Source organism: Notolepis coatsorum (assembly GCF_963971535.1).
Source record: "Notolepis coatsorum genome assembly, chromosome: 17".
NCBI lineage: Eukaryota > Metazoa > Chordata > Actinopteri > Aulopiformes > Paralepididae > Notolepis > Notolepis coatsorum.
In genome coordinates this window covers 38389390-38461478 of record NC_140181.1, presented here as the reverse complement: position 1 = coordinate 38461478, position 72089 = coordinate 38389390, and the positions used below count along the sequence as shown (strand labels likewise).

General features: G+C 42.6%; 3 protein-coding genes across 3 annotated transcripts; all 3 read right to left on the bottom strand.

Moving 5' to 3' along the window:
* Positions 1 to 5498: 5498 nt before the first annotated feature.
* On the bottom strand, positions 5499 to 6149 carry LOC311244014 (transcription factor HES-5-like; the record flags this gene model as incomplete). The annotated part of the gene is made up of 2 exons (XM_084333423.1): positions 5499 to 5948; positions 6081 to 6149. The coding sequence occupies 2 exons, from the start codon at positions 6147 to 6149 to the stop codon at positions 5499 to 5501; spliced, it is 519 nt and encodes a 172-aa protein (XP_084189549.1).
* A 27252-nt stretch (positions 6150 to 33401) lies between these two features.
* LOC311244013 (transcription factor HES-5-like) lies at positions 33402 to 34042 on the bottom strand (the record flags this gene model as incomplete). The annotated part of the gene is made up of 2 exons (XM_084333422.1): positions 33402 to 33854; positions 33977 to 34042. The coding sequence occupies 2 exons, from the start codon at positions 34040 to 34042 to the stop codon at positions 33402 to 33404; spliced, it is 519 nt and encodes a 172-aa protein (XP_084189548.1).
* Positions 34043 to 45555: 11513 nt separating this feature from the next.
* trappc6b (trafficking protein particle complex subunit 6B) lies at positions 45556 to 62979 on the bottom strand. Its single transcript, XM_084333694.1, has 6 exons — positions 62651 to 62979; positions 62491 to 62558; positions 57789 to 57906; positions 55186 to 55269; positions 53992 to 54085; positions 45556 to 52982 (listed from the first exon to the last, which is right to left on the bottom strand). Exons 1-6 carry the CDS (start codon positions 62729 to 62731, stop codon positions 52951 to 52953), a joined length of 477 nt encoding a protein of 158 aa, XP_084189820.1. The 5' UTR covers positions 62732 to 62979; the 3' UTR covers positions 45556 to 52950.
* Between the last annotated feature and the right edge of the window lie 9110 nt (positions 62980 to 72089).

Here is a 72089-nt window from a genome sequence, read left to right as displayed (position 1 = left end):
ATACCCAGGGATTAAAGTTCTCCGTCAATTTTCTACCTGCTTATGATTTGGAGAGGCATACAATCTATTTTGATGTCGGTATTAGGTAGCCTATATAAACAATAATGTAAAGGCCGAATGAGTGTTTTTTGTTATAGATTATTATTATTATTATTAGTATTATTATTATCATTATTGTTATTATTATTTCCAATCGAAGGATATGATTTATGGGAATGTTATGGTTATCTGTGTCACCCGTTGGGTGGACTCTGTTGTACTATGGGCGAATCACCTGCACCTGTCAGGTGGGTCGGCCCACGGCGCGGCGGAGATCATTAAAATGGGTGATAGGGATCAGCTGTGGGTTGGTAGCCGACGGGGAAAGCATATAATTTTCTGACCGCTTCGGGAACGCTTTAGAATAGTTTTATCTTAGGAAACACTTTGATCAATTAGAACCACGGTTATAGGACGCTTTAGGATCGCTTTGATCACCTCTCCCATGTAACCTACATTTTCTAAATAAATCGGATCACCACGTCGGTATCTGATAACGGAACTCAATGCGTGGAGACTATTCTTTGGATGGAGCGCGTATGGAATCACTCCCCGTCTACCAGGAAGCGGACACAGGCAGGTGCCGCTACATTAAGTCAGAAAATTGCTTTTATTGAAGCCAGGCGATCCTTTTGGTGTGGCCAGGCGATCCTTTTGGTGTGGGTAATGTTAATATAATTAACCCTTTCCTATTCCACCGTTCCCTCTTCATTGTAAGGTTTCTAGGGTCATTGAGGGAGGGTACTACTTGCGGGGGGAACTCAGAGTATTTGATTACAATTCAGTCACGAGGTGTGGGAGGGTTTAAGGAGCAACTGAGGGGAGTGGGAGCGTGTTGGGGAGTACTGCTGACCGCCCTGCTGCAGGGAAGGAAGACCAGAGTACCAGACCAGGTTGGTAAATCCCGGGCCCCATCCACTCACACTACCAGCCTCCAGTCGACACCCCAGGCCCAAAGACGAGGGTGCAGTCAGACAGAGTTCTACTGTGTCCAGCTACCTCGTGACTGCCAGCAACCGTTCCCATGAAGCAGGGATAATCCACCCTGCTACACTAGGATGGCTTAGAGTAGACGACAGAGTACAGCAACTTGCAATGGGCCTGGTCTACAAGATACACTACATGACCAATGTACCCATGTACATGTCAAAATACTTCCCAAAGGTCAGTGAATACCACGATCACAACACCAGAGGGAGCTCCACAAATCATGTAAAACCCAGATTCGGCTCAAACAAGGGACTAAACACGTTTTGCAATTATGCCACATCAATGTGGAACGCCCTACCCAAAGCTGTAAAGGAATGTGAATCACTACCCACTTTCAAAAACACTCTCAAAGAACACCTACGGGAGACTGCAATTCGAAACTGGCCCCTACAAATGTCCTAACCCAGTTGTACAGTAAAGACCAAGTATGGCCTTGTCAGTATTCCAATGTACAGTGCCCCCCCCCCCTACCCAACCCCCCCCCCCCCCCCCCCCCCCACCTCCAATGTACAGCCCCACCCAACCCCACCCCACCTACCCAACCTCCTCCAATGTACAGTTACAGTTTCTATGTCAAATGTATGTCAGTATTCCAATGTACAGTGTACAGTGCCCCCCCCCCCACCTCCAATGTACAGCCCCACCCAACCCCACCCCACCTACCCAACCTCCTCCAATGTACAGCTTCTATGTCAAATGTATATACACTCTTTCTGGATTTCTTTAGTATCACAAACAGTACTGTATTTGCAAATCTAGTATGTCATAAATGTATAGATGTAGCAGTACTGTCTATCTGTATGTCGTGTGTGTCATATGATGAATTGAAAATGGGGGACCCTGATGTAAACAAGACGAAAGTCTTTCTCTGGTATGCATCCCCTTAACAATTGTATGTTTTGAGCTGTACTGTAGTGTACCCATTCTGCAATCTGTTAATAAACTTTTCAATCAATCAATCAATCAATCAATGTTAGACGTCTTCTCAGGAATGGGATGTTTTGATAGGGTCTCTACTGCCACCGTCTGGTCGGTGCCTGCATTACAGTCTGGAGGGAATGAGGGACATCATTGTGGACTACAACAGAAGCAGCTACAGTAAGATGTAAACCATTAATTTAGAACCGTGATCAGCGTGTATGGGACAATGATGCACACGAGAACCCATATATATATACAAAAGAAGGGACTATATATTTATTTATCTATCTATCTATCTATCTATCTATCTATCTATCTATCTATCTATCGATCGATCGATCTATCTATCTATCTATCTATCTATCTATCTATCTATCTATCTATCTATCTATCTATCTATCTATCTATCTATCTATCTATCTATCTATCTATCTATCTATCTATCTATCTATCTATCTATCTATCTATCTATCTATCTATCTATCTATCTATCTATCTATCTATCTATCTATCTATCTATCTATCTATCTATCTATCTATCTATCTATCTATCTATCTATCTATCTATCTATCTATCTATCTATCTATCTATCTATCTATCTATCTATCTATCTATCTATCTATCTATCTATCTATCTATCTATCTATCTATCTATCTATCTATCTATCTATCTATCTATCTATCTATCTATCTATCTATCTATCTATCTATCTATCTATCTATCTATCTATCTATCTATCTATCTATCTATCTATCTATCTATCTATCTATCTATCTATCTATCTATCTATCTATCTATCTATCTATCTATCTATCTATCTATCTATCTATCTATCTATCTATCTATCTATCTATCTATCTATCTATCTATCTATCTATCTATCTATCTATCTATCTATCTATCTATCTATCTATCTATCTATCTATCTATCTATCTATCTATCTATCTATCTATCTATCTATCTATCTATCTATCTATCTATCTATCTATCTATCTATCTATCTATCTATCTATCTATCTATCTATCTATCTATCTATCTATCTATCTATCTATCTATCTATCTATCTATCTATCTATCTATCTATCTATCTATCTATCTATCTATCTATCTATCTATCTATCTATCTATCTATCTATCTATCTATCTATCTATCTATCTATCTATCTATCTATCTATCTATCTATCTATCTATCTATCTATCTATCTATCTATCTATCTATCTATCTATCTATCTATCTATCTATCTATCTTACCAGTGCTGCCAAGCTGATTCTGGAAGGTTCAAAATTCTGTTGATTATCACCTTTCTTTTTCACTTCAACTACTTCACTGAACTGTCAAACCCTCAAACATCCCAGACTTGACCACATTACACACTACCCCAGCCTGCTACCACACACACACTCGCTGAACACACACAATCTGGACTAGTTGTGATTAATTTGATTTACAGTAATTGATTGATATTACTGATAGTTGAGGAACTGTGATATATTTATCTGTTTTGCTGTGTTTTGTTTCATTGATGTATCCCCTGTCTAATTGATTGATTTTCATTATTGAACTGTGATTTATTTTGATAAGCTGAATACAGTATATTTAATTTAAACTAAACTACTCTTTGCCTGCCTCTTCTTTTTTTGATCCACTTTTTCTCCTTATTTTTCTATTTTTCTCCCATCCCAATTTCGTATCGCCAATTATTTTTCCCTTCAATTCTCCTCTCCCCTATCTTGAACGTTGCTAGACTATGTCTCCCACTGGTCAGCTGTAGTGAGGATATAGCCTTGCATCACGTGTCCCCTCCGGTACACGAGGAGGCAGCCTGTCGCATCTTTTCACCAGACAGTGCGGTCTCTCAGTGGCGAGGAGTAATGCATGGGAGGCTCACGCTGCCCCCGATACTTCCTGACTCTGCTGTACAGGCGTCACCCAACCGACCTGTAGGAGTCGCTGTCCACAACGTCCAATCCCCACCCATCAACTTTCCACCCGCTACCTCTGCCAATTGAGATAGTATGACGACTGGCCCAAGCCGCAGGCAATGCTGACTCCGGGAGTCGAGACCGCAGCCTCTTGAATTGGTGACGAGCGCAATCTCCGCTACGCCACCCAGTCACCCCTTTGCCTGCCTCTTCTTAAGTTATGTTATCACAAGCTCATTTTTGTAGTGGAGGTTACTCCTGAGCTAACCGGTATATAACAGTAAGCGTTCATTTTCCTTTTTTTTTTTTTTACTTGTCAGGTGCCCAAAACCATATTTGGATTTTTTTTTATTTGATTATATTGGGCTGACCACCGCTACAATCTATCTATCTTTCCTCTGAACTCTCAGGGTTCAGCCAGTAACATTTCAAGAATCTGTAAAGCCATTTTGAAATGAACTACACAACCAATTTCATCACAAAAATAACTGAAGTGTTACAGTAAGATGACTGAGGGCTGTCTGTATGTGAGACATGACAGGAAGGTTCAGGATGAGTTAGATATTAGTCTCTCTCTTAGCCCATCTCTTCAACAACCTTCCTCATTCAGCTCATCAAATGTGAGAAGAGGAACCTGCCATCTTCCACCTTATTCCGTATTCGACCAATAAAAATATATCTTAGAATTTCCATTTCTGCTCAGCAGCTGGCTAGCTAGGCTTCGACTAATTTGTTTTCCAGTATCCATTTAATTTGTTTTCCAGTATTTATTTAATGGGTTTTCCACTATTTATTCACGTAATTTGTTTTCCAGTATTTATTTCATTCGTTTTTCAGTATGTATTTCATTCGTTTTCAAGTATTTTCCAGGACATGGAAGTGGTGAAATTACTGGATATCCTTATTTTCTAACTCACTTCAGAGCTGCTGAATTACAGAAGGTAGGAGGAAGTGTTTGCAGAAGCCGACGTGTCTGTCTTCAGAGACTATGGTCAGATTTCTGCCATCAGCCTCCAGTTAACATTTGTTAGCAATGCAGGTCAATGGCATATGAAACCACAGGCAGGATTTTCAAATGATTGTAACTTACATTTTTTAATTGTCGTACAAATGTTACAAACAAGTTTTAAGAGCTTATGTGATAGCAACACAGCAGTAGCAACATCCCATTACAAGGATGTGTATATGCCCCTTCACACACACACACGCACACGCACATGCACACGCACACACACCACAAGTCCCTTTATAAAAGATGCAACAATTAATTCAACTTCAACATGTGACTTGGATAACAAAAGAGAAATATTCTCAAACACCTGTCAGTAAAACACCAATCCAGATACAGTTACATCTAACGATCCACAGATAAACACACCTGTATGTGATTCAGAAGAAAGAAAGCAAAACCTTCTTTATGAAAGTGAGAGCAGCTTTCCATATTAACACACAGTCCATCAATGTGATGAGACGATAGGGAAGAGCGCCCACTGCAAACCGAGCAGGTTGGAAATGAATATTTCCTACATAGTGAAGGAGACTCTGGGGAGGGAGGTCCCACCACCCCGCCACCCCACCCCCTCGGGTTTGGGAATAGCTGTCAGTTTGTCTCTCGCTCCCTACCAAGGCCTCCAGACGGCCCCTGTCGTGGTGGTCCCGGTCCCCTGGAGCGTGGTGGCGCCGGTCCTGATGTTGGAGGAGTTGGGCGAGGAGGAGCTATTGGTTCTCTGGGTGTGAGGGGCCTGCTGGCGGTGGTGGTGTTGGCGTTGGCTGCCCTGTAGAGGCGGGGTGACGGAGGAGGGCTCTCTCTTGGAGCTCACAGAGAGGAACTGCAGAGACTCCCTCCAGCACTGAGAGTAGCCTCGCTGGCTGTAGTCTCTCTGGGACGAGACCCCGCCACAGCGCAGCTGCTGCCTCAGGAAGCTGACGGTCATCTCCAGGATGTCCGCCTTCTCCAGCTTCACGTTGGGTTCCTGCTTCTGGAGCTCCTTCTCCAGGATGACCTTCAGCTGCTCGATGCAGCTGTTGATGCGATCGCGCCGCATTTTCTCCACCAGAGGTTTTCTCAGCTAAACGGTGGAAGAGGAAGAGACGTAAGCAAACAAAGTAAGTCAATAAATAATAACAACAATAAGGCCGGATATAGTTCTACCAGCTGAAGCATATAGAGACAAAAAAACAAAAGTCCACTCAATACTCACTTTGATATTGTCTCTTTCAGGAAGCCTCACGTGGTGAATAGTGGAGAAACTGGTGGAGCAGGGAGACATGTCTGTGTGCGGCAGGCAAAGTGAGGAGCGTGTGCTGCGACTCTAACGTGAGCTCTGGCCTCACAGCAGAGGAGCCCTGCTCCCTTTTATAGTGACAGATTAGCATAACAAAGCCATGTGGCGGAGGCTAGGCTGTGGTTCCCACACTCCGAGCTGGCCAGTGGGCCGCCCCTCACACAACAATGGCAGAGACATCAATAACGCAAAGGCCATGGAGTCTACGACGTGGAGGGAGGGGGGGCAGCTGGGGGTGTTTCCCACTATAAGCAACAGGTAATTGAAGACGTTATCTCTAGGTCATCATCATAGATTTGGTGATTTCAAATGAAAATGTAATTTAATTGAGAAATTAATCAGTTTTGATGTAAACAAAAAGGCAAACGTGACACCTAGAATCTGGGCAAGAAGCTGTTATGGAAAGATCTGAGCTGTTTGAATGGGCCACATGTTATACCTCAATAAAGCAATACGCCTGGTAGGAAGCCTTTAATTTTCTCTTCAAGGAAATATACTCTATCTCTACAACATGGGTTGATATGGTGCAGTAAACATCTTGGATAAGAAAAGCTCTAGTTCTGAGACGAACAAAGGACTCTGAAAGCACTCATTTGTAATCAAGTTACGATAAATTCCTTGTTCATGGGGAGTTCAGTCATTTAATACTCAAGATGGAAGTTATTTTCTTCAATTTCTTTCCAAAACCACATAGGTCACTTCACAATTAAGTAGCGTTGCTAAGCTATTCTGACTGAATAAACTGGAAGCGTTTGAGGCTATACAGGCAAAATAGTTTTTCACTTCCTGCTTGATGATGACAAACAAGATAACGGTCCACTATCCCCATAAGGTTTGGTGTAGGGATGCACAATATATCCACGATATGGGTGAGTAAAACTAGGCAGATCTTCTGTCTAGCTGCGCAGGGCTTTGTGTTTTATTTGGTACTTGCACACTTGCAGAACAGCATTGAAATAGACGGCAGGAACAGAAATAAAGATTATTTTCCATTTGACAGTGTTTTCATGTCTTACAGTAACACGTTCAGTACATACACCACATCATATCTGCTGTAACAGAAAATGTATTATCAATTATTGGTATCAGCCAAAATGTTCATTATCGTTGCATCCTAAGCTTGTAGATCAGGTTCTTGCATGGGCCAATTTACATCACATCACATGCTGCTCCATAATGACTCATGTCACAGATGTGAGATGGTAAACATGGCAAACATGTGTTTGGAGGCTGACCCAGTCCAAGTCTTTATGGGGCCCTAAGCAGGATTTGATTTGGGGGCCCCCACCGCCTCTGAGCCGTCGTCAATGCTGGATCATTCACACACCTACAGCTCCCAAGCTACTGTGTTTTGTATTCCTTGTGTACCTTGTTTTGCTTGTATCCTTTTGTCTTTGTAAAGCTGTATAATTGTATTGATTTTTGTCTAGGCTGTTTTTCTTTATGTTTAGTCTATACATGCATCGGGTCAGCATTGCTTGGAGGTGTACATCAAAGCGCCTGGCGGGGCCTCATGGTGCTACAAATGTTTTTGTGTCTTTATTTTTATGAGGTGGTTCTAGGCGATAAAACAGCATGAGTGCAGAGTGGTTGAACATAGATAATTTCCTCCCAGGCTAAATTATTAGGTTACCTTGAAATATTCACGTAGACACGTTTTTTAGGTACAAATCCCCACTACAGTTAGGCTACTTGTATACTCACCATGTTTAGATTGCATCTGTCATGCCCGGGCGTATTAGTACAATGAAATTATTTATTTTTGCTGGACCCGCCAGGGAAGATGCCTGACTGACTGATGTCCCTGAGTCAAGAGTTTCTACTGTCTGCAGACCATGTGGAATCATGTGTGAAAGCAGCCGCAATTGCATGGAATAAGCAGGTTATTTGGTTAGCATTGTGAATCAGACCGTTAGCTAGGACCGCTACTCTTCCTAATTTATGCAAATGACATGTCGTCAGCCTGTGTCTGCAACTTGTTCCTGATTGCGGACGACTCAGCCCTGCTGGTCTCTGACAAGAACAAGTTGCAGGTTGAAAAAACCCTCAGCACGGAACTAGGCAAAATCTGCATATGGCTCGCTGATAACAAACTATCATTACACATGGGCAAAACAGAGTCCATTCTCTTCGGTTCAAATAACAAACTCAGCAAGACCGACGGCTTCTCAGTTACAGTGGGTGACAATATTGTCACAAGGAAAGACGAAATTACCTACCTGGGTTCCATCCTAGAGGCAAATCTCTCCTGTGACAAAATGGCATCCAATGTAATAAAAAAAGTCAACCAACAAACTAGATTCTTGTACCGGATCTCCTCTCTGGTAAACAAGAATACCCTGAAGACTCTGGCAGGAGCACTCATTCAAGGGTACTATGACTATGCGTGCACCTCATGGTACCAAAGCACCTCAAAGGCGCTTAAAACAAAATTACAAACATCACAAAACAAACTGGTCAGACTACTACTTGACCTGAACCCCAGAACCCACCTCACCCCTGCCCACTTTGACAACCTAGGATGGCTTAGAGTAGACGACAGAGTACAGCAACTTGCAATGGGCCTGGTCTACAAGATACACTATACGACCGGGGTGCCCATGTACATGTCAAAATACTTCCCAAAGGTCAGTGAATACCACAACCACTACACCAGAGGAAGCTCAACAAATCATGTTAAACCCAGATTCGGCTCAAACAAGGGACTAAACACGTTTAGCAATTATGCCACAACAATGTGGAACGCCCTACCCAAAGCTGTAAAGGAATGTGAATCCCTGCCCACATTCAAAACCGCTCTTAAAGAGCACCTACGGGAGGCTGCAATTCGAAACTGGCCACCGTAAATGCCCAAAACCCCCACCACCTCCTAATAGACAGTCTCCTCCCCACCGCATGTATATATTCCCTCCCCGCCGTATGTATATTTCCCTCCCACCCACCCACCCCCTCCTAATGTACAGTCCCCTCCCCATCATATGTATATACTCTGTCTAGGATCTAGGGGTAACAGTACTGTATATTTGAATACCGCTTATGTCACAAATGTATCAGTACTAAATACCTATATGTCCCTATGCCATAAATGTCATGTATGTTGTGTATGTCATAAATGTCTATATGAATTGAAAATGGGGGACCCTGATGGAAACAAGACAAATGTCTTTCTCAGGTCTGCATCCCCTTAACAATTGTATGTATTGAGCCGTACTGTATTGTACCCATTCTGCAATCTGTTAAATAAAGTTTTCATTCATTCATTCATTCAGCATACAGAAAATGTGTTACAGTTACAGTTAATTTGGTCTGATGTGTGAGTTGGAGTTGAATAGGGATAGGGGGAGGGGTTGCTATTGCTGGCCACACCTTAGACTCAGAACATGTTAAATAAAGTGCAATACCAAGCGGGGCTCTGTTAGGCCTTGAGACGTTAAGTAACGTTAACAGTCAGTCACTCTGAGACGTTCTAATAACGTTAACGTGAGTTACCCTGAGAAGTTAAGTAACGTTAACAGTCAGTCACTCTGAGACGTTCTAGTAACGTTAACGTCAGTTACCCTGAGACGTTAAGTAACGTTAACAGTCAGTCACGCTGAGACGTTCTAGTAACGTTAACGTAAGGTTATGTATATAACCAAGTTCTATGAATACTGGTGACGCTCAGCGTCATCTGCACGCACTTCACTTCATGCACGAGCACTGAATAAAAAATTCCACAATGTACCTTTACATCCCACCATTCGTCTGGCCACACCCCTATCCGCTTACCTTCATAAGCAGGTGTGTGGTCACCTACTTGCCTCCTTCCCAAACTTTCACCACAAGGCGAGATCAAGGGCCGCAGTGGCGTCCTGACGCTGAGCGTCACCAGTATTCATAGAACTTGGTTATATACATAACCTTACGTTCTATTTCATACTGGCTGCCGCTCAGCGTCATCTGCACTACAGGAGCTGAGCGGGAGCCTGAAGCTCGACAAATGTACCCCACTGAGGCCCCCCACAACCATCAGACCGGGGAGGACCGAGCCCCCGGACCCTCCTTAATGGAGGATACCCTCCCTATTGGAGGACGGGAGGGAGACGGATCCGAAAAAAGGTTAACCAACGGAAGCAGGCAGCGCACCGGGGAAACCAGGCAGCAGGCTGTAGACCTGAGCCTGGAGCACTGCGGACGAGACAGGCGCCAAAGGGGTCAACTGAAAACAGCCCCCCCGGCGGAAGGGGCGTATGCTGGCGTTGTTGAGCACCATGACAAAGCCTCCATCAAAAAAAACCCACCCAGAGGGGTCGAGGCAGAGAAGGCTGACACGATTGGCAGACGTCATGAACGTGCAGGGGCACACTCAACCGGGTAACCCGGGAGTTGACTCTGCTCCAACACACCAGGGAATCAACCACCCTCTCGGTACACAGACGGTGGTTGTTCCTATAACCCCTCAAGAAAAAGGGTTATCCCAGGCCTATGGTTTCAACGAAACATTACTTCGGACCGGGCCCGGCGGCTCGGGAAGCACACAGGGTTACCAGAGGAGGTCCAGAAGACCACCCCAACAGCCCCCTCTTCGCCATGTGTGAGAGAGGAGCGAAAGAAAGGAGAACCAGCCCCTTATAATAGTGCCAGGTACAAAGTGTACCCAACAAAGGGTCTCCATAACGCCTAACCCCGTGACACCCGGGCCGACCCGGCATTTTTCCCCCTGAAAAAAGCACAAGTCCCTCAGGGTACCAGAACAGCAGATCTGCATCCCCGGCGGACAACGGGTTAACTGACCTGGACCAGCATGACCAGAACCAGTCCCGTGCCCTAACCACGCCGACATGCCCACTCCAGGAGAGGGGGCAGGAATGCGTGTTGATCTAAAACATGAAAAGAGGGCGCCACCCAGACGGTCCTATTTATACCGCGCTCAGTGGCCCACCCCAAGGGCGTGAGACCCCTCTACCTATGTTCTGATCTATTCCGTTAACATCCCCCAGATATGAACGAGAATCCGTCGAGACCCAGTAACAGGCTCTCGGAAGAGGAAAAAAAACCCATCCCAGTTGCCCTATAAAAACGCTGTTTTAATAACAAGCAACCAAGGCATACTAGCCTCCTGCATGATTCTTAACAGAAACACCCAGAGCCAGCACTATGTATGCATCGGGACCCAAAACATATCAATGGACAGTCTAACCAGACCCCACATTGATCCTTCAAGGTGCCTGGGAGAACGACAAGAAGGTTGTCGTGCTTCATATTCTCCACTCTTTTTTATTAACACTTTGATCGCCATGGTTAAATTCATAATTTACCATCCCTAGCCAGCTCTATTTGTCTATGGAGAAGTTCCCCTTCTTTGCAGGGCTATAACTTTTTAAATTGTATTGCTAAATTGACATTATTATGGCCCATTCAATGTCCTATATCTATTGTTCAGGGTGTAGCAACGTTATACTTTTTCATTCACATATTCATACTAAAATATGGTCTAAAGTACAAGTATGTTTTTATCGTTTTCTGCAGCTTTCTCCAGAACTTGATTTATAGCCCCAAATGCATTATATTGATGATCAAATACAGTTTGGTAGCGATCGGTGCCAGATAAAAGATTTCAACTGGAGGTACTTCTAGAAGTTACTACGTATGATCTGATGTTGACCGGATGGGCGGGGGGTCGTTTATAATTCCGTGGGCAACGTTATATCATTCATCTAGTGTGGGTCATATGATCATCAGAGCAGTTAGTATAGCAGATATTAGAAAATAACGCTGAAACTCACCGTATCTTCCTCGCGCCGTTGGGGGATGAGCGTGGAATAGAATTTTTTCTATTATGGGATGTCGAAATATCCCATCCATTTCCAGGTTGTATAATAGTATATACGTCCAAATCATGTTGTTTATCGAGTTATGTGCACCGATCGGTGTTCACTGTGTCAAGATGGAGTCCTGCTAATGATAGCGAGTGCCCGGACAAAATATGGGTGAGCACCACTTCATCCACATGACTTCCTGTTGGGCGACCTGCCGATCGGCCACCAGATGGCGCTCTTGAACCGTTAGAGAGTTGAGTGGAGCTCAGCAGTATATCTCAGGTCCCCGGGAGAGAAATATGATTTCGATCACAGATTTTTGAAATATTGATATCAAAGATGTGTTACGGCGTCTTCGGCAGAATGAGCATGGCGGGCAATGACGAGTTTCGGCGTTTCCGGCGATTAAAGTGTTAAAAAAGAAAGAAACACCGACTGACATGAATCCCACGTGACGCAGCCGAGGGTAATTTTTTTTTACATTTTTACATCCCGCCACCCTCACTACAGAGGAGAGACGGAACTCCTCAGCGAGACTTCCCACGTGAGCCATAGATTGAAAAGTCATGGTAACATTGAGTCATGTGACCAACCGACTCAAGTTACACGTATATCGAGCGTAGTAGAACAGTAAGTTCCTACGCTCTGCCCCGACAACTTGACAACAACAGACCCTACATACGGGTCTAAACTCACGGAAGCCGTCGTCTAATAGAAACGTGCCTAGTGACGTTTGCTATGACAGGGGGAAACCCAAGACTCAATCGCCTGTGATAGGTGCAGAGTCTGGGAAACCCCCCCCCCCCCGTGCCAAGCTGCCTAACAGCTTGACCCTGACCGAATGAAAAGAGAGTCCCAAAAAAAACCCTGACCAATCAGAAGAGGGAAGGAGGGGTTTATCCGGTACCCCCTCGCAAGCCCAACCCTTGCATATGACAACAACAACAGCCATATGATACCTTCAGTAGCAATGCCAATGAATAGCGCAAGCTAATCCAATGCACGCTAGCCACAGACATATATGTGAACAGGGTTTATAGCAAGGCCAAGTTGTGTGTGTGTGAACCCGACACCCGTATCTATGTTGTAAGACACAGAAAAAATCTGATAGAGAGAGAGAGCGGATGAGCCGCGGTACGTTTTCATACGAGCATTACTGCAAACCAACACAATAGTGTTGCAGCTCAATATCACTGTTTAAGCAACAGAGCACACAACTAACCTCTACCTTTATGTGGAGATTCAGGTCGAGGCAGAAAAACCCCTTTTTCAACCGAGTGTAGGCTGCAGGCCTTGCTTAAGCTCTAACATGAAAATAACGTCTAGCCCTCCTATCAAACCCATACTAGCGAAAGATTCACACGTTGCATCCCCATCATATGTTTGGTGAATAAACACACAGTTTGTTAACAAAAAATACAGTCCCTCCTTAGGAGGGACTCTTTATTTTTCAACAAAATCATAGTGGGGCCGGGAAGGGAACATGGGGGGACCAAAGAGGGAAAAAGTCAATGAATTTAGCGACGCCTGCCACGAGCCGCTCGTTTACCTTCCCCCGGAGGGAAGGTAAACGATCAGCGGCTGGTCTCGACGATCCCTACCTTCACCTCCGGGCGTAGATGGGCCGGCTGCAGTGGCGGAGGCGCCCTCTCTCCTCCTGGCCTTCTTTGCCGAAGGTCCAGCAGTGGCGGTGGTAGCAGCGGCGGCCACAGCGGAGGAACCTCGACGACGCGGCGGCCATCTGACTCCACCGGCAACATCAGGCGGGGGGAAATGAGGCTGGAGCACGGAGCGCTCCTCCTGCATCTCCCTGCAGGTTGAGGTCATCAGCTGCAGTGCCGTCAGAAGGGGAGTCCTCTTCTTCTCCAGCACACGCGCCTGCTCCAGCCAAAGGTGGCGCTGGATCAGAGTGGCCAGGGCGCACACTTTCCCAGCGGCTATAGCCTGCGGCTGAATCAGATGCAGGATGGCTCCTGCTGACTGGGCGAGCTGATCATGCTGTAAATCAGTCAGCTCCGTGCCGCCCATCAATATCCCGGACATGAATCTCGCCAGCTGTGCGATGTTAGAAGTGGCAGCTAGAGATTGTGTTCCGGAGATAAATGACTGGTCGCTCCAAAATGCCAACCGCCTCGCCGATTTCCCTTGGGGAACTGGCTTCCGTAACGGCTCCCACACCACCTCAGGACAAAGGAGCGCCGTCATCGGCCTATCAAGCCGTGGCACGCCCTCCTTCATGCCCTCTACCAAACCCGCCACCCGCGTGACTTGCACGTAGGCGGGAGTAAGGCCCATGATGTGGGAGACCACCTGGCCCTGACGGACGTAGGCCGCCATTGAGGGGAAAAATGGGTAGACAACGTCCACCCCTCTCACCGGGCGACGTTGCCATAGATGACCTATGAGATCGTCAGGGACAGAAACAAGCAGTGGCTGCGGCAGCGGCACGCCGTTTGCGACTGCCGCCGCCGCCATGAGCTCGGGGAACAAAGCACGCAGTTCTCCCTGCATACTTTCCTCCTCCGAGCCCGCGTCCCTCACATACAGCAGACTACTGGTTAAGGAGCCACATTCTGATGTGGCTGATAGCAGGGCATCCCGCCGCCGAGTCGGAGGTTCTAACCCAACATATGCGGACGAGGAACCCCAAGGAGACATCTCACCCCCCTCCAGTGTTACCTGGACAGGCAGGGGACATGTCTCCACCGGGCCTTCAAACAAGAACCCGTCCGCCTCTATCATGTAGTCCTCTGTCTCCATCGGGCATGTAGAGACCAATGCATCCTCATCCGGCTCCAGCAACTCACCAAAACCAGGCCGTTTGCGCAACAGCGGACGACTCCCCGGAATCAGAGGAACCAGAGCCGGAACCAGGCCATCGCACAGGAGACGGCACTGGTGCACCAGCTCCTTGGAGAGGCAAACTACCCATCGGACGCCTACCGGGCGTGGCTGCCGACCACGAGAGAGGCCTCAATCCCACTCCAAGACGCACGACAGAGGCGGCGATGGAGAACCGCTGGTGAAGAGTAGCGTTGCGAGCGCGACCCTCCGAAGTAGACATTATGACTTCGCTTTTTTCTTTCAAAATATATGAGAGAAGAAAAAAGCAAGAAAAATTTTAAACACGTCTCAACTTTCTTCAGCTAACAACCTCGTCAAGTGTGGGATCTACCGAAGGCACTTCCTTGTGGTGAAAGTGAAGAAGGAGGCGAGTAGGTGACCACACACCTGCTTATGAAGGTAAGCGGATAGAGGTGTGGCCAGACGAATGTTGGGATGTAAAGGTACATTGTGGAATTTTTTATTCAGTGCTCGTGCACGAAGTGAAGTGCGTGCAGATGACGCTGAGCGGCAGCCAGTATGAAATAGAACGTCAGTTACCCTGAGACGTTAAGTAACGTTAACAGTCAGTCACTCTGAGACGTTCTAGTAACGTTAACGTCAGTTAGTGGAGGTTATTGCATGACTACTAGTGAGGCAGTGCTTCACTAGTAATATACAGAAAGAGTAATATACAGAAGGATTTTTTTTTTATTATTAATATATATATTTTATTATTATTATTGTTATTATTATTATTATTATTATTATTATTATTATTATTATTATTATTATTATTATTATTATTATTATTATTATTATTATTATTATTATTATTATTATTATTATTATTATTATTATTATTATTATTATTATTATTATTATTATTATTATTATTATTATTATTATTATTATTATTATTATTATTATTATTATTCTTTTTATTTTTATTTTTTTTATATAAATGTTTTCCTCTGTGAAAAAAACAATGCCAGTGAATTGTTTTTTTCTTCAAAAATGTCCAAGTGACAACTCTGAGCTCTCTGATCTGGCCTGATCCCATAACTGCAGTAATGGCCAGATGTCAATCACTCAGTGCTAAAATAGGTGCACAGGTTGGGCTTAAGAATATAATTATCCAATCAAAATAGGGTATTTGAGTTTAAAAAAGGCGGGTAGTGAGACTAAGCCTCACTCGTACATTTTAATGGGGCTTGAATGATTGACAGTTCTGACACTTTTTTTTACACCAATCAGACCACCATTTCCTATTTCCTATTTCCTGCTTTAAGAGGGCTTGGAGAGGGCTTGGAGAGCCCAGTCAGTAACATTACTGTGGCAGTAGCACAGTAGGCTAAATTAAACTTTGCACCAAAGGACCGAAGTATAAATCAGCAACATGGAGAGGACTTATGCATCTGGATCAGAAAAAAAGTTGTGGATGAAAAAGTAAGTACAGTTTGTAAAAGCTTGTATGCTAACAGTAGCTAGCCAATTTATTAGCTACCTTTTAGCCAAGCTTATATTACATCACAATGATGATCACCAAGCTAACTTACTGTACACAGTAGGGCTGGGCAATTAATCGAAACAAAATTGCGATATCGATTCATAGACCTATGCAATCTCATTTCTAAGTTATGACGATTTTTCTTTTAATAAAAAAAAAGTTATAAATTTTTTTCCTTCTTTTTTTTACGTTTTAAATGATTTTATCTGGGTTGAACATGATTTGTGGAACTCCCTCTGGTGTTGTGGTCGTGGTATTCACTGACCTTTGGGAAGTATTTCGACATGCACATGGGTATATTAGTGGTGTAGTGTATCTTGTAGACCAGGCCCATTGCAAGTTGCTCTGTCGTCTACTCTAAGCCATCCTAGGTTGTCAAAGTGGGCAGGGGTGAGGTGGGTTTTAGGAGGAAGGTCAAGCAGAAGTCTGACCAGTTTGTTTTGTGATGTTTGTAATCTTGTTTTTAGTGCCTTTAAGGTGCTTTGGTACCATGAGGTGCAAGCATAGTCATAGTACCCTTGAATGAGTGCTCCTGTTAGAGTCTTCAAGGTATTCTTGTTTACCAGAGAGGAGATCCGGTACAGGAATCTAGTTTGTTGGTTGACTTAGTTTTATTACATTGGATCCCATTTTGTCACAGGAAAGATTTGCCTCTAGGATGGAACCCAGGTAGGTAATTTCATCTTTCCTTTTAAGATAAGATAATATATTCCTTTATTGATCCCCTTGGGGAAATGCAGGCATCATAGCAGCATGGGGGAAGGGGGGGGGGTACAGGTAGTGAAAACAACACAAGCAGTGTAAACAAATAGGTCAATATAATTTACTATCTAACTAACTGAAATATATATTCACAGTATTCACAGTGTCACATAAGGTGCAGTATGCATAAGGTAGTGTTATAATTTACTATCTAACTAACTGAAATATACATTATTCATTATTCACAGTATCACAGTATCCACATAAGGTGCAGTATGCATAAGGTAGTGTTATTGTCCTACTTGGGTTCCTATTAGTTCTAGGTCGATGTCTGGCAGCAGTCCCTGCCCACTGTTGTGGAGCCTGATGGCCGCTGGTATGAAGGACTGTCCGAGGCGGTTAGTTGAGTGTCGGGGGGGGTATGAGTCTGTGGCTTCCTTGTCACCTTCACCTAATATGTTTTGATCTGGCCAGGTGCACTGTCACCTAATATGTTTTGATCTGATCAGGTGCGCTGTCACCTAATATGTTTTGATCTGGTCAGGTGCGCTGTCACCTAATATGTTTTGATCTGGTCAGTTGCGCTGTCACCTAATATGTTTTGATCTGGTCAGGTGAGCTGTCACCTAATATGTTTTGATCTGTGTCTGGTAGGGCTGTCCCCGACTAAGGATTTGGATGGTCGAGTAGGATTGGCCAAAATGTGCCGTTAGTCGACTATTGGCCGACTTAAAAAAGAAAAGAAAAAAAGTATAATATTTTTTTTATATATATATATATATATATATATATATATATTTTTTTTTCATTCCATTTGGGCTGTGGGGGGTGCTTAATGTCTGAAGGAGTCGACTGAAGGCTTCTTGTCCTTCAAAAGCATGCAATTGGTCCACTGATGGATACATCTTGATATTTGTCTAGTATAGTGTGTTCATTAGATGGGTGAAATCCTCTTTCAGTGCCTGTGTGCCTGTTTTCGTAGGCAGTTAGCCTCTGGTATGCGTGCCATTAGCGTTAGCCACGCTTCTATGCCTCTTTTCTTTTGAAAAAAATGATATATATTTTTTTTATTATATTCGACTAAGAGGTTGGCCAGTCGACTACGGCCCCTTTCGACCGATTAGTCGACTAATCGATTAATAGGGGTCAGCCCTAGTGTCTGGTTAGGTGTGCCGTCACGCGTCACCTAATATGTTTTCATCTGTCTGGTCAGGTGTGCCGTCACCGAATATGTCATTTTTTGCATCTGTGTCTGGTCAGGTGCGCCGTCACCGAATATGTAATTTTTTGCATCTGTGTCTGGTCAGGTGCGCCGTCACCTAATGTTAATATGTTTTCATCTGTGTCCACTGACCACTGACACACACAGTGGGGGATGTTTTAAAAATATAATTTAATATATAATATAATATAATAATTTGTGCTTCACCAAAAAATTCGGTCAGCAGCCGCCACTGGAAGTAGAATAGAATAGAATAGAATAGATCTTTATTTGTCATTGTTGGTACAACGAAATTTGTTAGGAACATCACCACTGGCATACAACATAAGATATAACATGTGCAAAATAATAATGTCAATAATAATAGTAATATAGTAATAAAGTAATAAAGTATCAGTGTCCCAATGTCCCAATATATAACATACCATCATTGTCCCAAGTGCATTTAGTGCTTGTGCAAATAAATTAATAAATATAAATATTTCAGTCCAGTGAGTTGATGGAAGGGGGGGGGGGGGGGGGGGGGGGCGTTGACTTGCAAAGGATGAAGTATTGTATAGTGCAGCAATGCAAGTCCGGTTCACAGTTATTGTTGTAATGTGGGAGTGGGAGTTATGTCACCGGGGGTGGGATGCGGGGGGGGGCAAGTTGATGTTCGTCGTTGAGCAGCCTGACGTTAACAGTCAGTTACTCGGAGACGTTAAGTAACGTTAACAGTCAGTCACTCTGAGATGTTCTAGTAACGTTAACGTCAGTTACTCTGAGACGTTAAGTAACGTTAACAGTCAGTCACTCTGAGACGTTCTAGTAACGTTAACGTTAGGTTATGTAGATAACCAAGTTCTGTTAGTTATGGTGCGCTCAGCACCAGTTGCATATATCTCGCTTCAGCATATATACACTGAATAATTTCACAAATGTACCTTTAAATGCCAGCATTCATCTGGCCACACCCCCATCCGCTTACCTATATAAGCAGGGATGGTGCCACACACTCATCTCCTTCCCAACAAATTTCATCACAATGAAAAATCAAGGGCCGCAGCGGCGTCCTGGTGCTGAGCGCACCATAACTAACAGAACTTGGTTATCTACATAACCTAACGTTCTGTTCCGTTATGGCTTCGCTCAGCACCAGTTGAATAACAGGAGCTGAGCGGGAGCCATAGCTCGACAAATACACCCCGCTGAGGCCCCCCACAGCCATCAGATCAGGGAGGGCCGAGCCCCCCGACCCACCCTAATGGAGGGCACCCCCCCTATTGGTGGCTTCACGGGAGGGCAACGGACCCGACCGTGCGAAGAGGCACTCAAGCAACTCAACGCACAGGGTGAGCAGAGCGTGGCTTGACCCCACGACTACACACACGCACAACCCGCATGCCACCCGGGAACGAACGGAGGAACAACCTCGTTACTGCCCCCAGAATCACGGTGTCAAGGGCAAACCCAACCCCGTGGCAAGGCCGTAGCAGCGGAGCGCGAAGGAAGACCCAGACCCACCAAAAGGACTGGACTCCCTGGAATGGGGGCCCGGAGAAGTCCATGATGCCAGCATCAAGACCCCACCAGGTGGGCACGTAGTGCCCCGCCCCCCACATCGCCAGCGTATTCGGACAAAGGCCCCTCAGTTACTGCACCTGGTATTCCCAGGCGGTATCCCAACCAAGTACTAACCAGGCCAGAACCTGCGTAGCTTCCGAGATCGGACGAGATCGGGCGTGTTCAGGTTGGTATGGCCGTAAGCCGAGCGGGCCCTGTCCCCCCAATAGTACACCGCCTGGCACACTGACCCTGCAGAACAGGCAGTCAGCATGGCCGTAAGCACACAAAAAAGGTTAACCAACGGAAGCAGGCAGCGCACCGGGGAAAAACCAGGCAACAGGCTGTTAACCCTAGCCTGGAGACTGCGGACGAGACAGGCGCCAGAGGGGACAGCTGAACACAGCCGCCCCGGCGGAAGGGGCGTATGCTGGCGTTGTTGCATGACCAAGCCTCCATTTAAAAACTCCCACCCAGAGGGGTTGAGGCAGAGAAGGCTGACACGATTGGCAGACGTCATGAACGTGCAGGGGCACCCTCAACCGGTGAACCCGAGAGTTGACACTGCTCCAACACACCAGGGAATCAACCACCTTGGCGTTACCCAATGCGGTGGTTGTTCCTATAACCCCTCAAGAAAAAACTCCAAAACACACCTGCGGGTATACACCGGCTATACCGCAGTACAAGTGTCCCAGTTTTCAAAAAAGGGTTAACCCAGGCCTACGGGTCGACGAACATTACCTCGGACCGGGCCTGGCGATACGGGAAGCACAGGGTCACCAGAGGAGGTCAAAGACCACCCCAACAGGCCCCTCTTCGCCATGCGCGAGAGAGGAGCGAAAAAGAATGGAGAACCAGCCCCTAAGCACACCGCACCTGGCCTTCCCAGGCGGTCTCCCAACCAAGTACCAACCAGGACCAACCTGTGTAGCGGCCGAGATCCGACGAGATCGAGCGTGTACAGGTTGGCATGGCCGCAAGCCAGTACGACAGTGCTGAATAAAAACGTACCCAACCAGGGTCTCCATAGCACTTAACCCTGTGACACCCGGACCGACCTGGCATTTTTCCCCCTGAAAAAAGCCCAAGTCCCTCAGGGTACCAGAACAGCAGATCTGCATCCCCGGCGGACAACGGGTTCAACTGATCCGGACCAGCGTGACCAGAACCAGTCCCGTGCCCTAACCACGCCGACATGCCAACTCCAGGAGAAAGGGCAGATATGCGTGTCGATCTTAACATGAAAAGAAGGCGCCACCCAGACGCTCGGCCGAACCGCGCCTGGTGGCCCACCCCAAGGGCGTGAGACCCCTCTACATATGTTCAGATCCATTCCGTCATCATCCCCCAGACATGAACGAGAATCCGTCGAAAAACCAACCCAGGTCGTGGGATTTGGTCGTCGGAAGAGGAAAAACCCCCATCTCAGTTGCTTTATAAAAACGCTGTTTCAACCACAAGCAACCAAGGCGTGCCAGTCAGTCGCCTGTTTACAGCGAGCTAGCACTATACGTGCGTCGGGACACACCCCCATCAATGAACAGGCTATTTAGACCTGTCATTGAATCCCCAAGGCGCCCAGGGGAACGACAAGAGGGGTGTGACACTCCCTAACTCCAACACTTCTTGAATAGAAAAGAAGGAAGCATCAACAGTATGTATCCCAGTCTACACAGCCGGGGGTAAAAAATGTTCACATTTTTACATCCCACCACCCTCCCATAGGAAGGAGACGGGGATCCCCAGAGAGACTTCCCACGCGAGCTGTACAGATTGAAAAGAATATATTGCACCTTGAGCCATGTAAAAAATTGGTTTTAGGGCTCTCCGGGGAAGAGGCACTGAACCCATACACACTCAATAATCGAATTGAATCGAATACATATACAATAGAATAGGACCCTTCTAGAGGGTCCACTCACTTTGACAATCTGAGGAGGAAGGCTCTGTACTCTGATGGAGGCTCCCTCACATGGAAGAAGGAGTCCGAACTCACAGAAGGCCCGAATAGGCGCTTGGTGAGGAGGAGCCCTGACCACCCCCCTGAAACAGATCCATCACATGGACCTGAACAGCACACGGAAGTCCTACCAACAGAGACGCGCACGGTGACGTACTCTATGGCGGGGGAATTCCTGCGGTGCACACGCCCAATATACCAGGCCGTGGGACCAGGAAACTCTCCCCCCCCCCCTCCCCCCCCCCCCCGTAACGTGCCGAACCGCCACGTGACGGGAACCTTGAAGGACAGGGGGTGTACCCCTGACCGACAGAAACAAGGGGGAGAGGAAAGGTTACCAGTTCACCCCTTTACGACCCCACACCCATGATACGATGTAATGACAAAAAGAGAATATGACACAGTCATAGTCAGCTCTATGAAGCGTTTGACAGCTCCACACAGCGCATGAGCTAACCTGCTATCTGATTTTTACTAAGGAAAAAACACAGAATAGAGAGGCCGGTCCAACATACACATGTGCTTCTGTGGCCAGTCCAACCCAGTTGTAGGTCACATGACACACACAACCCATCATCACCTACAAAAAATGGCAAAAACACTCTACAGAGGAACGCCGTTTTTCACAATGAGAGAATACATCATTCTCGATTAGTATCGGCCACAGGCCTTGCTAAGCACACACGACAGCGACCAAACCATCTTTTCTTTTAGGAAAATAAAGTTTCTCCAGCAGTTTTAGCACAACCTCAGCAATCAAGCTAAGGGTTACATCGCATCCCTACCACACAAAAGACACAATTCTAGTGCACAACATGTCTGATAGGAGGATGAAAAAGTCCCCAGGGAACCGGGGGGAAACACAATCCTCTTATTTTACCCTCAATACGGCCAGTTAAAACAGGAAAACCTGTTAATATGTGAACACACTGTTCATTGTCATCACAGGCTGAGAAAAGAACATTCTTTTACTCACTTGTCACTAAGCATAGCTTCATAGGTTAGTTACCTTAGTTGTGAGTACACGGTACATAACAACACACATGATGTTACTCACACAACAACCAGATCATTTCCACATCTGTAACAACAACCCGATTTGCACGGAGAAGCTAACTGCCAGTGACAAAACCAGTTCACACATAACTCGCGTCGTATCCTAAATGCATTGCAGCAACACACGTTTTGGGAAAAACATCGTTATTCACAATACATTTAGAAAAGTAAAACCAGAAGACGTGTTATAAGGTCTGGTCAAACCTGGCCCTACCCGGAACGTAGATCAGCGAAGTGCAGTCACAGACACCGTAGGAACACAGCCGCTCCTGTGTTGTTCGAACTGGGCAGCGTCGCCGCTCCAACCCGCACTACAGTCCCCTTTGTTGACGCAACCTTGCCGTCCTGGCTCAGGGCAGGGTCGACGAAACATCCCCTGTCAAGGATGACGTCGTAGTCAAGAGTGTAAAACATGTTAAAATCAAAGCACGTTCAACAGAATAGCATCAAGCTAACGGCCGCTCCAACCGTTCGGGCGCTACTGCCCCTGCTCGCGAGACGCCGAGCTAACGGCGCACGCGACCAGAAGCGAGCTCACGGCGGCGCGCGAGAAGCTAAAGCTACCCCGCGCCAGGCCATGGCCTATAGCAGCAAGCTAACGTTACCTAGTGATCACGACATGCTAGCACCGCAGCTAACAGCTGACTGGCTAACAGTAGGCCCAACCTAAGCAGGCCATGCAGCGATCCCAGCAGGCTAACGCAGCAGCTAACAGCTGACTGGCTAGCCGTAAGCTAAGCAGCTATCACCTGAACATGTATACAATGACATAACACTCACCCAGACAGGCCGCCGTTCTGAACCTCTCCTCACTTTTTAAGAGAAAAGAGAAACAAGATGTCAACACTGCTTTACAACGGTGATTTTACCAACACCCGACGGAATCAGCACAATACCAAACTGGCCTGTGTAGCTGACTTGAACATGGATCTGCCGCTATCGCACATCCATGCACATATCCCCTCGTGAAGGAATACTCTCATTTGGATATGAAAGAAGGGGCTACACGGTGACAGAGAGAATCCACTCGTCCAGAACACACAGGGATCACCAGTGTTAATGGTCGCGGCCCACTAGTTAAAACTATAATGGTCTTCAGACCAAGGCCTTCTGTCGCCTAGGTGGCTGAACAAAGGACCCTAGCCTGGGGCCGGTTTCCATAAACATTGTCAAGTAGCCCCCATAGCACTAACAGACAAGTGAAGCCCGCCAGCAACAGTACTCACCCAACATGAAACCCACCGCTTCTCACAACAGCGGCGTGTCCGACAGTTCAGCTGTGGCCTGACAGGTTTCACCCCAACAAACACAGCAAGGAACTGCAGTTGAGAAGCATGCAGCGGCGTGCTCCCAATACGAAAACCGGTGGAGGATTTTTAGAATGATCATCATCTTCCAGACACTCCAGTACGAAGACAATATCGCCGTATTTTCTCGAAAATAGTGAGAGAGAAAATAAAGATATGATGTCAACGTATCTCCTTGTTCTTCCTTTCCTCAGACTATATATATATATATTTTTCTCCACGTCAAGTGGGCATATAGCAACACGTTGCTTGTGATGAAATTTGAGAAGGAGATGAGTGTGTGGCACCATCCCTGCTTATATAGGTAAGCGGATGGGGGTGTGGCCAGATGAATGCTGGCATTTAAAGGTACATTTGTGAAATTATTCAGTGTATATATGCTGAAGCGAGATATATGCAACTGGTGCTGAGCGAAGCCATAACGGAACAGAACGTCAGTTACTCTGAGACGTTAAGTAACGTTAACAGTCAGTCACTCTGAGACGTTCTAGTAACGTTAACGTCAGTTATTCACCATTCGCCAATGCATACCATTATCCATTCTAAATAATGCATTCATAGTTTACCTAGTTAAATCTAACGGTTTCAAATGTTACATGATTAACTGTCTTCTTTGTATCGTATCGCAGACCATGTATCAACATGCAAATACAGTAGAATCGTCTAGAATTTACTAATGGCAAAATGGGGAGAATTCCAGCCCTTGGCAGAGGCCTTGCACTCTACTGGATCTCAATCTACTGGATCTCACTCTACTGGGTCTCTCTGTGCCAGGTCTGAACTCTACTGGATCTCTCTCTACTGGGTCTCTCTCTACTGGATCTCTCTCTACTGGATCTCACTCTACTGGATCTCACTCTACTGGATCTCTCTCTACTGGATCTCTCTCTACTGGATCTCTCTCTACCAGGTCTGCACTCTAATGGATCTCTCTCTACTGGGTTTCTCTCTACTGGATCTCACTCTACTGGATCTCACTCTACTGGGTCTCTCTCTACTGGATCTCACTCTACTGGATCTCACTCTACTGGATCTCTCTCTACTGGATCTCTCTCTACTGGATCTCTCTCTACCAGGTCTGCACTCTAATGGATCTCTCTCTACTGGGTCTCTCTCTACTGGATCTCACTCTACTGGATCTCACTCTACTGGGTCTCTCTCTACTGGATCTCACTCTACTGGATCTCTCTCTACTGGGTCTCTCTCTACTGGATCTCACTCTACTGGATCTCACTCTACTGGGTCTCTCTCTACTGGATCTCACTCTACTGGATCTCACTCTACTGGATCTCTCTCTACTGGATCTCTCTCTACTGGATCTCTCTCTACTGGATCTCTCTCTACCAGGTCTGAACTATACTGGATCTCTCTCAACTGGATCTCTCTCAACTGGATCTCTCTCTACTGGATCTCTCTCTACCAAGTTTGAACTCTACTGGATCTCTTTGATTGATTGAATTCTGCCATTCCACTATTACTATTATGTTTTACTTTATTATTTATATTTATATTATTATTATCTTTCCTGCCTGTGCCTCCCCTCCCCCCTCCCCCATGCTGCTATGACACCTGCATTTCCCCAAGGGGACCAATAAAGGAACAGTTGACTTGAGTTGAGATCTTTTGCAGATTTTTTTTTAGACTCTGATCAGACACTGGTTTCTCTTTTGAAGTGTAGCCTACACTATAGGTGTGAGAGAACGACAGGCCTACTGCTGCATCAAACTGCTTGTAATTAGAGCTGCTGCCACTTGAGTGTTTGGAGGACTGTGAAGAAGTGTGTCAGAAGCATTATAGGAATCAGCTGCATGTATATATATATATATATATATATATATATATATATATATATATATATATATATATATATATATATATATATAAAAGACCTAATCATTCTTCAGTAAAAAAAAAAAAAAGGCTTGCCAGAATCTATACTTTTGATAAAAATATTGTGTATAAAAGTATGCACCATTTCTAAATAAAATTATGCAGGACTATTTGAAGTGTTTCTAAATCACATAGCCACTATATATATCGCTGTAACAGGGGAAATTAAAAGGAAGTGAACTTTCTATCACAAGCTCCTCCAAACTAAATACAGGGTTCTCTTTCACTGACGGTCCACATACCCTACATACACATACAAAATAAACCTCTGTGATTGTGTCAGGTTCACTCCATCATGGCTGGAATTTACAGAGTATGAAGGAGCCTGTCTCCCTGGTTTCCAGCCCATCCGCAGGGTAAAGCCAGGCCTCTCCAGTGGGAATGTTAATTGATTCTTTGTTGCAGGGCAAACAGAAACCCTATGTCTGAGACCATATGGGGGAAATCAAGGTAATTGCCCACTGCCACAAGAGGCAGGGATTGTCTGTCCCAGCCTGGCCTTGGTCACTGTTAACTGTTTCTATTCAACGTTTCATTTTCTCCATCTTGTTACTGTGACGAAGACACTTTGCTAACATTTAAGGCTGCCAATTTGAACCTCAGTATATTTCCGGTATGAGGCTTTTTGGGCTGAAAACTTTCACGGGACTGTGTGGGAAAGCATTGGGGGGCTTTGTTTATAATAAGTGTGTGTGAAGAAGAGTTACCCCACCCCACTGACAGCCTGACAAGCTTGAATTCCTGCCATAAAGTCTTCACCAGAGCCCCGGACTTCTGGCGGAGGGCAGAGCAGCTTCCCGTCAGCCATCTCTCTCTGTGAGTGTGCTATCTCCCGTTTCCCACACTCTGCCTCCATTCACAGCCATCGCAGGCCCCCAGCACGGGAACAATGGAAGTGTGTCTTGTTTCATATCGCATTAGCTATGGTGTTTGATCTCTTGTTGGGGAGAGAGAGAGAGGGGGCTCACCCTCCACCAGACCATCTGGCCCCTATAGCTTACTAGACCCTGAGAAACGTCCAGGCATACCACAGTCCCCAACAACTTTAGCAAAGACAAAAAAACGTTTGTAACAGTTGTGATACAATGTGGGTGCTAAGAGTAGACCGGCATACCTCCACCATCACCGCATCAACCGCAGTGTTTATGCATTGTGATGTCACACTCTTAAGAGACTTTTTTTGGACATATACATAATGTGCACATAATATTATATGCACTGGCATTACTGTATATCAAAGTATTTCTGTAGTTAGGTAGCATTCATGATGTCTCAGACTATTAATACAGCACTGTGTCATTCTGTGAACCTCAGGAAGGTTTTACCAAAAACAATCAAATAAATCAAATGGTCTATAAAACTTAACAGACACTCCTCCTGGAACAGCAGCAGCCAGAAAGTTACTGTTTCACTGTGTTGTCAAGTCAAGTGTTCCTTTATTAATCCCCTTGGGGAATTTCAAGTGTTATAGCAGCATGGGGGAGGGGAGGTACAGGCAGGACAAATGATAATATAAATACTAATGTTAAATGAAACAATATCATATTAAATATAAATAATAATATAATACATATAAATTATAACTATATAAACTACTTTTACTATATAAAGAATGATCTTGTTGTAGGCTTATGTTTGGTTCACACTGCCGCAAATATAAATTATGATGTAGGACAGTACATAGAATAATTCTAAGAATTTTCTAATTATTGATTGAGTTGATTAACTTTCCACTTGATTTATTATATTTATTACAGAACATACACTATCAATAGATTGAAGGTATTACATGATATAACCTCAGTATTTTGGTAATATTCCTCAGTATTTTGGTGATATTCCTCAGTGTTTTGGTAATTTTCCTCAGTATTTTGATAATATTCCTCAGTATTTCGAGTGAACTTGAAGTGGAAACAATAGTCAGTATTTCTTTCTGCACAAAAAAGAAAAGAAAAGAAAAAAAGAGATCCCTGATATTCCAAAATACGAGTTGTTAGTTTAGGACGAGAACCATCAAAGGAAAAGTCATTGAAGCACAGACAGCAGATGTGTATTTCAGTATGAGGAATGATTTAAAGAGTTGTGTAAATATATTTTAGTTCAAGAAAATGTATAAAGAAAGAATCAGACTTTATGAAGTTAAGGGGTAACAGGTTTAGTGATAGTGAATTATCTTGTATGGTTCTATTTTTGTTCCTTTTTCCCCCCTCATGTTATTGTAACTAAGTGTTGATTGTTAAGTAATTGACAGACCATCTATTTCTATTGTTTCTTTATTAGTAAGGGGCAGGCAAAATAAAATGTTCTTCTCCCTGCTCTTTTTCACTCATGAAATCTGCAAATTGAGATACATGCTTTGATTTTGAAACACTTTAATTTTTTTTTTTTTTTTACTGGGCAATGGGCATTACTGTGCATTACCATGAACGGAACAAATAAAATATGTATTTAATATTAGCTCAATATTGGCTTACAATCCATAACAACAAAACATCAATATATGATCCAGATTCTGCCAAGAATTAAAAGAAAATTAGGTAGCACTTTATAATAACACCCTGTTATAATACATGTATAAGGTATTTGTAGATAATGAACTAATCATGAACAAACCATTTATATACATTCATAAATTATTATTAAATCATTTATAACTATATTTGTATAACATTTACAGATTAGTTCTACATTATTTATAACTCATTATCAACATTGTTTGTACTTGATTTGTTCATCATTAAATAATGTTGTTTAATGTGTAGTAACACATTTGTAGATGCTTTGAAAAATGGATATGAAAAAACTACTATAGTGTATCTCCATTTATTTTTCATGTTCAACAAATGATTTGTTAAGACATTCATAAAACATTTATAAATCATTTGCAGATGCTATCGTGGGGGCCAATCTAAAGTGAAGCCTATTCATCATTAACAAGTGTCTAATACAGTTAATTATTTGTTTACTTTTTCATCACATGTTACAAATGTTGTAGCCAGCTTTCGGATACACCCTTCTTTGTGACATCAAACAGTGACAGAATTAGGACTAAAGATAAATGCAATTTTATTAACATATAAAATACATGTGCATGACATATAGTGTTATTATAAAGTGCTACCGAAAATTAATAATGAGCCTGTGAGATTTCTCTGGATTATTGTGGTTTTCAACCTATTTGAACACAGTCACAGTCTATGTTTGTGTCCTTGTATTTCTGGAGTATATACTGTACGTATGTATATGTAACAGGGAAGCCCGTGGGTATGTCCACAGTCACGGAAATAGGTGTGTTGACGAGTGACTGTGGCAGTGCGGGCTGGTAAATTAAACCCACTTCCCCATAACAGGGTTAACAGACGCATAGGTACGGTAGTTAGGAGTGAATTCACTTCTTAGTGCAGCGGCCTGTGTCGTCGCCCGCGGACGCGGGAGACCCCTGTTCGACTCCCCCTCGGGACATTCTCATTTAACATCAAACACAACGCAGACCAATATGATCCGTCACATATATACATGTACAGGACTATGCATATGACTGGGGCTGCTGGGTATTGTTTGAAAATGTTCAATACTACATAACACAACAGTACCTTTTTTTTTTTTTTTTTTATATTGATCTTTCCCCCCCTCCTTTTTCCTCAGATTTTCTCCCATCCCAATGTTAGTCGTTATGCCAATTCCCAATCCCCTTCCTGGTCGCTGCGCACTTACCCCCCACAGTCGGTCTGGGAGAGTGGATGCTACCACGTGCTTCCTCCGACACACGTCCAGCCAATCAACAGCTTCTTTTCACCTGGCAGCGCGGATTCTCACTGAGAGGGCGTAGCGTGTGGAAGGATCACACTATCCCACTTAGATCCTATCCGCTCTTAGCAGGCGCCCCGACCGAACTGTAGGAGTCGCTGTTTACAACGACCCGGACCCACCCCGCCAGCTTCTCCCACCCTCTAATACTGCCAATTGTATTAGTGTGAACAGCCAGCCAAGCTGGTGACAACCCCGGAGCTGTGAGCTGGATTCGAACAGGCGAATCCAGCCGCTCCGGGGTTGGTGACGAACACAATCTCCGTTACGCCACCTGACCGCCCACAACAGTACCCTTTTCAATATTTGTTGATGAAGGCAGGTCTTCTGGCTCTGGCTTTTTTCACCCTTTTATCTGCACCTAGTTTTCATTGTTTTCACTGAAATCACCTCGAAAACATATATAGGATGTCAATCAAATCAACCTCCCACCCCATGCCATTTCTGTGGATCTTTAATGTTTTTGATGGGAGTTCTTCTTGAGGGTTAAAGGTCAGGCAGGCAGTGTTGTTACATTGTGGGTGTGTAAAGCATGTTGAGACATGTGTACAGCTACAGTATACAAATAAATGTGACTTGTTGTGATTTTGACCACTGCACTGTATCCATGTCCCCAACCACTGCACTTTTTACAGTCTTATTGTCTCACTGTTCTGTCCTGTCTGGCACTTTACTTATAATTATTTATTTACTGTTGTATTGTTCTTAATTGTGAAAAAAGCATGCACTGTAAACGTCAAATCACGTTCCATTTGTACTGCAATATGGTGAATAAAGTAATCTGAATCTGAATCTGAATCTGCAGCTACACTATACAATAAATGTGACTTGTTGTGATTTCGACCACTGCAGCTAGACTATACAATAAATGTGATTTGTCGTGACTTCGACCATTGCCGCTACACTATACAATAAATGTGACTTTTCATGACTTTGACCACTGCAATTATACTATACAAATGTGACTTGTCGTGACTTGTGACATCGACCACTGTACCTAGATACAATAAATGTGACTTGTCGTGACTTTAACCACTGCAACTATACTATACAATAAATGTGACTTGTCATGACTTTGACCACTGCAACTATACTATACAATAAATGTGACTTGTCATGACTTTGACCACTGCAACTATACTATACAATAAATGTGACTTGTCCTGACTTTGACCACTGCAACTATACTATACAATAAATGTGACTTGTCCTGACTTTGACCACTGCAACTATACTATACAATAAATGTGACTTGTCCTGACTTTGACCACTGCAACTATACTATACAATAAATGTGACTTGTCCTGACTTTGACCACTGCAGCTATACTATACAATACATTTGTCTTGTCGTGACTTCGACCACTGCTGCTACAGTAAAAGCGCTCAGGGGCCAACAGTGTAGAAGTGTTGTGACCGCCTTCTCTATATAGGGAGCCCTGGAACTACTCTCTACACTGGTGTTTTCAGAACACAAGCTTTTTGAATTCATGTTCTTGTAACTGATAGATAGAATTTATTTTTATAAATACATTATATTAGGATTCCCTCAAAATTCAAAGCATCATGTAGACCAAATTAATTAGGGGGCCAGTATGGCTTACTACCACATAATATTTATACTTGTATCAACTGTACATACGAATACTGTATACATCAGATTTACTAGAAACTTATTTACTCAGTAACTTTGTTTTATACTCTTTGTTCTATACTATTTATTACTGTGTCTATACTACTATCTATTATGTACTATGCTGCTATGTCTATCCTACTACTTACTATGCTACTATGTCTACACTACTATCTACTATATACTATGCCTATACTACTATCTTATCTACTATGTACTATGCTACTATGTCTATACTACTACCTACTATGCTACTATGTCTATACTACTATCTATTATGCTACTATGTCTATACTACAGTACTACCTACTAGGGGTGTAAAGGTATACGTATCCGTACCGAACCGAACCGTTTCAGTGTGTACCGTACCGTACCGAACGGCTGTGTAGTGTACGGTGTACCGAACAAATACAACGGTATGTTAACCACTAACGACTGCCCACCGGGGGCTATTTTTTTCACAATCTAATATAATTATTATTATTAAAAAAAATAAATTACAAGTCGATTATTCATTTTAATATAGAATATTCGTTGACAGCCCTACAAGTACAAGTAGTTACTGCACACTACATAACCCCTGAGTGGAACATGGAAAGCCAAACTTTCCCCCACTGTACCGAAAACCCATACCGAACCTTGATTTCAAAACCGAGGTACGTACCGTACCGTGGTTTTTGTGTACCGTTACACCCCTACTGTATACACTGTATATTACACACCTGTCCTATATATTGTTATGCACCCAATATTTCCCCATATTCCATAAAGGAATATCTTATATCTTATCTTACTTTACTGTTACCTTGTACGACGACAATACATTTAAAAATTTTTATCTAATCTAATCACAATGTTTGATGTATATGAATATTTTATATTATTTTAAGGCAAATACTAGCTCAATATTGGATACCTAGTCCATATCAACAAAACGTATGATATGCTCAAAATATTATCAAGATTCTACCAAGAATTCAAATTATATTCCCCTAAATTAGTGTGAATATGAAGGAAACATTGTATAAGAAAAATAGTATCACCCTGGTAGCCAACTCAACATTGCCTGCTAGCATAATGCTAACATAGCTTTGACTGTTGCAAATGTAGTAGTGATTCTGTTTTAGGCTCTACAGTATAAACATAAACAATATAGTTTGTCAAAATCTATTAATTTAATTTAGTACTTGGCTAAGCTTTGAACAACCGTGTGGTAGGTTTATTCTGACAAATCCAGATTATAATTCATGATGCATTTATAATTGCTGATGTTGATTTTGGGTGCTTTGTGCTGATGTTCAGGTCTCAAGATTTCCTCGGAGTAAGAAAAAAGTTGCTTTAAATTTCCAACAAACTTCAAATGAAGCTTCAGATTTATTTTACAATTGCTCAAAGGCAAAACTTCTCAATGAAGAAATCAAACTGTATGTTTACATCATAAAATCCCTTTACAAAAGGTATTCATTTGAAGATACAAATAATATATATTTCAGCTAATGATCAATAGTTATCATTTCCATCACTATTCTTTAAACATAACCAAACAATGGTTACATAAAAAGTATTACATCATAATCACGATAGGATTTACAGTTATAATAGATCAATTTGATCCATGTATGGAATGCTAACACTAAACTGAAACAATGTACAGTATAACAATGTAAACAGTGATACTTGAGATACGTATAAAAGTTTCAATATGAATACATGAATCAACAGACAGTGTCTCAGACACCCGAATAGTTTCAACCCTATGTGGGTCATACATAAAGGAACATTACATCGTGTAGTGTACTTATTCAGTAGAACCTGAATAATGGTCAGTTCTGTTCCTTCCAGAAACAAGGGTACCACCAGACCATGACCTTTTCTTCTTCACAGGAATGAATGAAGACTCAACGATGCAGAGAGACGGACCTCTGACACTGTCCATGCGCGGCACAGATTCGGTTGTGTTTATGCTGAAAGCGTCTCTAACGTCTCTACCACGGTCTCCAGAGGAGACAGTCGGCCGGGCCCTTGGCACCCTTGGAGCGCCCGGCCTTGTGGAGCGGCGAGCCGGGCGGGGAGGAGAGGGGGAAGCGGCGGGGACTCTCATGGCCTCTCTTGCCAGACACCTGCAGGCTGTGGAAATGGTTAAGCAGTTGTCCGTGGGACGGGGTCTTCTTCACCTCGCACTGGGAGAGGAAGCCGATGGCCTCCTGCACGCAGCGTGAGTAACCGTTGCCGGATGCCGTCGGGGCAGCAAACCCAGACTGCTGCTTCTGCTGATTCCGGCATCTCAGGTAAGTGACGGCCATCTCCAGGATGTCGGCCTTCTCCTGCTTGGAGTCGGAATGCTGCCTGAGGAACTCGGGACCCAGCAGGGCCTTGAGCTGCTCAATGCTCAGGTTGATACGATCGCGTCTCACCTTTTCCACCAATGGTTTCCTCATCTGAAGAAAAGCAAAAAAAGAATGGTTTAGACGACTCAAACATAACCATGGACTTGTTATATTCTAACAAAATGATAAAGACTAGTTGGGACTTTCTTTTTCGCAGAGTTAAGTGTTTTTACCTTGTGAGTAGGTGTGAGGTGCTCCTTGGAGTAGTTAATTTGTCCAAAAACAGTCACAGGCGCCATCGCTGATGGAGGCCGGGTTGCTTTCGAAGGGGAAAGTCTTGCTGTAGTGAGAGGAGCCAGTTGGATCTGTGCTGCTCCTCTCCTCTAAGCCCCCTGTATTTATACCCCATAATCTCCATATGAATGTGTGGGTCTTGGGCATGTTGCAGTTTCTCACAGTCCCGCCGGCCAATGAGAGGGCTGGGAAGGCTTCGAGGAACACAGGGCTACCACATGCTCAGGGAAGTGGTTACGGCCGCGGTGGACAATGAGGGTTGTCTCTCTCTCCCTCGGGAGCAGGTGGAGGAATAAATGGCAAGAGAAAGACATGGAGGGGGGGGGGGCGGGGGGTTCTGGAAGGCTGCACCAGGGCATGTGTTGATATGGGAAAACGGTGACCCCAGAGGGAGGTGTGCGTTGCCTTCTCATGTCATGTCAGCCCCACCAGAGCGTAATTGAGCATAAAGTGTGGGGGGGGGGTATGCGTGACACACGTGGGGGTGTAACCGGGTGCGGTGGCAGTGATTATAATAGGTCAACACAGGAACTTACTTCCACTGTGGTTGTTGACGCAGCACAATCATATCCCTGGAGTTACGCAACACTAATAGGCATTTCTGGAGTTCAAGTACAATGCATCTTCCAAATTTAGTTTTGTTAAATTACACATTAATTGACAGCTTTTATGGTAACATTAGACCAAACCAGAGGAGCAGCGAGCAGGTGAAGAATTGGATGAAGCAGAGAATACTAGGGGTGATAATGTTTTATTAGATGAGGCAGAGAATACTAGGGGTGATAATGTTTTATTAGATGAGGCAGAGAATACTAGGGGTGATAATGTTTTATTAGATGAGGCAGAGAATACTAGGGGTGATAATGTTTTATTAGATGTAGCAGAGAATACTAGGGGTAGGAATCTTTGAGAATCTCAATTACATTTAGATTCTTGTGGTCACTATTTGATTATAAATCAATTCTTGATTAATCAAAACAATTTAATAGATTCGATTCTATATCCTTCCCCTTTCCTCCTGATTTCTTCCTCCACCCCCAGAAAATACACTCAAATTAAAGCTACATTATATATTATATATTGTATACAGTATATAGACATGCTTTTCAAGGATTATTTCCACTAATATTATTAGTACCATAAAGCAACATACGGTAGCTCAGTCCCTATGCTAATGAGGACTTGGCGGTATTGGAGGTACTTGACGTGACACGCAGCAATATTCATGTTTCCACCACATTCGGTTAGATAAGATTAGATTAAATGTATTGTCATTTGCACAAGTACAGAGTACAACGGAATTATGTTGACATCTAACCAGAGTGCAAAGGAGCAGTAAAGTGTATTGTAGTATAACATGTGAATATATGGAGTATATATAAAAAATATAGTAAATATAAGAGTAAATCTGCTAAGCTAATGTATGTACTATTATTATTATTATTATTATTATTATTATTATTATTATTATTATTATTATTATTATTATTATTATTATTATATACAGTTGTATTAGTATGAATACACTATGATAATAGCGTTGCAGAGTTCAGTAAGGTGACAGCTGAGGGGAAGAAGCTGTTCCTGAGCCTGCTGGTCCTGGATCCCAGAGGGGAGGAGGGCCTGTGGTTGGGGTGAGAGGTGTCCTTGATGATACTCCTTCCGATACTGTCTTCCTCGGACACTGTTTGTGCTGGACAGGCTCAGTTGCAGTGGTGTACCGGTGATGCATTGGGGCGGTTTTCACCACTAAACCATCTGTGGTGTTTTCCAGGTCCAAGGCAGAGCAGTTGCCATACCAGACTGTAATGGAGTTAGGGAGTTTGCACATAGTTTACACAATACACCCTGTGATTGTTATTTTGTGTTGTTATTTTATATATTGTTATTTTGTATATTGTACAGTATTGTAACGTTGTTTTATTGTATATTATTTAATGTTTCTCTTTTATAACTTTTTTATATATATTTGCTATATATATTTGCTTCCAATAATGCACCTTAAGTTTGAGTCCCAAATCTCGTTCTATGCAAATATGATGACAATAAAGTACAATCTAATCTAATCTAATGTCAAAAAAGTACAAAGTATACAAATGTTTTTTACGTTTTAATTTTAAATTTTATTTTAAAGGTGCTACTGTATATTCAGCCACTAAATGTCACACAAGAGCACCAGCATGTAATTTATCTATAGCACTTTTAAGTTGCAATCCAAGTAATTTTGGAGCTCCCATTATTCCCAGCCTCTCTCCACACTATCTACTCACATATATCAGAGAGTAGCTGAGCTATGGGGACAGAGGAATACTCACCCACCCGATGTCTCCACACTTACACATACCCATACAGACAGACACACTTTCACACACACACACACACACACGCACACACACACACACACACGCGCGCGCATGCACACACACACACACACACACACTTTCACACTTTCACACACACACACACACACACACACACACACACACACACACACACACACACACACACACACACACACACACACACACACACACACACACACACACACACACACACACACACACTCTCTCACACACTTTCACACTTTCACACACACACACACACACACACACACACACACACACACACACACACACACACACACACACACACACACACACACACACACACACACACACACACACACACACACACACAGACACAGAGCTGCCTGCCGCTGTCACACGTTCCCTTCCTGCCCTCAGTGGAACGTGGGAGCCGCCTTGGTCACAGGCTTCCCACACTTGAGTGTTAATGACGCCGGGGGCCACAGCCACACAAAGCAAGCGTGCTCCCCCCCCCCCCCCCCCTCCTGAGTCACACAGACACAGACACAGACACACACACACACACCCTTCTCCTCACCCAGGAACACAGTTCAGACCACACGAGACTCCCAGGGCAGTCAGGCCAGGCACACCATCTGGACTGACGGCAGACTATTGTCATCCGACCATGAGAGAAACTCACCATGAGAACTGGAGGAGGTTGGGGTGGGGGGGGTGATCTGAATTTGACAACGATTATACGAAGGGAAGTATTTTAATGGATGTTGGTTTAATGAGAGATTTTATATATTGTATGTGTTACATTGTATAATATACACAGTAAACAAATTTTCACAAGGATTTACTTCCATATTAGTACCATAGAGCAACACATGGTAGCTCAGTCCCTATATGCTAATGAGGACACTTTGCGTCTTTGTCTCCAGGGTTGTTGAACTGAAGGTACTTGGCGTGACTCGCAGCATGTTCCCACCACATATCACTTGTAGTTCACACAATACATGGCATGTCACCCCAGAGAAGGAGGTGTGTGTGTGTGGGGGGGGGGTTTAAAATGCCCCTCCCACCTGTTTATTTGGATTGGGGCACGTTGTATTTCATGAATCAAAGTAATTCATGCACATCCTATTGTCATAATACGGGGCCTGTGATTGGCCAGATACTGTGAGAACCGGCATCACATAAAATTGACAGAAGAGCGGCTACAAATAGGAGTTGGACTCGAGTAAAGTCATAACAACCTGGAACGCTTTCTGTGACGCCTGGACAACTGGACCTTACATATTCATCATGAAGAATCAACAGACAAGGTATCATAACATATCTATCTATCTATCTATCTATCTATCTATCTATCTATCTATCTATCTATCTATCTATCTATCTATCTATCTATCTATCTATCTATCTATCTATCTATCTATCTATCTATCTATCTATCTATCTATCTGTCTATCTGTCTATCTGTCTGTCTGTCTGTCTGTCTGTCTGTCTGTCTGTCTGTCTGTCTGTCTGTCTGTCTATCTATCTCTATTATAGCAACTGTTCATTATGATTCAACAATGTCGAAACTGCAAGGTTGTAGTAGGTTCAGTATGTAAACTAGTGTGGTTCTCTTTCCCTCAGCATGTGTAAGATAATGGGTTTGGAGAGGAGGTGCAGTGACAGTGTGCTGAGGCTACGTGACAAGACGGTCTCCTTCTTTGCTGTCAGGAGGGGCCTGATTTTTCACACTGGCTACACCAGATACTCCAGGGACACCGTGCACCTGTTCCCTGCAGGGCTGAGGACGTGGTGCCGCTGTGTTTCCAGTGAGAAGCATTGGAAGAGAAAGAACCGATGTTGGACTGAGCAGTGTTGAGCGAATTATACCAAGCCGTGTGTGTGTGTGTGTGTGTGTGTGTGGGGGGGGGGGGGGGGGGTATTATATAATATTATTGTATAATATTAGATATAGATACTATTGTATAATATTAGATATAGATACTATACATATATTATTGTATAATATTAGATAAATACTATACATATAATATTAGATATAGATACTATACATATAATATTATTGTATAATATTAGATATAGATACTATACATATAATATTATATATAGATACTATTAGATATTATTGTATAATATTAGATATATATACTATACATATATTATGTAAGGGATAATGTATAGCTACGAGGTCATTGTCACAAAATAATTGACAGACACACAGTTTAAAATACCGAGGCGCAGCGCCGAGGTGTTTTAAACGTCAGTGAAGGTCAATTATTTTGCGACAATGATCGAGTATAGCTATACATTATCCCGCTTATTACATGGCTAACTTACTAACAATATACCTAATTCATTTTACATCGACAAGACGAGATCAAATGCAGACGCAGTTCTGTTCTGGCTCCGCTGTCATCGTCACACACACTCCGCTGTCAGTGCAGCCAGCAGGTGTGTCTGATTGGCTGCACTGATGCAGTGTGTCAGTGGCCTTGATTGCGCACAGCTGCGCACAGTGGTCATTATTGTTCCACAGAGGTCCGTTATCGAGTAATATCGGACCTCTGACGAGCGCTATTGACCAATCACAAGCAAGCATTTCGGCGAATGTGAAAACGCCATGTAATAATGTATAATATTAGATATAGATACTATACATATAATATTAGATATAGATACTATTAGATATTATTGTATAATGTTAGATATAGATACTATACATATATATAATAGATACTATTAGATACTATTGTATAATATTAGATATAGATATTGTATAATATTGTTTCTTTCAGGGGGGCTCAGGGGTCACTCAGGTGGGGTAAATCCCCCCCCCCCCCCCCCCCCCCCCTGGATTAGCACTAAGGTTGAGTGTGTGCGACTGAGCACGCGGCTGCAAGGCCAGGCTTTCTCTTTTTACAAAAGCTACGAAGCTCTGAAGATGTGGTACTACTTCATGTTGAGCTTTCTAGTAGGAAAGGAAACAAAAAACTGTACATACTTCCAAAGACTATTTCTCTGATATTTTAAATCTATTTTAATAGTAAAAGTTAAATATATATACTGTGTTTATGAGGTAAAAGGTGGTGGAGGAGATGGAGTTTTTATATGACCATACATACTGTGATCTTATTTTTGTCACCAAGGGGCCTTTTAAATGTGCATTGTATGCCTTAAGACCAGCGTTTTTAGTATTCCTTGTTGATGGCCATTTGGCTGCTTCCTCAAGGTACAGTAGTGTTAAAAGTAAACTACAAACCCTATAGTTCCTTTATGAAAGTGGGATATGTTTTATTCCCATGCGTATGTATATGGGTGATATGTATCTATCTAGATTTGATGGAATGTGAAGTTGTGAGTGAAATGTGCAACATGTATTTTTATATGCAACTGAGGAATAAATAATCCGTTTCCATAATGTCCCTGCCTTCAGTCTAATTTTGCTGTAATATCACTGTGAGGAATGTAGGACAAGGTCATCTTAATATCATGTCCTGATCTTTCTTTCTTCTGAATTTGGTCATGTGAGTTTTTGGGAGACTTCATATAAACAAGCAAAAAATATAGGGTATGTAAGTAATGCCCTCTAGTGGTTTACATACAATCACACATTAATATACTGGGTGGTCCTTTGATAGTGTTACTTTAACCTGTTAAGCCGTAAGGTCCCCTTATAAGGGGACCCTGCTTTTCTTTATCATAAACCGATCAATAGAGACCGTATTAGATCCCCATGTAGGGTATCATTGGAAAGCCACACTTGGTTACTTGGCTACAACCCTGTCCAAAAATGTTCGAGATCGCCAAATGATTGACGGAGCGAGAGTCCCAGGAGTCGGGGGTGGTAATGTGTACTTTGGCGCACGCCTCACATATTGGCATGTAACTCGAGAACCGCTGAACGGATTTTGTCACCTGAAAGGGCAATCGACAGGCAACAAATAGGGAGAGATCGCGCTGTGCAGGTGAAAAGATGCAACGGCTGCCTCCTCGAGTACCGGAGTGGGCACGTGATGCAAGGCTTTGTCCACATTGCAGCCGGCTTGTGGGAGGCATGGCCTAACAGCGTTTGAGACAGGGGAGGGTAGAATTGGACAACACGAAATTGGGGAAGGGAGAAAAAATAGAAAGTGGGGAGGAAAAGTAGATACAAAAAATCTATAATTTATTACGGTATCTACAAATCCTTCTGTTTAATCATCTTCCCTTTATTCATTTGCTTAGATTTTCTTTACACTTGATCTCAAGAAGGTGCTGAATGAGCTCAGTGAGCGAGCTCGGTTCCAGCACAATGTTTTCATGGTGTTATTCACCGGCACAGATGCAAAAATCAATCATAATTTATATGATCGTTTTTTTCATTACAATTTACTCAAGCCTAGTAACAGACACAATATTTCTGACACTGGAAATACATACCCCCAGGTCCCTAGATGTTCATAGATACCAAGAACATGCAAATTGGCCTTGTAGAAGTGGAGCAATCTTCCATTTACTTAGGCATGTACCTTTAGGCGAAATTTCTGAAAATAGGGCTACAGCTTAACAGGACAGCAGACAGCGATCAGTCCTTCTCATAATCTATACTTTTGCTTGCAGTGTATTCAATGGTCCTTATTGGCATTATAAGTTGTAATCCTCATGTATGCTGATGCTGATGATTCGACAATGTACAGTACAGCATCAACACGCTCATCACAGAAAAGCTGGATGTAGCCAGTTACTTAAATAGTTTTTTCACAAACATAGCCACAACACTGGTAAACAAACTACCCTCCCACTCAGGGCATTATGGGGTAGAACACATAGTAGCATACTACAAGAACCTAGGGGTCCACAAAGACGACTTCAAACTGGAAATGGTAACAACAGATGAGGTACTCAAAAAACTGAGCGCCCTCCAACCTAACAAGGCCACTGGCCATGACAACATCCCCTCCAAATTCCTCAGAGACTCAGCAGCCGCCATCACCCCAGTCATCACACACATAATAAACCTCTCCATAAAACAGGGACACGTCCCCAAGGACTTCAAAATTGCGAGAGTGACCCCTCTGCACAAAAAAGGCAGTAAATTAGACCCAGGCAACTACCGCCCTGTTTCTATCCTTACCTCCATCTCGAAAGTCATGGAACATTTTTTATACGAACGGGTAGAAAAATACCTCGCGGAAAAAAATCTAATCTACAAATTCCAATCTGGCTTCAGAACATCCCATTCCACTGACACATGCCTTCTCTATTTAAACGACCACATCAAACAAGAGGTGGACGCGGGCAAATACTGCGGCATGGTCATGCTGGACCTACAAAAGGCCTTCGACACTGTCAATCACACCATTCTGATTGACAAGCTAAAAGCAATTGGTTTTGATAGTCTATCAGTGAGCTGGATGCAATCCTACCTGGAGGGGAGAGAGCAGATGGTGGAGGTAAACGGTACCCTATCCCCCCCTCACAGTAAGCTGTGGTGTTCCACAAGGAAGCATACTAGGTCCGCTACTGTTCCTAATTTATGCAAATGACATGTCGTCAGCTTGTGACTGCAACTTGTTCCTGTTTGCAGACGACTCAGCCCTGCTGGTCTCTGACAAGAACAAGTTACAGGTTGAAAAAACCCTCAGCTCAGAACTAGGCAAAATCTGCATATGGCTCGCTGATAACAAACTATCATTACACATGGGCAAAACAGAGTCCATTCTCTTCGGTTCAAATAACAAACTCAGCAAGACCGACGGCTTCTCAGTTACAGTGGGTGACAATATTGTCACAAGGAAAGAAGATATTACCTAGCTGGGTTCCATCCTAGAGGCAAATCTTTCCTGTGACAAAAAAAAGTCAACCAACGAACTCGATTCTTGTACCGGATCTCCTCACTGGTAAACAAGAATACCCTGAAGACTCTGGCAGGAGCACTCATTCAAGGGTACTACGACTATGCTTGCACCTCATGGTACCAAAGCACCTCAAAGGCGCTAAAAACAAAATTACAAACATCTCAAAACAAACTGGTCAGACTACTGCTTGACCTTACTCCTAGAACCCACCTCACCCCTGCCCACTTTGACAACCTATGATGGCTTAGAGTAGACGACAGAGTACAGCAACTTGCAATGGGCCTGGTCTACAAGATACACTACACGACCAAGGTACCCATGTACATGTCAAAATACTTCCCAAAGGTCAGTGAATACCACGATCACAACACCAGAGGGAGCTCCACAAATCATGTTAAACCCAGATTCGGCTCAAACAAGGGACTAAACACGTTTCGCAATTATGCCACATCAATGTGGAACGCCCTACCAAAAGCTGTAAAGGAATGTGAATCACTACCCACTTTCAAAAACACTCTCAAAAAACACCTACGGGAGACTGCAATTCGAAACTGGTCCCTGTAAATGTCCTAACAACCCCCTCCAATGTACAGTAAATTACCAAGTATGGTCTTGTCAATATTCCAATGTACAGTTTTGTTTGTACAGTTGTACAGTGTCCCCCACCCACCCCTCATACCCAACCCCCCCCCCCCACCCAACCACCTCCAATGTACAGTCCCCCCCCCCCCACCCCCACCTACCCAATCCAATGTACAGTTACTACGTCAAATGTATATACTTTTTTTTCTGGACTCTTTTGGTATCACAAACGGTACTGTATTTGCAAATCTGGTATGTCATAAATGTATAGATGTAGCAGTACTGTCTATCTGTATGTCATGTATGTCATATATGTTACGATGAATTGAAAATGGGGGACCCTGATGTAAACAAGACGAAAGTCTTTCTCTGATCTGCATCCCCTTAACAATTGTACTGTACTGTACTGTACCCATTCTGCAATCTGTTAATAAAGTTTTCAATCAATCAATCAAACATGTGTAGTGAGTTAATAAACAATCTACGTAAAATAGAGCTTAAAGCCATAACAGACTGGGTCAACAATAACATTCATTCATTCATTCATTCATTCATTCATTCATTCATTCAACAAACTGGTACTCAACATTGCAAAAACAAAAGCAATGGTGTTCGGATCCAGGCTTAGGCACATATTAAGCAGCGATCCACAAATAAGCCTGACACTGGCTGGTCAGCCAGTGGAACAGATAAAAGAGGCTAAGTTGCTTGGCATGGTTCTTGATTCTGGTTTAAAGTGGACAAAGCCAATTGACTGACAGTATCGTAACAAAAATAGGAAGGAGCATAGCTGTGACAAAAAAATGCACAAAGTATTTAACACCAACCACTTTGAAAGAAGTCATCCAGGCTCTGGTTTTGTCACATCTTGAGTACTGTCCGGTCATATGGTCATCAGCAGCAAAAACACATATACAGAAACTACAAATAGCTCAAAACAAGGCTGCCAGCCTAGCTCTGCACTGTTCAAAGCACACTAATATTGGAGTTATGCACAGCAATTTATCATTGCTTCCGGTTGAGAAACGTCTGCAATCTCGTCTCATTACTTTTCTCAGAAATGTTCAAGTTGTCAAAAAAACAGTATTTTTATGATCATATAGTTTACATAAGAGAAGAACATGACCATATGACCAGACAAGCTACGTCAGGCCATCTACTGGCACCTAAACCCAGGACAAATCTACTAAAATCTTCTGTGATTTACAGAGCTTATCATGGAATGGAACTCATTGCTAAGCTACTTTGCTGAAATAGAATCCAAAACCACTTTCAAGAAAAAATTTAAATACCATCTACTAACAAGCATGCACTGAACCCTTATGGCATAGCGGTGAAAACCAATTGACTGTTTGTTAATTGTATTTATGTTGATGCCAGTGAGTGCTGCTCAGGAAGCACTATTTATTTGATTTTAATTATTTGATTTTAATACTTTATACTAATGCGTATCTTGTACAATGTCATCCTTAACTGAGGATGAGATCGTTAATGATGTTGATAATGATGTAATGTCTTGAATATTGTTGTATTGTTGTAAGTGCCGGACCCCAGGAAGAATAGCTTTTGTCAAGTGCAAAGGCTAATGGGGATCCTAAATAAACATAACAAGTTACTGTAAATCGTTGATTTGAGCTTGTATACGGTTTATCCTACAAGTTCACCCCCATGCTTACGTTATCCTTGAAACAGTATAAGCTGTGAAGCAGGTGCTTCATGTATATTGTACATTGTGTATGTATATATATATATATATATACATAATGTATAATATATCCCCCCTCAGATGATATACTGTATATATATATATATATTGTATAAATGATAGTGGATTTTTTTTTATCCACTTTTTCTCCTTATTTTTCTCCCATCCCAATTTCGTGTCGCCAATTCTCCCCTCCCCTGTCTTGAACGTTGCTAGACTATGCCTCCCACTGGTCGGCTGTAGTGAGGATAGAAGCCTTGCATCACGTGTCCCCTCCGGTACACGAGGAGGCAGCCTGTCGCATCTTTTCACCAGACAGCGCGGTCTCTCAGTGGCGAGGAGTAACGCGTGGGAGGCTCACGCTGCCCCCGATACTTCCTGACTCTGCTGTACAGGCGTCACCAAACCGACCTGTAGGAGTCGCTGTCCACAACGTCCAATCCCCACCCATCGACTTTCCACCCGCTACCTCTGCCAATTGAGATAGTATGACGACTGGTCCAAGCTGCAGGCAATGCTGACTCCGGGAGTCGAGACCACAGCCTCTTGCATTGGTGACGAGCGCAATCTCGGCTACGCCACCCAGTCGCCCATAGTGGATACATTCTATACATTATATGTAATATATATATATAATATACATTTTATGGGGATACATTATATTATATATTACATACATTGTAGGGGGGATACGTTTTGTGGCACGTCAAAAATTCTGTCTGAAAGAATCCCCCCCCCCCCCCGATAACTTCCGCTAGGATAGAAACGTCCATATTCATCAAATAAAGAAGAAACATCTCCAAGGACGGTTATTAAGAAATAAGAAACATCTCCATATTCATCAAGGTTATTAAGAGAAGAAACATCTCCATATTCATCAAGGTTATGAAAAGCATTATATTTCATTATGATTATTATTTACCGATTAACCAATACTCAATAATAACTATGCAACTATTGTTCCCTGTGCAGCCTGTAATTTAAAGCATTCTCAAAATATCATTCATTTTGAACAAATATAAATTGGAATTCAAATCAATGAATTAAATCATACAACATTTTGATATTGTGGGCCTTTAATCAACACTCAAAAAACACTGCAAATAATCATGAACAACTTCAGATAGTGTTTTTACTAAGGCAAACCATGGTTACATAATGCCACTCTATTCTGCTTTCAACTGATGATGACACAATTCCTCTGTGGTCATTTTGCTTCCTTCCGAGTCAGGCTCAGGTCATCTGGGTACTGTAACTAAAACAGCACCAGGGGGGTTCTATTTAAGCATCCCACACCTCCCCCGAGACCTTCATTTCTTGACTGGATTTGAAGACAGTTTCAGTCAGGAACACACTCATCATAATAAATAAAGCATTTATAGCAACAAATGTTTATACAGTTGTATTTGGCGGTAGAGGCCCTGCCATCACGATGCTCTGAGCCTAAGCAGAGCCTTATGACCACATATGCAGATGATGTGATATTGAGACATGAAGCCAGCATGGCATGTAGAGAACATATCTAGATGATGAAATATTGATTCAGGTGGAGAGGGATTTATTTGTTTATAAACACCATTGTGCAGCAATACAATGTGCATGCTATGCATAGTGAAAGGAAGAACAGCTGAAATGGACCGCCCCTGTTGACAAGGTTTTAGCTGTGTTGATTATGATCGGTGCACAATGATTGGCGTTTTAATTAGGATTGGTGCACAATGATTGGTGTGTTGATTATGATAGATGCACAATGATTGGTGTGTTGATTATGATTAGTGCACAATGATTGACTTCCGTATTCTGCCTGAACCAACACTAACGCTATTCCAGTCAGGAACACCTTTGTCATAATAATTACCATTTATAACAACCATTTACAGCAACAAATGAATATCCAGTCGTATCTGGCGGTCTAGGCTCTGCTCTCAGGGTGCTCGCTCTCTCTTTGCAGATCCGTGTAAGCCTGCAACGGATTTGGCTGAGAGTGCAAATAATAATCTCCCAAAACAGCCATGATTCGCTCTCCGCTAAACCCAATATTTGTTGGGGAGCACAATTAAACACCAAATCAACTTCTGATCTAGGAGATGTGTGTAAAACGTGTGTGTAAAGATCAGTGTGGCGACTCCCTCAATAAAAATACATCTATTTTTACAGCATTTTATGTCTGCACTTTATGTCTATTTTACTGCTGGAAAATAGAAAAGGGTGTCAGTGTACCCTAAAGGGAGGCTCGGCGTTATCCTACCCTAATGTTTTGACAATGATTTACATCGATCGTATGTTGAAATAGACTTTGAAAGGTACTTCCTTATTCCACATCATCTGGGTGTGAAGAAGTGGCTAATCTAGTCCACAGGTGTAATGATATTCTGTATTGTTATTACCTGCTTTTACCATTTTCTTACTCTCTGCATTGCTTTTATTGTCTATTTTATGTCCCATTTGTCTATTTACTGCTGTGAAACACTTTGGGCTGCAATACTTATTTTTTGTATCTATGTTTTCTCCCCCTTTTTTTGTATTTTTCTCCCATCCCAATTCATTCGTTATGCCAATTCCCTTCCTGGTCGTTGCGTGCATTTTGCCCCCACTTGCCGGGCTAGGGAGGGTTGAAGACTATCACATGTCTCCTCCGATACATGTGGAGTCAGCCAGCCACTTCTTTTCACCCGACAGGACTCTCACTGGGGGAGTGTAACGCGTGGGAGGATCACACTACCTCCCCCAGATCTTTTCCCTTCTGAACAGGCGCCCCGACCGACCACTGGGTTGGGCACCGAAAACCGGTTCTAATAGGAACCGGTTCCTAACTTCCGGTTCTGCATCCCCTTAACAATTGTACTGTACTGTACTGTACCCATTCTGCAATCTGTTAATAAAGTTTTCAATCAATCAATCAAACATGTGTAGTGAGTTAATAAACAATCTACGTAAAATAGAGCTTAAAGCCATAACAGACTGGGTCAACAATAACATTCATTCATTCATTCATTCATTCATTCATTCATTCATTCAACAAACTGGTACTCAACATTGCAAAAACAAAAGCAATGGTGTTCGGATCCAGGCTTAGGCACATATTAAGCAGCGATCCACAAATAAGCCTGACACTGGCTGGTCAGCCAGTGGAACAGATAAAAGAGGCTAAGTTGCTTGGCATGGTTCTTGATTCTGGTTTAAAGTGGACAAAGCCAATTGACTGACAGTATCGTAACAAAAATAGGAAGGAGCATAGCTGTGACAAAAAAATGCACAAAGTATTTAACACCAACCACTTTGAAAGAAGTCATCCAGGCTCTGGTTTTGTCACATCTTGAGTACTGTCCGGTCATATGGTCATCAGCAGCAAAAACACATATACAGAAACTACAAATAGCTCAAAACAAGGCTGCCAGCCTAGCTCTGCACTGTTCAAAGCACACTAATATTGGAGTTATGCACAGCAATTTATCATTGCTTCCGGTTGAGAAACGTCTGCAATCTCGTCTCATTACTTTTCTCAGAAATGTTCAAGTTGTCAAAAAAACAGTATTTTTATGATCATATAGTTTACATAAGAGAAGAACATGACCATATGACCAGACAAGCTACGTCAGGCCATCTACTGGCACCTAAACCCAGGACAAATCTACTAAAATCTTCTGTGATTTACAGAGCTTATCATGGAATGGAACTCATTGCTAAGCTACTTTGCTGAAATAGAATCCAAAACCACTTTCAAGAAAAAATTTAAATACCATCTACTAACAAGCATGCACTGAACCCTTATGGCATAGCGGTGAAAACCAATTGACTGTTTGTTAATTGTATTTATGTTGATGCCAGTGAGTGCTGCTCAGGAAGCACTATTTATTTGATTTTAATTATTTGATTTTAATACTTTATACTAATGCGTATCTTGTACAATGTCATCCTTAACTGAGGATGAGATCGTTAATGATGTTGATAATGATGTAATGTCTTGAATATTGTTGTATTGTTGTAAGTGCCGGACCCCAGGAAGAATAGCTTTTGTCAAGTGCAAAGGCTAATGGGGATCCTAAATAAACATAACAAGTTACTGTAAATCGTTGATTTGAGCTTGTATACGGTTTATCCTACAAGTTCACCCCCATGCTTACGTTATCCTTGAAACAGTATAAGCTGTGAAGCAGGTGCTTCATGTATATTGTACATTGTGTATGTATATATATATATATATATACATAATGTATAATATATCCCCCCTCAGATGATATACTGTATATATATATATATATTGTATAAATGATAGTGGATTTTTTTTTATCCACTTTTTCTCCTTATTTTTCTCCCATCCCAATTTCGTGTCGCCAATTCTCCCCTCCCCTGTCTTGAACGTTGCTAGACTATGCCTCCCACTGGTCGGCTGTAGTGAGGATAGAAGCCTTGCATCACGTGTCCCCTCCGGTACACGAGGAGGCAGCCTGTCGCATCTTTTCACCAGACAGCGCGGTCTCTCAGTGGCGAGGAGTAACGCGTGGGAGGCTCACGCTGCCCCCGATACTTCCTGACTCTGCTGTACAGGCGTCACCAAACCGACCTGTAGGAGTCGCTGTCCACAACGTCCAATCCCCACCCATCGACTTTCCACCCGCTACCTCTGCCAATTGAGATAGTATGACGACTGGTCCAAGCTGCAGGCAATGCTGACTCCGGGAGTCGAGACCACAGCCTCTTGCATTGGTGACGAGCGCAATCTCGGCTACGCCACCCAGTCGCCCATTGATTGGCGTTTTAATTAGGATTGGTGCACAATGATTGGTGTGTTGATTATGATAGATGCACAATGATTGGTGTGTTGATTATGATTAGTGCACAATGATTGACTTCCGTATTCTGCCTGAACCAACACTAACGCTATTCCAGTCAGGAACACCTTTGTCATAATAATTACCATTTATAACAACCATTTACAGCAACAAATGAATATCCAGTCGTATCTGGCGGTCTAGGCTCTGCTCTCAGGGTGCTCGCTCTCTCTTTGCAGATCCGTGTAAGCCTGCAACGGATTTGGCTGAGAGTGCAAATAATAATCTCCCAAAACAGCCATGATTCGCTCTCCGCTAAACCCAATATTTGTTGGGGAGCACAATTAAACACCAAATCAACTTCTGATCTAGGAGATGTGTGTAAAACGTGTGTGTAAAGATCAGTGTGGCGACTCCCTCAATAAAAATACATCTATTTTTACAGCATTTTATGTCTGCACTTTATGTCTATTTTACTGCTGGAAAATAGAAAAGGGTGTCAGTGTACCCTAAAGGGAGGCTCGGCGTTATCCTACCCTAATGTTTTGACAATGATTTACATCGATCGTATGTTGAAATAGACTTTGAAAGGTACTTCCTTATTCCACATCATCTGGGTGTGAAGAAGTGGCTAATCTAGTCCACAGGTGTAATGATATTCTGTATTGTTATTACCTGCTTTTACCATTTTCTTACTCTCTGCATTGCTTTTATTGTCTATTTTATGTCCCATTTGTCTATTTACTGCTGTGAAACACTTTGGGCTGCAATACTTATTTTTTGTATCTATGTTTTCTCCCCCTTTTTTTGTATTTTTCTCCCATCCCAATTCATTCGTTATGCCAATTCCCTTCCTGGTCGTTGCGTGCATTTTGCCCCCACTTGCCGGGCTAGGGAGGGTTGAAGACTATCACATGTCTCCTCCGATACATGTGGAGTCAGCCAGCCACTTCTTTTCACCCGACAGGACTCTCACTGGGGGAGTGTAACGCGTGGGAGGATCACACTACCTCCCCCAGATCTTTTCCCTTCTGAACAGGCGCCCCGACCGACCACTGGGTTGGGCACCGAAAACCGGTTCTAATAGGAACCGGTTCCTAACTTCCGGTTCTGGAACCGGAAGTAACATATTTGAATTTCGATTCTAAATTTCGATTTTTTTTTTTTTTTTTTTTACTTTTTTTTTTTCCCTGGTTACAGTACAGCAACCAAATTAAACTGTATCAAGTCAACTGAAAATGTGAATAGTATGATTTTCTTTAAAAAAAAAAAAAAAAAATCTCCTTCGAAATAAGCTGTGACCTGTTTTGACCTGCACCTCAAAGAATCGGAATCGAGAATCGTTTAGAACAGGAATCAATATGGAGAATCGGAATCGGAACCGGAATCGTTCAAATCCAAACGATGCCCAACCCTACCGACCAGTAGGAGTCGTTGTTTACAACGACCAGGATACATACCCCACCGGCTTCCCTCCCGCTAACACTGCCAATTGTGTTAGTAGGGACGACTGACCATGCCGGAGGTACCGCTGACAGCTGGATTCGATACCAGTCTCTGCGGTGATATGCAGGCGCTTAGTCCACTGTGCTACCCAGCCGCACCTTTGGGCTGCAATTCTTGTATGAAAGGTGCTACACAAATAAAGTGTATTATTTGAAAGCCATTATTTCATTGAGTAGAAGTTTGACCATTGAGAGAATAATGGTGTATAATATATACAGTAAGTGTGACTATTCTGATCATAGGTTTTGCACATTTGATATTTTCAGATTGAGGTCCCCAAAACAACAGCTTATCAAATGGGCCTGGTGTGTATCAATGTAGAGCTCCTTGATATGAAAAACAGAGAACTACTGAACTACTGGGCCATCATCACTCTTCAGATGAAGACTATTCTTCACAGAAACAAATGTCAAAAGACGCTTACAACAAAAAATGTGCAGTCATTTGTGTATTTTAGGACATTTAGTCATACATTTACCGTAGTCATACATAAAAGGTTTTTGTGCAATTTCCAAACTTTTCAAGACCTGTGCCCTCATTTATCAATGGTGTGTACGTACAGATATGTGCGTACGATCATTTCTAAGCAAGAAGTTGAATATGAAGACTGCAACATGAGACGGACTTTCATGCATTAGTTTCAACACTGACATGTTCTGTATGACCCGTAATTCATTATAGTCAATTGTAAAATAGCGACAGTAGTGTAATTATTGTCAAACCCTATAAATAGCATTTGGAATAGGTCTTTCTTTCCGAATGAATGCAGCATGGTTTATCTATATAGCGTTATCGGAACACTATGGGGTGCGCTGACAGAGATAGCAGATAGGTCTATTTGCAGAGAGAACATAATATTAACTAGAGTCCGCTACCTGAGACACATTCTCCTTGATTTGTACCACAATTTGGGACCCAAATTGGAGCGTGGAACAAAACGCACAAATGCCATCCCCATGCACATTCAAGTCCTCTCCACCCTCGGGTCTTTGGCCACCGGCACGGTCCATCGTGATATATTGGAGATGGATCGAGCAATAGACTGTTACTGTACCACCCATGATGTAGCTGTCAAAGCTCCAACACAAATTCAGTTATGTGAATAGAAAGGGATTCCACTCAGTCAATGTTGCGATGCGCATTTGGCTGATACATGTCGTTGCTGGTGATCGGGAGGAAGGCATGCATTGTATTGAATTAAATTGTAATGTTATTACTGGGGTATCTGTAATTAAAATATTGCTTAAATGCAGGTGATCGGGGTTATCCACTGAAGCCATAGTCAATGACTGACCAACCCAACGAACAACCCAACAGGAGTGCAATTATAACAGGCTCACGCACGAACAAGAGCCCTTTAGAGCACAGTTGGCCTGCTTGTTTGGCACGGAACACCCACCTCCAAACGCGATTAAATATTGTTTAAAATAAAAAGCGAAATACTATTATTTTCTGTGTCATGTTTCCAAATAAGATTGGTCACAACGAAATGCTTTCTAGCTTCAATTTGTTGGTTAGAATAGATGACCTCTGTTGAAACTTCACTGAGCGAGATTGATCACGGAGGACTTGCTCTCAGTGAAGTTTCAAGTCCGCGTAGTCCATTATTCTACATTCCATGGGTGTGTTTCATTACCATATAATTATGGTTAATTAGGGGCAGTTCAGTATGCAAATGCTTACAATCATGCACAAGCATAGACGGTCAGAACATTTGTATTTATCAACACGGAGTGTGCGTACGACCTGTGCACGCACCGATATTTCTGTGCGTAGAGACATTTTAAATTCTGTGCTTATAGGAACGAAAATAGAACACTTTCTACGCATTATTGATAAATGAGGGCCCTGGAGATTATCAAATGCATTTTCTGTACTGTTTCAAAAACATTTCCAAAGCTACATTAGGAACCACGTGGAATGTTTGGCGCCAGGGGGAACCTTGCTCCTTGTTTTAAACTGAATGCACAATAGAATAGCATTTGAATTGAATTCATTGGATAGATCTACTCTAGCAAGTGCAAGTTTTTTTTTTTTTTTTACAAATAAAAACATAAAATACACCCCAGATAAAACAAAATCAACACTTCTGTCACACAATGTCATACATGCAGGGGTGATGTGTTGAGGATAAAGAAAGGCAAAGGAAGTAAGGAGTGAACTCAGCCTCCTGGAGAGACGCTACATCTTCTGGATCATCACCTGGAATTTACCTTTAGAGAGAGAAACAACAAGGAGCTGTGAGATCATCCATGGTCTCTTAAAAGGGTAATGACACCCAATTCAATAATTCATACATGTTATTGCTATGGTCTAAGACAGTCCAACAAATATCAAGTGAACATGAACAGCTCTCTCCCTAATCCAAAAACTAGAGTGCACACCGATATGTCAGTGAAGGACGACATGTGTTTCAGTGAAGGATGACATGTGTTTCAGTTAGGGCTGTCACTAACGATTATTTTGTAATTGATTAATCAGTTGATTATTTGATCAATTAGTCGATTAATCCAAACCATTAATTTACCAGACATTTTTTTAATGAGTATCCGCATCCTTTTTAGCTTTAGATTAAAAAAGAAAAAAAACTACCAGCCAGAGAGATTTTTACCGGCCATAAATAGCTTTTTAGTATATTTCCATGAATTATTATATGTGTATTATGTGTTATCTCTCCACTTCATGCTATGGTAGTGCTTGTGCCAGCACAGGAGATTTGATTAAAATGTATTTATTATATATAGGCTATATACATATTTAAAGCAATATCTTCCTTTTGAATAAAATAGGCTCAGGAATCAGGATTGTTAAAGCTAATTAGCCTAATCCATGTCAAAAATAGTACACACACACACACACACACACACACACACACACACACACACACACACACACACACACACACACACACACACACACACACACACACACACACACACACACACACACACACACACACACACACACACACACACACACACACACACACACACACACACACACACACACACACACACGAGAGGGGGAATAGCTTATGGCAGACTTAATGATTTTACAATATTTTTGTTAATGAAGTGAAATATTTATTATCATCAACTATCCAGTTAGTTTTTATAGTGTAACGCTACTTCAAATCATTGGACGTACAGAGAGAGGGGGAGCGAGACGGGCTCATCCTCATTTGAACTGAAGGTATTTAGGTGAAAGAAAGGTCTTTCTTACACGCAGGCATGACGGACACCTCTGCAGTGACGATGCTCTTCACTCCAAGGTTTGAAAGCCCTCCTCTGACCAGGCCACACGTGAAGGCCAAATACTGCACCAGAGTTAAAGGGATAGTTCACATTTTTAGAACCCTACATATACTGTAGGTTGTTTTCTTGTTATTTGAAAAAGATAATCCATGTTCATTCTAGGCCCTTTGTGTTTATATTTTTTTTATGACAAAGCCTATAATATATTATGTTTCCTTTTAAATGGATAGTTCAGATTTATCAGATTTCTTTTTCAGATTTTTAGAACTCTAGCTCTATTTCTTACTTACCAACAATGATGATGTTGATTGGTAGTAGTCTTTTCTCATCACAAGCCATGCTGTTCCTCATACTAGCTCCGGATTTTTTGCCACAAACCAATGCAAAGTCAATGGGGTGGAGCTCCCGTCTGCACAAGCTGACTGAGGCTCACTGACATCTACTCCACAGTGAGTGCACACAAAGTAGATTTCAGTGAGCCTTGTACTCGTCCCTCTCCACACTAAGTTAGTGCTGTGCCAGTGCTGGAGAGAGGTCTGAATAAACCTATTATCATTCCTTCTTTAAACCAATCACAATCATCCTGCGCTAAGCCCAGGATGCAGCAACGGTGCCTTTGCAAAATAGTGTCGCAGATAGCAGAAGGGGAGGAGAAATCTGACTGAAATAATCAGCCAATGGCAGCTTATACCCACAGTCTCATGGCGCCGATCCAGACCAGCTTGTACAGACAGCAGCTCGACCCCATTAACTTTACATGGATTTGTGGCTAATTATCCGGAGCTAGTATGAGGAACAGCATGGATTGTGCTGAGAAAGGACTGAACCAATCATCATCATCATCATCATCATCATTGGTAAGTACGAAATACAGCTCTGGATCCACTTCCAAACATCTGAACTATCCCTTAGGAAACGTATGTCATTAAAAAAAAAAGTCTGAAGACACAAAGGGCATAGAATCAACATGGATTATGGCTATCTTTTTAAAATAACAAAAAGATAATTGTGCTAACAATATCCCTTCAACCAATTAAGGAAAAATAGACAGACCAACATCATGGGAATAGCATGCAGGACCATTTGAAGTAAGAGTACATGGTCATTAAATTATATTACGATTATAGGAATAAAGCGGATTGTGTGCGGTATGCATCCTTACCTTTGGGGCGTGGTCCAAATACTGTTTCCCAGCCGAGAGCTGACTGAGTAAACGGAACTTGTTGTCCTGTAACACATAGATTCCCTGCAAGACACGACACAGGCATCAACATCTACACCGGCTCTTTATTAATTTATCAGTGCTGTGCCACAGCCAGACAATATTGTGAATATATATAGTGCAGTCCCGTGAAACATGTTCCGTTGTTTTGTCTCTGTAATCCAGCAAGTTGAATTTGAAACGGAACAATGACCAGGTCAGAATTTCAGATTTCATTTGAAGGCATTTACATCCATATCGTGTGAATCTTTTTTTTTATATTTTTTTTATTTTAATTTTTACATGTTTTGGCCTTAGTTTCAAAATATCTGTCATTTCTGAAAATAAGTTACAAAAGTAAAAAAAATAAAAAAATAAAGCGTTTTGGAAAATAGCTCTTTATTTGATTATCATAAAAAAGTGTTTTCTATACAGAGATATCGACATCGGTAAATATCTGTATCGGCCAGAACAGCAATATTAATATCGGTTATCGGTGTTGGCCACAATTTTCACATCGGTGCATCACTAGAATTGTGGCCAATTTTATATTATAGTCGCCACATTTTAAAGTAATTGGATACATTTAAGTCAACTTAACCAACACTCCAACATTATGGGACATGCGTTACCGTCTTCTCCAGAGTCAGACAAGAAAATAGACCAGTTTAGATACCAGAAAGCCATCTGACTGCAAGCTAGCCTAGCACTAATTAATGGAAGCGAATACGGACCACTAGCCAAGCTCAAAGGCTATTGGTCCGTATCCACTCCCATTCATTCAAGTTCAACCGGATAGCTTAGTTTCTACAGAACGCACAGACAGGAAATCAATTTTTTTGTACGACTCTGGACTGGAGAAGATGGTAAATGTATTTCCCATAATGTTGGCGTGTTTGTTTAAATAAAGTCATATTTAATACTTGGTTGCAAGTGCTTTGCAATCAATGACTGCCTGTTCAGGGTTTAAACACAGTATGTTATGTAGTTGACTTCTGAGTGTCATGTTGTTCAGTCCCTGAGGGTTCAAACATAGTATGATATGTAGTTGACTTCTGAGTGTCATGTTGTTCAGTCCCTGAGGGTTCAAAGACAATATAAATTACCACCCTCCTGCTGGTGCAAGGCCAGAATCACATACTCAGGCTGACTGGCAATTTCGTTGGACACAAGGTGAATACTTCCTGCCTGCGAAATGTTTGGAAATGTTGTGGCTCGAAGGGTCACTGGTGGCACAGCTGGGTTTATGTCTGTAAATGCTGTGTAGTGTGGATGCCTACTGTACATGAGTATGGTTCATTTTCTATGGTTCATTGTCACTGCTATGCCGATGATACACAGGTCTACATCTCCTCCAAACCCACCACTGCCCTTCCTCCCACCTCCCTCACCACCTGCCTTGAGGACATCAGGAGCTGGATGAGCATACATTTCCTGAAGCTAAATGGCAGCTAAAAACCACCCTCACCAAATCACAAAACACCCCAGTTCTCATTTGCACAACACATTAAAAACATCACCCAGACTGCTTTCTTCCATCTCTGTAACATCTCCAGACTCGGCCCATCTATGTCCCAATCCAGCACTGTCTGAAATCCTGGTCCACTCATTTGTCACATCCCGGATCGATTATTGTAATGCTCTCCTAATTGGCCTTCCCACCAAACTCCTCAACAGACCTCCAGAGCTCTGCTGCCAGGATCATCACCTGCACCAATTAATCCGACCACATCCCCCCCGTTCTCATTCAACTACACTGGCTCCCTGTGCACTACCGGATTGACTACAAAAACCTTCTGCTCACCTTCAAAGCTTTCCATAATCTAGCCCCCATCCATCTACATCACTGACCTCCTCCAAGGGGTACACCTCCTCCCACACCCTCCGCTCATCCTCTGTTGGACTTCTATCCATCCCCATCTCACGCCTCAGCACCATGGGTGCTCGAGCTTTCAGCTGCTCGGCTCCCAGACTTTGGAACTCCCTGCCCCCACATGTCTGACAGTCTAACTCCATAACATCATTCAAATCTCAACTCAAAACCCACCTGTTCAAACTGGCATACTCACTATAACTGTACCCTGTGTGCCACTGTTTTATACTTCATACTTATACACTGTTTTGTTTTTAACTTCACTGACACTTTTGCCAAGACCACTGTTTTTAATTTGGACTGTTTTGTTTTTATGCCCTGTAAGGTGACCTTGGGTGTTTTGAAAAGCGCCTCCAAATAAAATGTATTTAATATTATTATTATTATTATTATTATTATTATTATTATTATTATTATTATTATTATTATTATTATTATTATTATTATTATTATTATTATTATTATTATTATTATTATTATTATTATTATTATTATTATTATCTAACAATAGGCTGTATATTATACATATATATATATATTAGTCTAATGTTACATCCTGTATATAGGCTGTATATTATATATATATTAGTAGAATGTTACGTGCTGTATATTGTATATTATATATAATAGTCCAAGGTTTAGAATTAGGTTTAGAATGAGTGCTTCTATGCTGTATTCTTTTAAGCCTTACTTGGTGATTTGTTCTGAGGTTGTCGATTTGCTTATGGAACACGCAGGTCCAGAAGTCTTTACAGATGAACTTCATAACATCCAGCTCATCCTTAAAGCGTGCTGTGTCTTTTGTGAACCTACAATGAGAAGGAAACACCATTTAAATATCTATAACAGCTGTAGGCTTGACCACAACAATAATTCCATTCAGGAAATCCTCAGGTCTTGCCCCGAAAATGACCAGTATTTCATATGTGAATTTTTTTCCCCCATGTATCATAAACCATGTTGTTCCTAGCTGAGTTGTATTCACCACCACAGCTTTCAAAGGCACCGTATTCTGCATGCAGTTGCTCTACCTTCAGTTGCAGTATCTTGTCAAATATTATGCAGCATTATCAAATAATCCAAAACATTAAAAGAGAATATCTTCAAAGATGTGTTAGTGAAGTATGAGGAGATGGGTAGACTATACTTCTATATTTATTTATACTACGTTGTTAATCCCTCTTTCAGTATTGACCAATAGCCTCATGGGTGACGTATTTTCCAGCAGCTCCCGGGTCTCCAGTCTTTACTGCAGCTCTAGGAAAATGAATAGACTATGTCGCTCCTATCTGTGGTCCATGCAGCTGTGACCCGGTGAACAAAGCCTTTTAATATATATTTCTCTCTCTTGATAAAGAAACGCAATTTCACCATTAACGCCACATGCAGTATCAAGGACATTGGTTCTCATTCCCCAATATTTTCCAAAGAGTTCTCTTGGAAGACTTATCTTGGAACCGACTGAGACAGAATCAATGACAAGTTCACTCTGAGTCCTCAACGCGCTGGGAACATGTCTTAATGACTCAAACTTGTCTCAGCTGAGATGCGAAGATGAGGAATTTCACCGCTCTGAAACATGAACGCGTGTTCCCGTCCGAAGCTCCTTATAAGGCAGCCAATACGGAAGTGTGCAGATGAAATCGCAAAAAGTCAATAGTTAGACACACCTGTCCGCCTGTAGCTGTTCCGCAACTGTAGCTATTTCCGGGGTAGGCCTGATTGGCCCCGACAGGCACGTGACCGCCGCGGCCACGCCCCGCGGCAGCCCTGCGACGCGGCAACGAGGCTGCTGTGGTTCACAGGCGCTTTCCGCCTTCAACACCGCCCGCAGCAGAAGGAGTTTGCGGCGCCTTTCACTGTCATCAGTCATAATAATATCATCAGTCATCTCTAATAATATTAATCACTGTTCAATGTACTAATATACAATACGGCTCACTTTTCCCACTTCAATGACAGAGCCGCTGTTTAATAATATTGTTGCGGCGGAGCTCCGTCGCGGCAGCATTATGTAGCAGTAATCCCCCCTTTTTTACCATCGACAAACTAGCTCAATTGGTAACGCTGTTTGGCTGTGGATCCTATGGTCCTAAGTTCGATTCCCTTACGTTTTTTTTTTTTTTTTTTAACGTGCATATCGTATTGTATATTGTATATTGTATGGTACAATTTACAGTAAGGTGTATGCGTTGCAGTGCAAATGCTTCTTACTGTTGCGCTCCAGAGACCGTTACTGTACCATACACGCTATAGTGCAATACATGTTAAAAAAAAAAAAAAAAAAAACGTAAGGGAATCGAACTTAGGACCATAGGATCCACAGCCAAGCAGAGTTACCAATTGAGCTAGTTTGTCGATGGTAAAGAAGGGGGGATTACTGCTACATAATGCTGCCGCGACGGAGCTCCGCCGCGACAATATTATTAAACAGCGGCTCTGTCATTGAAGTGGGAAAAGTGAGCCGTATTGTATATTAGTACATTGAACAGTGATTAATATTATTAGAGATGACTGATGATATTATTATGACTGATGGCTTTGAAGGCGGAAAGCGCCTGTGAACCACAGCTGCCTCGTTGCCGCGTCGCGGGGCTGCCGCGGGGCGTGGCCGCGGCGGTCACGTGCCTGTCGGGGCCAATCAGGCCTACCCCGGAAATAGCTACAGTTGCGGAACAGCTACAGGCCACCTGTCCAGCTCATTAGAATTCAACTGACGATTCAGCCGTGTGAAAATGGTTGCCGATAGGAAGCGCTTTGCAACCGATCAAAATGAGATTAGATTAATTGTATTGTCATCATATAGTAGAGCTTGTGGTGCGCGCGCGCACACACACGCGTGTGCAGTACTGTATAGCCTATGCGCGTAATGAATGAACGCAGTATAGGCTTATATTATTCTAATCATGACTTGTTTTATTAGGAGAGCAGCAAATATATTGCACTGCCCGCCCCGTAGACGTAGTAGTCCACCATGCAGTCCGCTGGTACGCCCGACTCTGGCGGCCTTATGTGTATACTGTACTTACTGTACGTAGGGCAGATCATATAGTATCTACTCAATCCTAATGAAACAAGTAATTAGAATAATATAAGCCTATATACTGTTCATTCATTAGACACGTAGGCTATACTGGCGCACACAAGACTTATGGAATATTAATGCAGTCTGTTTCCACGCAATTAGCTTTAGTTCTTATTTATTTATTTATCCACTGTCATTTCAGTGTTGGTGTATAGGCTATATACTATAGTGTATTTCAATATAAGTTTAATTGATTAATGATATATTCGAAGGAATGCAGGTTTATAGCTATATCAAACAAAGGTCTGTCCCATTGTATACCAATCAATGGGATATATTGCATGTTGACCTGCATTCTTTCAAATGTATAATTAATCATTAAAACAGATATGTAACAAATAAGAAATACAAATTCCACAGAAGGCATTAAATAATTATTATTTTCAATCATTTCACAATAATTGCATAATTGTGTTTGAATATCTGAGTAATTAAAGTAATTATACATTTGTCAAAAATAGCTGGTTCAGATATGGTTAATCCAGCTGCCCTGTGATCATGAATCCATATTATTTATTTTTCCGACATCAAATGCGTAATTTCTTATCGTACAAATATTGTCATATTTATTTTAATTATGATTAAGTCATTAATTCCAAGGAGGCCTGTGGCATTGACATGAAGGAATCACTATGAGAACACAGTCTGTCAAGTTAATACAATTTTCAATTAGTCAATCAATCATAAGTCTTATCTGAATTAAAAAGAAAAGAATATCTAACCCTAACTAACCTTACTGTCATGCACTTGTCCTAATAAACTAACCTACACTGTAGCACTCAACACTTTGATGAACATTGTTACTCAGCTGATAGAGTTGTTGTGCCCTTCCTGATGAGTTGTCGTACAGAACTTGTAAGTCGCTTTGGATAAAAGCGTCAGCTATCCACTTTTTCTCCTATTTTCCATTTTTCTCCCATCCCAATTTCGTAGCGTCCAATTCAACCCTCCCCTGTCTCGAACGCTGTTTCTTGCCTCCCACAAGCCGGCTGCAATGTGGACGAAGCCATACATAGCAAGAGTCCCCTCCGATACTCGAGGTAGCAGCCGTCGCATCTTTTCACCTGCGTGGCGCGATCTTTCAGCGTCAGGGGTCTGCGCTTTGGAGGGGCGCCGCCCCCATCGCTTCCTGATTCTACTGCGCAGGCGCACCAACCGACCTGTAGGAGTCGCTGTCCACAACGGCCGATCCCCACCCATCAGTTTCCCACCCCCTAATACTGCCAATGTGTATTAGTACGGACGACCAGCTAAACTGAAAGCAATGTGGAGCGCTGGGTTCACGTGTCCAGCATTCGAGGTGAGCGCCTTGCCCACTGCACCACGTAGCCGCCCCTAAATGACTAAATGTAAATGTAAATAAGTGTGCTCCTCAGCACTCTTAAATTCTGCTCTCAGCCACGGTCAAATCCGATCTCAGGAAAATTTGGGGAATCGCGCTACTATAGCGCTCGCTAGTATGTCTTAAATGGGCAAAAATCTGCCTAAGAGGACATTTTTTGTCGTAAATCTGTTCGGGAATGAGACCCATGATGCAGTAAGTGGGCGAGATGCACTACCGATCTGATCCATCGTTTTTTACAGCCTTGATTATGACCTATGACCTATTATTTAGATACAGGCCTAATCTATAGATCTAACTGCAGAACATGAAGTCATGATACCAATATACTGAAGTATGGCTTTGTCAGTATTCCAATGTACAGTGTCCCCCAACCCCCCCACCTTCAATGTACAGCCCCCCCCCCCCCACCTACCCAACCTCCTCCAATGTACAGTTTCTACGTCAAATGTATATATACTCTTTTTCTGGACACTTTTTGTATCACAAACAGTACTGTATTTGCAAATCTGGTATGTCATTAAATGTATAGATGTAGCAGTACTGTCTATCTGTATGTCGTGTTGTGTGTGTCATATATGTTATGATGAATTGAAAATGGGGGACCCTGATGTAAACAAGACGAAAGTCTTTCTCTGGTCTGCATCCCCTTAACAATTGTATGTATTGAGCTGTACTGTACCCATTCTGCAATCTGTTAATACACTTTTCAATCAACCAATCATGTATTATTTAAGAAAGAAAATATTACTCTACATCTATCTATAGCACCTTACTCAATATGTGAATATAAAAAGGGGAACTTCCTAATAACACTGACACCGAAGTGGGCTGCTTAATAAAACAGCTGTCTTTATTACCATGCATTCATGGCAAACATTCTGAGATGGTAATTCGTGAATGAATGAATGAATTCGGGAATTCAAATTATGGAAAGAGTTGTTTTAGGTTTTTACAAGAACGTACCTCTCTATAAGACCTTGGCCAACCCTGAAGCCCATATTTTCCAGTTTGGTAATGTTTCTTCCATTCTCCTGTGAAATAATTGGAATTAAATATGAATCGTCTCTCGATAATGAACTAGTGCCAATTATGGATTTATTATGGATGTAGTATCGTATCTTACCGTCTCCCCATTTTCAGCGGATTTATAAATATACTGTATCACTTCATTGTGTAAAAATTGAAAAAGTGCTTCGTCTGCCATTCTGATGAAGCTACTTCTCCTATTCCTCTTCCAACAGCCAGTTGAATCCTGCCTTCAGGAAGCTCTGCTGTCTGCTGGTTCAGAAGCTAAATCCGGCATGGCAATGGTCATGTGGGCCTACATACAGTACATAGTTACACTTTCTTTTTATCGCTGTGTAGAAATCGTAATAGTGTACATTTATCGATGTACACAGTCACAGCGGTGGAATGATCTAACGTTTACGTTAGAATAAGAACAGCACAACAACACCGACATCCGGGGTCCTTGTCAGAACGACTAGACCGCTGCCTGTGCAGAACAGATTTTAAAGTCGCCAAACACCAATAGTATGCAGCTGCAGAGCCGCAGAGCCAGCCGCGCTCTCAGGGCCGCGCTGTGAGGGCCGCTCAACAGCGCCACCCACCCAATGGCTGAATTGGAGTATTGCACTGTGCGGGCACAGCTGTGAGATCCGCGGAGGCCAGAGGTTGTACATACTGTATGAGTAAATTAACTATACTTTTGCTCACACAATATCTTGAATGAATGCGTATTTATTTCGAACATAAATTGAAAATAAATAATAATAAAAAACAAGTAATAAACAGATAAAAAAAAAAACAAGCAGGAGTGAATGAATGAATGAATGAAAACTTTATTTAACAGATTGCAGAATGGGTACAATACAGTACGGCTCAATACATACAATTGTTAAGGGGATGCAGACCTGAGAAAGACGTTTGTCTTGTTTCCATCAGGGTCCCCCATTTTCAATTCATATAGACATATATGACATACATGACATACAGATAGTCAGTAGGGGACTGTACTGACTATCTGTATGTCATGTATGTCATATATGTCCTGATGAATTGAAAATGGGGGACCCTGGTGTAAACAAGACGAAAGTCTTTCTCTGGTCTGCATCCCCTTAACAATTGTGTGTATTGAGCTGTACTGTATTGTACCCATTCTGCAATCTGTTAATAAAGTTTTCAATCAATCAATCAGTACTGCTACATCTATACATTTATGACATACCAGATTTGCAAATACAGTACTGTTTGTGATACAGAAGGAGTCAAGAAAAGGGAGTATATACATTTGACGTAGAAACTGTACATTGGAGGAGGTTGGGTGGGGGGGGTTGGGTACATTGGGATATTGACAACCATACTGGTAGGATGAAGTGTAAACGTATCGGTATATGTATTTGTATTTTGTATTTTGTATTTATTGGTTTAAAATACAGAGACAGTGCATATTAAGGAACATTTGACTGTAAATATGCCAGTTTAGCCAAGTTGGCTAATTTTCAACTGTAGTTTCTGGGGCAGGTGACATGAGCACAACAATAATTAAAACATAGTACAATAATTAAAACACAGTAGGAATCAATATAGGTTACAATACACTAAAATACATACAAATAAATACATTAAAATACAACCCCTCAGTTAAAAAACATAGTACAATAATTAAAACACAGTAGGAATCAGTATAGGTTACAATACACTAAAATACATACATTAAAATACAACCCCTCAGTTAAAATGGTCGCACACTTGACCATCTCTCAACCATGATTTTAAGTTAGTTTTAAATGAGATGTAACTTTGATACTCCCTGAGCCGTGTTGGCAGACTGTTCCAGGTGTGGGCTGCTCTCACGGAAAAGGCTGTCTGACTAAAAGCAGACCTCCTGTTTGGGACTACACAGTCCCCTCTGACTACAGACCTGGTATATCTATCAGCAGATACTTTCTGTTTTATGAAAGTACAGAGGGGGGGAGGAGCCAAGCCATGTAGGATTTTATAGGTAAGGCAGGCATCTTTGAATTTGACAAGATTGTCCCAGCTCAGTAGGTTCTGGTTTGCTATATAACAATGGTGGTGGCTGTTTGTTTTCCTGTCCAGAACTTTCACAGCCTGATGGTAAACTACCTGTACAGATCGTAATGTTGTACAGGAGGCTTGTGTCCAGCTAGTCAGACAGTATGTTAAGTGTGACATAATAATGGCATTAAAATACAGTGCTGCTGCTTTTGTTGACAGAGAGTTTCTGATGTGACGGAAGTTTGATAAGTGAAACTTTGCATTGTTTACTACTGATTTGATTTGTTTTTTAAATGTAAGATTGGAGTCCATTTTTATCCCAAGGTATCTATATTCGGATACAACTGTCAACCGTTCTCCTCTGACATAGACATCAGGTGAGACAGTATTCATCAGCCTCTTTGTAAAAAACATGCAAACAGTCTTTTTGGTGTTTAAATGCAGACATGAGTTAGTCAACCATTCAGTGACCGATGTCAACACCGCTGTTAACTTGTTTGCAGCTTGCTGCTTGGTTTCTGCATGGACATTCAATGCGTTATATATGTGTATATATGTATTCCTACCCCCTTGATTGCTTGATTGATTGATTGCAAACTTTATTAACAGATTGCAGAATGGCCCGGGTACAATACAGTACAGCTCAATACACACAATTGTTAAGGGGATGCAGACCAGAGAAAGACTTTCGTGATGTTTACATCAGGGTCCCCCATTTTCAATTCATCATAACATAATATGCAGATAGACAGTATTCAGTATACCTTCCCACTCTATTATCTTATGCAACTCATATTCACTCCACAAACTGAAATGTATACATTGTTGAATGAACAGCCTGTTTCTTGAAGTTAGACTCTAAATTGTAACCCCCCTCTCTATCACATAATTTTTGGATGTTACCCGGGAGTGAATTGTTTCGTGCTTTAAAAATGATTTGTGCAGTCTTAAATTCAGCCAGGTCCCGGAGTTTCATGGCATGTGATTTAAAAAATAGTGTGTTTGTGTGTTCCAGATATCCTACCTTATTGATAATCAAATCAAAATCAAATGTATTTGTAAGGACAATGTATTCCCAGTGTCAGAAATACTGTGGGCTAGATCCACAAAGAATGGATTGCACGGTGCAAGTTGCACCCTTACTTACAATTCATTATGAATTTAAAATGGGGGACCCTGATGTAAACAAGACAAAAGTCTTTCTCTGGTCTGCATCCCCTTAACAATTGTGTGTATTGAGCCGTACTGTATTGTACCCATTCTGCAATCTGTTAATAACATTTTCATTCAATCAATCAATCTGCGCGGTGATTGATTGAATGACATTTTTATTTTGAGTAAATTGTAATGAACCAAATGAGAATATCAATACATTTTTTTTTATCTTTGACTGTGAATAACACCATGCTCAAATTGACCAGACCTGAAAAATCCAAGCAAATTAATAGATGATTAAAGATGATTAAACAAAAGGTTTTGTAGATACAGTACTGAATTCTGACATCCGGAGACATGCTATTTGAAATATGATTATAGAATATAGAATATCAGGCATAAAATGGTTATGCGATTAAAATGCGATTAATTAGATTAATTAATTACAAGTCCTGTAATTAATTAGATACATTTTTTTAATCTAATGAGGACGCTTCATCCCGAATAGCCAGCTCATCTTCCAACTCCTCTGTTAAGCTACTGAGAAACACAGTTTGTAAAGCCGCTTCCTCCCAGCCGCTCTTGGCTGCGAGAATGTGGAAATTGTGCTACCGAGTCAGAACCCTGTCGGAGCGATAACGATAAGAGTCTTTTACTGGCCTTTTTCCCTCTAACAGGGTGGTAAGAATGAAAGAGGGCGGCTAAGTGGCGCAGTGGGCAAGGCGCTCGCCACTAACGCAGGAGATGCTGGGTTCGAGCCCAGCTCTCGGCGTTGCTTCCGGCTTGGCTGGTCGTTCATACTTAGGGGGTGGGAAAGCCGGTGGGTCGGGATCGGACGTTGTGGACAGCGACTCCTACAGGTCGGTTGGTGCGCCTGTACAGCAGAATCAGGAAGCAACGGGGGCAGCGTGAGCCTCCCACGCGTTACTCCTCGCCGCTGAGAGATCGCGCTGTACAGGTGAAAAGATGCGACAGCTGCCTCCTCGTGTACCGGAGGGGACACGTGATGCAAGGCTTGGTCCACATTGCAGCCGACCAGTGGGAGGCATGGTCTAACAACGTTCGAGACAGGGGAGGGTAGAATTGGATGTTAACAGAACTCACTTCAAGGCGGCAATAATGTGGTCAAGAGGCATGGTTTCTATCTTGTGCCATGGCGTGGCTTCTTTTATTCACACATAAGCAGTAGTTGTACAACACTCTTCTCTCTTTGAGAGACGTTGGAGGAGAGAACGATAGGGGCGGGCACCACCTCTTTTATAGTCGCCCTAAGGTAGAATACCTGAGTGGCTACACCCAGAGCGCCCTCTAGTGGGGACAGATATATATGCACCTAGGCAATCACTGATGGAGACAATTGTCTACACAGGTAAACAGTTACTAGGGTAAACAGTCATATGTATAGTTTGACAGTTACTAACAATCCCATACAGAGTCTCTTATCTCAACATTGGATGATAGGAAATTGGGATGGGAGAAAACAAAATAGAAAATGGGGAGAAAAAGTAGATAAAAGAACAGTGACATCTCCTTAGCAAACGACCTCAATACCTTCTATGCGAGGTTTGATGCTGGTAATAACAACACCAGCTCACAAGCCTCGGCAATGGGGGGGGGGGGGGGTCGGCTGCTGATGGAGGCGCAGTGTTCAGGGTAACAGAGCATGAGGTGAGGCGGACCTTTAAAAAAGTGAATATCAGGAAGGCAGCAGGTCCGGACGGCATCCCCGGCCGCGTCCTAAAAGTCTGTGCCGACCAACTGGCCCCAGTATTCACTGACATATTTAACCTGTCCTTAGAACAGGCTGTCATCCCCACCTGCCTGAAGAAGTCCACTATTATCCCTGTACCCAAAAAATCCAAGCCTGCTTGCCTCAACGACTACCGCCCTGTAGCTCTCACCTCCATAGCCATGAAGTGCTTTGAGAAGCTAGTAAAGGGCTACATCTGCTCCTCCCTCCCCATCAACATGGACCCCCTGCAATTTGCATACCGCCCCAACAGGTCCACGGAGGACGCCATATCCCATGTGCTGCACACAGCAGCATCACACCTGGACAAGAGGCAGGGGAACTATGTGAGAATGCTATTCATCGACTACAGCTCGGCATTCAATACCATAGTCCCCTCCATACTCATAGCCAAGCTCAGGGACCTGGGCTTGGGCTATGACCTCTGCCAGTGGGTCTTGGACTTCCTGACTGGCAGACCCCAGGTGGTGAGAGCAGGCAACTGCACCTCCTCATCCATCACCCTCAACATAGGGGCCCCCCAGGGCTGTGTTCTGAGTCCCCTCCTCTACTCCCTGTACACACACGACTGTGTGGCTCAGCGGAGTAGCAACACAATCGTCAAATTTGCTGACGACACAGTGGTGGTGGGCCTGATCTCTGCCAACGACGAGAGGGCCTACCTGGAAGAGGTCAAGGTCCTGGCGGGATGGTGCCAGGAAAACAGCCTCTCCCTGAACGTCAGCAAAACAAAGGAGATGATTGTGGACTTCAGGAGGTCGGGGGTCAAGGACTACAGCCCCCTCAGCATCGACGGGGCACCGGTTGAGAGAGTCAACAGCTTCAAGTACCTCGGAGCCCACATATCCGAGGACTTGACATGGACCATACACATTAACAGTGTGGTGAAGAAGGCACGACAACGCCTCTACTTCCTCAGGCGCCTAAGGAAGTTCCAAGTCAGCCAGAAGATCCTTAAGAACTTCTACTCATGTACAATAGAGAGCATCTTGACCGGCAACATCACCTCCTGGTTTGGGAATAGCACTGCAAAAGACCAAAGCAGACTACAAAGAGTGACACGTTCAGCCGAACGCACAATTGGAGGGGGGCTCCCCACCCTCCAGAACATTTACTACAAGCGTTGCAAGGGGAAGGCTAAGAGAATTATTAAGGACTCGAGCCACCCGAACAACTGCCTCTTTGAACTGCTGCCGTCAGGCAAGCGATACAGGAGTCTCAAGGCGAGCACAGAAAGACTCAGAAGTAGCTTCTATCCCCAGGCCATCAGGCTGCTAAACGAACAATGAATGAACACTACACAACAACAACCACCAAACACACACAGCACACACATCCACACGCACACACTCACTTTAAACAAACACACTGTAGCACCCACTACACACACTTTATAGCACACACCCACTTTAAACAAACACACTGTAGCACCCACTCCCCACACTTTATATTTATGGATGAAGGATTGCACTACAACTCGTACACCTTACTGTAAATTGTACCTAAAATTGTACCTCATCCCATTTCTGCTTTGCACTAGATAGTACTGTACATTAGTACACTGCATAGTATTGTGTATTGTATATTATATGGTAACTCAGAACATTGTACATATGTCTATACCGAACAACTGTGACCTCATTTTCTTCTTCTAAATTCATGCTATATTATGTTATTATGTTATTTGATACTATCTTGTCTAGCACAGTCTCTGGAGCGTAACAGTAAGAAGCATTTTGTATGAAAGTATTCTGTACTTCTGTATGACAACTATTAAAGAACTTGAGAACTTGAACTTGAACTAAAAAAAGAGAAAGGTTGGAAAGAGTTGCAAACCAGAGGATTATTGTTTGAGACGGCGACAGCCCAGGCTAATGCTTTTACGCTTCACACGCTCATAGTATAAGCCACTTTAGCTCTGTCCATTTCATACGTGTATGGCTGTTGATCAAAAACTAAGGAACACTGGTGTAAAAACTGGCTGCATGTCCCTAGGTCTCCTGTGTACCTCACCGGTGTGTGGGAATCAAGGGCTAAAGAAGCTAGAGCTTCCTTTAGCCTAACCGTAACTGCGGGGTCCATTTGGCCAGATAATTCTGTTACGATTCAAACTTGGGCGCTGCCGGAGTGACACGCCAAAATCTACACAGGGAAAAGAGAAAAAACAGAAGAGTCAAAAACGTACTAAAACCACCGGAGCACAAAAGTTCAAACTGAAACAATATGCTGTGGGAATGGTTGTATGTCGTGAGCTGATTGTACATACGACAACAGATTGACGTTACTGTGTTGATATGCAAATGTGAACTTTATATTAGTTGTGTTTATGTTATGTTAGTTTTTCCATGTTAGTTTCAAGGGTAGGGGCAGATTTCTACCCCAGAACGAGATTAGCATCACACTAGATCACTTACAGTGTTAATACTGTCATTATAAGGTTTGTGGCTACCCAATCTGACCGGGTGCGTCAATACTTTAGGCAACCAACTTGCGTTCAGCGTTTCTCTGATTGGCCACGACGCCCATGTGACCGCGGCAGCGTGAGAGAGCGGCAGTGCGGAAATAGGCTGCATTCTATTGCCATGCTCTGCGACAAACTCTAACCTTAACCAACTCCGAAAGAATGCCTAAACTTAACCCTAACCTTAACCAACTCCGAAAGAATGCCTAAACTTAACCCTAACCTTAACCAACTCCGAAAGAATGCCTAAACTTAACCCTAACCTTAACCAACTCCGAAAGAATGCCTAAACTTAACCGGCGAAAGAAATATTGCCATGCTCTAAGACAAACTCTAACCTTAACCAACTCCGAAAGAATGCCTAAACTTAACCCTAACCTTAACCAACTCCGAAAGAATGCCTAAACTTAACCGGCGAAAGAAAGACGTTTATATAGAGAGGCGATAAATTAATTAAACGTAAAAAAAAAAAAAAAAAAAATTGAAGTGATTCGAACTTGTTAACAGAACTCACTTCAAGGCGGCAATAATGTGGTCAAGAGGCATGGTTTCTATCTTGTGCCATGGCGTGGCTTCTTTTATTCACACATAAGCAGTAGTTGTACAACACTCTTCTCTCTTTGAGAGACGTTGGAGGAGAGAACGATAGGGGCGGGCACCACCTCTTTTATAGTCGCCCTAAGGTAGAATACCTGAGTGGCTACACCCAGAGCGCCCTCTAGTGGGGACAGATATATATGCACCTAGGCAATCACTGATGGAGACAATTGTCTACACAGGTAAACAGTTACTAGGGTAAACAGTCATATGTATAGTTTGACAGTTACTAACAATCCCATACAGAGTCTCTTATCTCAACATTGGATGATAGGAAATTGGGATGGGAGAAAACAAAATAGAAAATGGGGAGAAAAAGTAGATAAAAAAAGAGAAAGGTTGGAAAGAGTTGCAAACCAGAGGATTATTGTTTGAGACGGCGACAGCCCAGGCTAATGCTTTTACGCTTCACACGCTCATAGTATAAGCCACTTTAGCTCTGTCCATTTCATACGTGTATGGCTGTTGATCAAAAACTAAGGAACACTGGTGTAAAAACTGGCTGCATGTCCCTAGGTCTCCTGTGTACCTCACCGGTGTGTGGGAATCAAGGGCTAAAGAAGCTAGAGCTTCCTTTAGCCTAACCGTAACTGCGGGGTCCATTTGGCCAGATAATTCTGTTACGATTCAAACTTGGGCGCTGCCGGAGTGACACGCCAAAATCTACACGGGGAAAAGAGAAAAAACAGAAGAGTCAAAAACGTACTAAAACCACCGGAGCACAAAAGTTCACCAGACATACGGAAAGTTCAACACTGGGTTCAGCACTGGGTACACTATCGACAGGACGGAATTATCTGGCACTGGAGTGGAGATCAAACCAAGGTTTTATTGTCTGGGAGTTTGGATGAGATGAGTGAAAGCCGGTGTGCCACCTCATCAGCCACGCCCCGTCATGATGTAGGAGAGGAGCTAACAGAGAAGGGAGGGGGAAGCCGGGAAAAAAACACACACACACTACACACTAAAACACAAAGGAACAAAACTACAATCATCACATATAGCTTACCTGGTAATGTTTAAAGCTAGCTTGACACTTATGTCTGAGCAACTCCACAAGTTGTTCTGGGACAATAACAACAACTCCATCTTCTGAAGTGTCCTTCTCACGCCTTCCTTTCTTCTCTTGGGTACCTTGTCGGTTCAAGCTGAGGTCCTTCATACTCCATCCCAATCAAATGTTTCATCTAATGTCCATTTCGAGGGATTCACCTTTTGCATCGACTACACTCCACTGTCATGATTAACGAGCTTCTTTCACTCAATCACCTGGCATTATGGTGGGGGAAGCTGGCAAATAAGTGTATTTCCCATGTGTGTATTTTAACAGAGACACAAGAATAACAAGGGAAACAGTTTGTCTGTGTGCATCTTAATTTATTAATTAGTTATCCTATCGATACAACAACCCAACGAGCCATCAGGACAGCAGAATGTCTTGGCACTTTTTATTTGACAAAAAAAAGCTACATACAAATCCCTCCAAATACACCTAAAGATAAGATTTCTTATTGATCTTTGGTTCACAATATAAATGTGCACCTCCATAATAAATAATATTTTAATAAGATATGATAA

Coding starts and splice junctions, on each gene's coding strand:
- trappc6b (XM_084333694.1), bottom strand. CDS start 62,731: ATGGCAGACGAAGCACTTTTTCAATTTTTACACAATGAAGTGATACAG. Junction 62,559..62,650: donor CCGCTGAAAATGGGGAGACG/GTAAGATACGAT, acceptor ATTATTTCACAG/GAGAATGGAAGAAACATTAC. Junction 54,086..55,185: donor ATTTGGACCACGCCCCAAAG/GTAAGGATGCAT, acceptor ACTCTGGTGCAG/TATTTGGCCTTCACGTGTGG.